Source organism: Pelecanus crispus, chromosome 13 (genome assembly GCF_030463565.1).
Source record: "Pelecanus crispus isolate bPelCri1 chromosome 13, bPelCri1.pri, whole genome shotgun sequence".
Lineage (NCBI taxonomy): Eukaryota > Metazoa > Chordata > Aves > Pelecaniformes > Pelecanidae > Pelecanus > Pelecanus crispus.
Window position 1 is genome coordinate 21,423,817 of NC_134655.1, and position 72,089 is coordinate 21,495,905.

General features: G+C 36.5%; 1 protein-coding gene across 1 annotated transcript; it reads right to left on the reverse strand.

Annotated features, from left to right (window-relative positions):
- Positions 1–15,444: 15,444 nt before the first annotated feature.
- Positions 15,445–58,876, reverse strand: KLHL4 (kelch like family member 4). The gene is made up of 11 exons (XM_009488358.2): positions 58,455–58,876; positions 34,604–34,777; positions 34,008–34,144; positions 30,908–31,104; positions 27,533–27,745; positions 26,261–26,447; positions 23,001–23,225; positions 21,330–21,492; positions 18,035–18,247; positions 16,225–16,396; positions 15,445–15,504 (listed from the first exon to the last, which is right to left on the reverse strand). The coding sequence occupies exons 1-11, from the start codon at positions 58,874–58,876 to the stop codon at positions 15,445–15,447; spliced, it is 2,163 nt and encodes a 720-aa protein (XP_009486633.2).
- Positions 58,877–72,089: the final 13,213 nt, after the last annotated feature.

Consider the following 72,089-nt stretch of genomic DNA (forward strand, 5'->3'; position numbering starts at 1 on the left):
GTTTAAAGCAGATAGCCATCTTATGACAGAGTTTTTAGCTTTCCTTGGTAGCTATCTATCTCATGATGCAGTCTGAATGTTGAAGATGAATGGTGCAGAACCCTCACCTCGATTGCTGGTAAATAGTGCAGAACACCACCATGGCTCATTTCCTATTTGATTCATTGTGTTGTTTTTTCCCCCCTTATTTAGAAGTCATGAAAACATCTCCTTTTGTCCCTTCCCTCTGTCTAAGATCATAAAGTCTGTAAGCTTGTACTGTACGATGTAAGAGCATGGTGGTGATAAAGACAACTAAAGAATTTCCCCAAAAGAATTTGAGTTTTTTTGAAGGTCTGAAGTTCCTACTGCCTTGTGGTACTAATCTTTATCCTTTTATTTTTTTCAAAACAAAAGGCTACTGAAGTCCAGTGGCCATTCCAGCTCTAAACAGGTATAAAGATAAATAAACAAACAGCATGCTTAGAATCATAGCCTGGTGTCATAGTGATACTTTTCCTATTACCAGGTAACTGAAAAGTAATTTAATTAACTAAACATAACAACGATTTTGTGACAGTTCAAATTTAGTCAGTTATAACATCAAAACAACCAAATCCCTTTCCTCATTAGCATTTTGAGTAAATGGTCACCCCTTCCCTTCCCCAGAGAAATAGGTGTCCACTGTAAAATTACCATACACAGCAAAAGCTTCCCTTTTGTAAGAGCTGTACGCATCTATTTTTTTCCAGTAATAGAATTTCCTGCTGTTAAATATGTTACTATTGAGACACGTAACAAGCTTTCATACTTTTAAAAAACATAGAAGTAATGGATATGCAGTCAGGGATATGGTGTATCTTTGTTTCCTTCACTTCAAATGCTGCTTCAGACCTATTCTGAATTTTCTATATAATCCAAAGCTCAGGTTTTTTTGTCTTTAAATGCAGTTTTTTCTTCTCTCTTCCTTCTATTAGCCAAACAGTCTGCAGTTTATGGTATTTTTTCCAAGTAAAAATTAAATTACTGATATTGTAATTCAATACCATATTTAATAATTAATTTGCTTTGTAAAAATAGCTTGGAGTGCCATTACAGATATACTAGCTAGACAGTGTGACTTTCTGAGATATCACCTGCAGGAGACTAAAAATAAAATTTGTCTGTACTGAATTGCAAGACTATTGTGGATGCCACTAGACAGACATGAAATGCCCGGAGTTTCAAGTGGTAGGGAGTTTTAAAGACATAATATTTGATGCAATACAAACTTTTCCTAAGACTGAAATGCAAGCAAGTCCCAAGGTCATTTATTCAGAAGGGTTACAGTATATATTGAGTGTTTTCTTGCTTTCATTGAACGGTTTCAGTCATTGAGTTCATTATCTCAGCTTGAATGATGGATTATTCTAGTATCAGTTAATAAAAGATTAGAAGTCAAAAGGCATACCCTATTTTTGTGTTTGTAGATCCTTCTTAAATAATTTGTTCCCTTGTTTGTTCTTGTTTGATCCTTGTTAATTCTCCACAGTGAGAGACTGAGTTTCATTTTTCTGTTCCTTTGGCAGTCACAATTTCAGAGGCCTATAGTCTTAATTTAGGAGTTTACACATTTTTTTTAAACAGGTTTTACTTTTCCCACTCTTTTTTGGCTCTTGATATTGATAAAAAAGCTGACAACTGGTTGTGAGAAGTAATATACTTCTTTTAACCTCTAGTAATATCCACTCATTTCCTATGAAAACTGCAGAAGGGGAGAAATTCCTGAAATCAAAGAAAATATCTCAATCAGAATACAAAGAAACTAATTTTTAAAAAATCAGGAAACTGAACTATAACATCTAATTATCAATTTTTCACAATTCAAAGATCTATTTATATTTCTCTTCCATATCCATACGGAAACTATGACACTGTATGTTTAGCTCAAAGGAGTGCTTGAAATTCAATAGAGGAAGAGGAAATTATAATAGAGAAATGTTGAGGGTATAAAATGCTGGAGTAGTAAATAGAACAATGAACAACCATGCATGGTAGAGTGTAAAATGTGCCATATAGTCACCAGTATATACTGTAATATGTATAGGTATGTATATACACATTATACAGGTAATTTATCATCTGGAGTGCATTTGTTTCAGTTCATTAATTTTGCTTCATTGGTTCCTCCCTTTTTCTTTCATTCAGCCTCATCTCACATATACATCATTATTTTCAACAATATTATTACTGGTATGGGCTCTAAGAAAAATAGTAGGTCTTTTAGCACTGCTATTGGAAGAGAGTTTTTGTTGACGCAGTTTCTCATATTTGGGAAGAAAGGCTGGGTAGGGGCAGAAAAGCTCGTTGTGCTAACATATGCTCCATTTCTGTGAGGCAGACTCTAGGAAATGCCACCAAATACATGTAGTTTGGGTATGTACTTGGTACATGACCATTTTAAAGAAAGATGCTTTTCTTTAGTATTTGGTTTCTTTAGTATTTAGTCTTTGGTTTCAGTTCCATTAGAAATCTCCAAGTCGGTTGAGCTCTGCTTGTTTCAGTTTATGGTCCAAAAGCGCTAATATGAAACTAGTAAGTGTCTCAAGTTTTCCTAAGTTAATGTGATATTTCAGGAAGATACTAAGTTTGCATGTTTTCATTGTGTAATAACAGAAATTAGACTAAAGAATTAGTCTGCACCCCACAGAAGGACAGCACAAGACCTCAATCATCATGACCTGGGTTCACAACCACAGAAACCAAACAACCCTCTCCTTATCAGCCTGTCTATACAGAAGTAGGTAGATAACTTTTTTACAGAAGTGAAGATGACACATTTTAGTATTGGTTATAATTAACACCTACAACCTACCCGTATCTCAAACCTGGAAACATGAGCCACATATCTACTTAGATATGGGAGCAGAGTTTTGGTCCGTAATCAATTCCAGTCGTAGTGATAACAAGTTTATCTTCTTAGTTGGTTAGGTTTTGAAGAACTGAGAAATAAAATAAATAAACAAACAAATTCCTTATTTTACTACTGCAGTGTCTGGGGGGGATGGCAGTAGGCTGCAAAAAATGACAATGTCACTACTTCAGAATATATGTCTGCCAGGTACTTTATTTTAAGATGAAGTTACTGTTTTATGAAGTGCATCTGTACTTTTCATAGGTCGTGAAACTCTAGAAAATAAAATCTGTTTACCAAAAGGATAAGGCACAGTATGATGTCTATAATAGAGATTTATTTCTCCATGAACCATAGAGTTTGAATTTATTTTACTTAACAGCAGTTTGTAATAGAAGCGCAAATGAACTTTTAACAGTGGAAAAGAGAAACTTTTAATACAGTGCACAGAAAGTGTATTTTAATTTGCAAATCGCTTTTAGATTCTTGCAGTGACCCTTTAAGTCCTGGTTCTAGCAACATGTAAGGTATAAAAAAGTGCTTCTAACTGTTGCTTTTAAGAAGTTTTTTTCTGTTTCCCTTTGGAGGCATTACATCTATCACATCGCACTGTTGCTCATTCATTGTGCTCAAGTGTGGTATTTGCTGTAGCTGACATTGCATTTCCAAAATGTGCACCTGGGAAATAATAGGGAAAGATGTTGAATGCAGCATTTTATTACAGACTGGTTTGGGAGGGTGTTGCGGGGGGTGTGTGTTTGGCTTTTTGTTGGTTTTTTTTTTATTATTATTCTGCTGTACTCAACAGTTTCCTCTGGAAGCCTGTAACTCTAGCATCTGAAAAACAAGTATTTGCATGCTTAAATCAACAGCTTGTTACTTGTAATTATCAATCAATATCAAAGCACAATTCTACAAAATCCTGTGTTTATACTCTTACAAGTACCTGTTTTCAAATGAGAATTTCTGCTAAGACTTTTCCAGCACATCTTGTGCATCTGTCTAAATAAAACATGTAATTCTGCAGTACATTGAGAAACAAATAGACAATAGTTTGGTTCCTAGTTAACTTTTTATCTTTCTTTAAAATATGCTCCATTGGTCAAGGCTGAATGTGAGATACTGTGGGGCTCGTAACAAATTTTTCTCTTGTATGTCTGTTTAATGCCACTTTGCCAACCATTTTGAGGTGCTATGAACATGTGCTACGTAGAAAAAAGTGGGTTGCCTCAGTAGTTACTATGAGGGAGAGTAAGTGATCAAACTACATAAAGACATTTCAAGGTTGTTCCCCTGGGAAGATTTTGTTTTAAATAATAATAAAAAGTTATATAAATAAATTATGGGGCTATAAACCTTTCAAGATAGTTATTGAGTCAGTTTCCAAACAATATTCAACAATATTCCAGAAGTAACTGTAGCAAAAGCTTACTTTCATCTCTAGCTACAGTACTTTTATGACAAGGTGCCAACATATGTAGTGGAACTTGCATTATATCTGTCTTTTGAGGACTGAACAACCTTGACAGTCCTGAGAGAATTTTACGGGCTTTATGATGACAACACAGTGAAGGGAAGGGGGTGGGGGGGAAGGCTTGACTGTGAACAAAAGAGAACAAATACAAGGAGCTAACAGACAAATAAAGTGTATGTAAAGTGAAATTCACAGAGGCAGAGGCTGATGTTTAAAATTTGAGAAAAATTCTACCACATGTTGGATTTTGTTGGTTTTTAACCAAGAATCAGTTAAGGCTCTTAAATCCTCTGTTGCTAAATGAAATAAAAACCACTTGGCATTTAATCACTATGAATTTTAACTCCATTGTTATGTCTGCATGCCAGATAATTGAAATATGAATATATATACAGTTTTCATCTCTAAGATACTAAGTATAGAGCGAAACAGATTCCAAACACCACGTTGCTTTCTGATCTGACAGAATTATTTACTTGGCAGGAAGAAAACAGGAAAGAAGTCTGTAATGAATACTCTTGAATACTTTTCTAGCTTCATTGCTTCTGCTTTGCTTCATGGTCCTTTTACTTCAGTGTAGTAAATCATTGAAAAGGATTTTTATATTGTATTTTGTTGTATTTAAAAGATGAAATGGAGGTTGAGAGGTTCCTCAGAGTTCTTCTAATCTATTCCCTCCAGTTTCCCTTTTTTTTTTCCCCCCCCTACTCTTTAGTGTCTGTTTTGGCTCCTGACCTATTCTCTCCAATTGTTCTCATTTTTATAGAATATTGTTAATGAAGTGTGTACAATGTTGCTTGGGAAAAACATGCCACAGTGATTTTTCTTTATTTTTAAAGTGTGTTTGATTCCATCTAGCAGCTGCAGGCCCCTTTTTTCACAAAAGAATCTGATTACTGAGTGTGATTAAAATGAATTTTTCTTTATATGGCAAACTGTTTTTCCCAACTGTGAATCTGACAAGCACATGTTTTTCTCAGTATCAGTGTAATACTTAAAGTTGTAAAGACACAATCATCACAAGACTTTTTATTTACTATTGTTCGATACAAACAGTGTAGAGTGAAAGAAACTAATGAGGTCTTTGATAATCAATTCTTATCAGAAATGTCTTGGGCAGAATGTGTTTTTTCAATTATCATCAGTTGTTCAGTAGCTGTACACATAGGCTTTTTTTTTTCATCTAGAAGTGCTGATTTTATCTTTATTTTAAGAAAGATTAACTTACATTTGAATGCTTGAAATGAAAACTGTTCCTGCTTGGACTGCTTTCTTGACAACTGGCATTATTTTATCTTGCATGATTTTACATGTAAGCACTGTCACATAACTATTGAACTAAATCTTTTGAAGGAAAAACTCGAAGGAAATAAGAGGCAAATTGGCATGTAGACATTTGGGGAATTTGAGGCAGAATATTTGTTTTTAAGGAGTCTGTGAGAATAGAAGAGCAGGTAACGGGTAGAATAGCCCAGCCATTCTCTAGGGAAATGATGCTTCCAAATTTTGGAATAAACTGGAAGAAAGCTCCTGGTGGGTGATGAGAGGGATGAGGGGCAAGGGAGAGAGGGAAAGACAGCCACCAAGACCGTTAACGTAAACATTTGTATCTAAATATTACCTCTAGCTTTTAAAAGGGACCAGTTGGAGGCTGAGCAGTTTATGGCGCTGAGGCGTTGAATCCATTGGGATTTTTGGATCTCTTTCCATCTCTACTGCTTGTACCTCAGAAATCAAGTCCTTTTGGGGTTTCTTTTGCCCCACGGTTGTAATTGTTGAGGCAATGTCGGGGGGGGGGGAGGGGGGGGTTGTCTAAATAAGCAAAAGCAAACTTTGCCATACAATACTAGTGGTTCAGAAAGATTATTAGTACATTCATGGTGTTTTAACTTGCCCAGATAGAGCATAGGCAAAAATCTCTGAGCTCCGACTTACCTTGAGTTGTCCGAACAAGTCAGTCAGCAATGAATAGTTATCCCTGTGATTAAAGTACAGAAGAGAAAAGGGTAGTTTTCAAGTAGTGTTATACTTCACTTTCCCCAACATTTTCTTTTTTTTTTTTTTTTTTTAATTTTTTATTTAGACCTCTCTTATAAGCTGTATAAAGCTGATTGTAAACTGGTCTCTATTTTCTGAAAGAAATAATTCATAAGCTGCATTTTTTTTAATGTTGTATTTCAGAACCTCTTTCTGAATCCCAGAAGTAATATCATTGAATTGTATATGAATTCTAGATAATGGGGAGAAATAATTTGTAAATAAAAAAGAAATTTGCAGCTCAGTAGTTTTACAGAGAGGTGAGATAAGATGAGACTGTTGGAGAAGCCTGCAAAAGTTGCATCCGGTACCTGGGAGCAGTCTGTCTGCTCACTGCTACAGAGGGAAGGGATGATGCCCTGCTTTTTACCCTATAGAAAAAAACGTTAGGATTATGTGAAGTTTCCTTATCTTTCATATAAAGCACATTGTCTTCACCTCTGTCACCTTTCCTTTTTTTTTCCGCTTAGTATGGAAAATGGGGAAACAGAAGAAAAAAATTCTTACGCTACATTTCTGGTCTTAACATCTATGGACTTGTCTTGCTTAGAAAACATGTCCCTTCTAGAAAAGGCAGAGGTGTATAGATTATACCCCATCCCAGGGACTGCATCTTAAATGTTCTGGGTTAAGTCAGGGAAAGGTGGTGTGGGCTACCTGGCTAGTTGATGGGCCAACTGGAAAATAGAGGCTTCTCTTTGCCAGCCTGTCCCTATATCATTGGCTTTTCATGTTGTGCTTTTACAACTGAAGAAATGGTTTTCACGATTTGTGCTCAGCAAAAGAAAAAGCAAACAACTTTTTCAATGCGCCAAAACCACAGGACAGGCACAGGCACAGGACCAGCGATTACCAACTGTTGCGCTGGAAATATTTACAAAAGGTGCTTTGCTGTAACTTTGATTGCAAAATTGCTCTAAAGAGGTCAGCAGCACGTGTGCTTGTGCGCGTGGTGAAAGTGGAGGAATGGAAGACCGTTTCACTAAAAAATGTAGTAGGCTCTTGAGATTATGAAATAGGGAAGAGTTTATTGATATTTAAAGGATACATATTACAAGGTTCTCTTAGTAAGAGCCAGGATTCTCTAAAAGTTGTCACATAGCACCATCTTCTGAGCAAACCCTGTATTGCAAACTGGTAAGCCTAAGCTGAGTTCATGAGCTGCGGTGGTCTCGCTGAACACTCAAGCAATATGAGAAAACCACAGTATTCAATACCTGACTTTTCAAGCACTAGATTATGAGCAAACTTATATCCAATTTGCTGAGGAAGAGGACTTGGGTTATTAAGAAGTGGGTCTGTGTTTAGCAGGTTCATGTCTTCCCTGACTGAAAGATTCACTGACAAACATCAAGTAACTCTAAGCAAGTCCACAACGAGAAAATCCCATGTAGAAAATGAAGTATGTGTGACCCAGTTGATAAAAAGATCCCATGTTACTGCACAGATTGAAGGAATGCTGACAAAGTCCCTATAAGCTTTGTTTGATTGTGGTTTAGCAAACTGTTTTATGAAAGAAATGAAAAATTATAATCTCTTTTTGCCTGTGTTATTTTTCTTCATATTTTTTGCATTGCTTTTAATATCACGGAATGTTTTCTGGGCTATGTATCTGGCAATACATGATAGGGATATTGCAATATTTTTGTAATAATGTATTTTGCAGTGGAATAGGGAGATGCTTATGGTGCTTTAAAGGTTGAAAATGATGTGGCCAAAGGGTAGCAGTTTTAGAAGTGCACACAAATTGAAGGGGCTATAGAAAACCAAGAGCAAGAAAACCAGAAAACACGAACAAGACAATTACCTCAGGTGGCCTCATATATATAAAACCTGAAAACAATATGCATAAAAAATTGTAAAGTTCAGAGGAAAAGTATATTTCCAGGAGAAAAGAGAGAAACCTGGTTAGAGATGAAAGCCTTACAAGTGTGTTATTTTGGTAATACATGTATACATACAGTCATACAACTGTTCTGAAGGATGCTTCACCCTCAAAGGAAGGAGAACAAAGGACATTTCCATTTCGGATGGCTGCAGTTAAAGTTAAAGGGTGTTCTGTGGATTGTTGTGACCTTCACTAGTTGTAATTTACTGGAATTTACTCAACTTCTGTTGTGAAGTTTATTTAGGGAAAGGAACAGTCTCCTTTTACCAAGTTTATCTATGGAACAAAAGGTAAAGCGATACTCTGGTAACAGAACATCAGTCTGTCATCTGACAATTCAAAGGCACTCTGATTTATTATTTCAACCAAGGTTGTTGTTGGGGGGGGGGGGGGTGTGTTTCTTATTTTCTGCCTACATCTAATGAAGAAGAGAAATGTGAGAGGCTGCCTTTCCAATGGATCAGGGAATGCCACCTAAATTACAGACAAAAGAAGGGATAACAAAGAGTAAACATAAAATGGAGAAGTCCTGCCTTGAAAAGCCAAAATTCTTACAGTCACCTAGATGATATTTTGGTTTTGTATCCAGTCGTACAGTCTTGCCCAAAATTATCCTAGTCTTCATATCCACTCCCCATTCCTCAACATTTTTTGTAACTTTCAAAATGCAGAAATAATTTGCGTTAAACCTTAGAGTATTTTCTTAACAATTCCTTTAAACTGAGACATTTTTGGACATTGAGTTTGATTAAAACAGATTCATTCTCTCAGCAAAAAGGACAAGTAGAACTGAAAGTGTCTTATATTAAACTTCCTGCTGGAGTGACATGCAAACACACTTTTGCATGTAGTTTTTCTATTATTAAGTATAAAATATTAATCTGTACTTAAAATACCATATTTAAAAGACGATTCCTGGACAGTCTTTCCCAAATGAGTTGTCTAAGCAATAAGTGGAGAATATATTCTCTTCTTAGTCATATATGATTGCTTGTGAAAATCTTGATAATGTGAAGTTAGTGCCATCCTCTTCCCTACACTCCATAAACACGATTATTCATGTGCAAGAGAACAGAGTTATTAATTTTTTTTGCGTATGTAGAATTGCAATGGAGAAAAAAAGTGCTCAGGGATGTGGGCATGAGGAAGAGAAGGTGTGTAACCTTTAATGACTTTATGTGTGAATGATGTAGCAGAGCTTTATTGAAAGTGGGAATGGTTGAATGTAGCATTTTGCTGTCAGGTTCCTTTGGCGAGAGATGAGGTCAGCAGAGATCTTAGAGATAAAAAGAATATCATTTTACTGTGAAAAAAACAGATCTTCATCTTTCTGAGGGGAAGTGGCAGTGGAAGGATTTATTTTCTGATAAAATTCCCCCCTTTCCTTGTAAGAGAAGATAGGGAATAAGAGGTGAGGCTTGAATAGCTACCGTAGGTACTCTTAGCGTACAACCTCTTAGAAATACTATGTCAGTGGTGACTGTTAGAGAAGTTCAGTTTAATCTCTCCAGGAATTAATTCTAATCAATAAAATAAAATTTCCCCATGGGAAGGACCCACACTGAAATGTACAAATAAATTCATTGCAGTTTATTCGGCATGCAATTTTATGATGTCTGGGGTCAGAGGAAAGGAGTTAATTTCAGTGCAGGATTTCGCTTTTGAGGAATCAGATACTGAAGCCCAGGTATTTAGAATGTATTTAGCATCATGCACCCCATCCCTAAATGAATCTAGGGTCAGGTGGGAAGCAAAAAGATTACATGATGTAATAACCATGTACAAAAATATATATGTAGAAAGAGGTAGGATTAGTCTCACATGAAACTTCATTGATTCCCTTCAAGGAAATTACGCTGCCTGTTCCTTCCAGACATGCGTAACCAATTGTATTCTTTCATGTTAAAAGATTTATTTTTACTCTTCAACCAATTCAGCATGTACTGTAGAAAAGCTGTTTTTGTGAGTTCCTCAACCAAGAAGGCAGAAAAAAGAGGAGGTGGCAGCATGAGGTAGTTGACTGTGTAGCTCAAATGAGCTTCAAATTTCTGAGAGTCTTGTTGGCTTAGTGGAGATACTGCCCAAAACAGACTGGCCTATTAACTAATCTGGGTGTTGAAATAATTGGGCCTAAGTCATTCCCTTAATGTATTTTTTCTACTATGGCATCAGGAAAATAATTCAATTTTTCTGTGACAGTTGTAAATAGCCATAGTACTGTTTTGCTACCTTGTAGAGGTATTATGAAGATGAATGCTCCAGTAATGCAGTTACATTACTGAAAGTAACGTTGCTAAAGTAATGGAGGGGATTTTTCTGGGCTAGTTGGTTCTTACGCTCTTTGCCTAAATATCTCCTACTGGTAGACAGAGACATGATAGTGGTTAAGCTGGATCTTCAGTCTTTCCCAGAACTGATTTCATGGGGTAAGTGGTATCCCTGCTTCCCATACATTACACTATATAAAATACCCTTGCTGGTCCAGTTCATGTAGTGATTACCACTCAGTCCAAAGGAGAAAAAGGTGATTTAGGGGCCAGGGCTGAAAAAGAAAGAAAACACAATGATTTCGGCAAAAAAGAGACAGGACGAATAATAATAATCATTCTGCCAGCGAGAGTCATGATAAAAAGCGCAGAGCGGTGCAAGGTCAGAGACAAGAGAGGATGGCTCCTTCCCACGCTTCGCAAGCGAGCCAGCTGTGCCTCATGAGCAAAGATGCCGCATAACTATTGCACCTACTCATGTTTGGAGAAACAGAGGAAATGTGAAGGGATGACACCTCATCAGAGTATATCTCTAGCATTTCCTCTCACCTAATAATGCATAACCATCTCCAAATTCTCTCCAGTTTGCTTTTCTTCTATCTTCCTGTTGGGTGTCCAATTTCCTTTTGTGAATTGCTAGTTTCCTTTCACATGATTTTTCACTGCTGTACAAATAATATGGAAGAAAAAAAAGCCTAAAACAAACTTTAGTACTAAAACCACTGAGGAACTGCTTTCTCTAGAAAATTCAGTGGTGCCATTTTGTCGCTTAAATTCCAGTATCTGCTCAAAATTTTATTTTTATGTTTTCTAGCACTTAAGATTTTAATCTTTGTATAATTCTTGTCATCATTTCATCCTAAAATAGGTTATTTTGAAATTTATTCAGGATGCAAGTGTGTAATTTTGCTCTTATCCTTTACAAGCTGAAATGAACTTTCATATCAACAACTCCAGCCAGGGTTGCCAGCCTGTGCAGAACCTGATTCCCCGCTGTACAGTTGCACATAAAAGGTGTAAAGAAACAGGTATTTCATCACTTCTGCTTTCCATGGCACCTTAATAGCAGACCTCTCAATACCTCCTCTTCAGACAGAGGCTGAACTTTGAATTTTCACTCAGAGAGAGGGAGATGCAGAATTAGTTCTCCACATGTGGTTTTTAAATCCATTCTTCCCCAAGCTGACTGCTTTAATTTATAAGGTCGCATTCAGATTGCTCTCTGACTTTTCTCTGCTTCATGCCCTTCCCATCTTTTCCCATTTCCCCTTAACCCATATTTATTTATCTTTGTGCTGTTTCTATAATAAGATACAGCCTTAAACTTAAAATTTAGAAAGTGTGCTAGTTACCACAGCCTTGCTATAGAAATTCGTAGACCATCTCATCACATAACACACACATGCAAATATTCACATACTCTGTCTCAGTCGTTGTGGTTCACGGTAGGACGAGCTACTGAATTTATCAAACTGCAAGCTAAAAGGATGCTACAATTTTTCTTTCTTAGGCTATTTTTTAAATAAGCAAACCTCATGACACAATTTCTTTAGAGAACAGTGAAGAAATACAGAAAGTGTCATTTTCTTCTAATACTCTTTTTGAGACTTTATTAAACTATGGAAATAGTAGTATATTTAAATATTTGGTTAAGGGGATTGTTTATATCTAGGTGTTTTTCCTAAGTGTCTTATGCCTTGTTTACTGATAAAGCATTTAATAAAATTTGCAAGCCGAAGGAGGAGACAAAGGCAGGGGAATTCTGTCATCTCTGCAGTCATAACATTTGCAAGCCACGCAGCTCTCAAAGCCTGGCCCTGTGGCTTTGCGTTAAGGTACTCACCCACAGTGGCTGTTCTTCAGACCTGACCTCTTCTGTGCTCAAGTCTTCATTTTCTTTCCTTATTGTAGACTTCATTAGGCTTTTAGATATGGCTTCATATTTTGTAAACCACTCTACTAGCTAAGGACCCGTGCCTGCTTTCCCTCCCTTGAGTCTGTGTGCCTTCTTTTACCCCCAGCAAACTTCAAGTTCCATGCGAAGGCTCTATGAGAAAGACACATTGGTATTGCCGGTTTATCAGTGTCTATTCTGATCTGCCTCTTGCACATAGCTTGACATTAGTTGCACATTGTTTCTGTAATTTGCATTTTAGACTTTTAAGCGTGGGCATTCAATATCAGTGCTTTCCAAATGAGTAGAGTAAATGAGGTTATACTGGTTACTTGAAACAGTGGTATGCTGTTCCAGGAGAACATGAGAAAAGCCTGGTTTAGAGCCTGAATGATAAGCAATAGTGACGTGAACTTCTCCCTCTGACCCACACAAGTCTTTGTACAAAAGAGTACGCGTGGCTGTTGCATGACTAAAGCAGGGCAAAATGAATAGGGCAAAAATGTTAGTATTTGTATTATTAATGTTCTAAAGTTAATATAGGCTGCAAAAAGATGTTCTGGGTAGGTGGTCAGACAGGTTCCCTATAGGACAGGGGGGAGAGAGAGCCAGAGAGAGAAAATTAATATCTACCTCACATTCACAAATGTCCTACTATGCAGATCCACTGACAAGCTTGGTGGTTAGCCCCCCTTGCATTTGCTTCAGATTATTGATCTGGTGGGCAATAAAAATACCTTCCTCCTCTGGTGTGAATTCTCTAACCCGTGACCCACTAGCTGGTTTAGGGTTTGGTCCCCTTTGCTTGGCTCTTTGTGTTGTTTTGGGCTGGTAGGGTTTTTTGTCAGTGTTGTGTTTTGGTTTTGTTTTTTTTTTTTTTTCTTTTCCTCTATTTTCTCCACAAAAATAGATACAGAAAGAAAATAGTCATGAAAAAAAGTTTTGTTTTCTGGCCCACCAAGCTAGCAAGAGATTTGTGTGTTGATCTAGAAATTCACAACTAAATGAAGGTGGTTCTAAGCTGATAAACTGATAAGTGTCTATTGTAGGGCAGCCTCACGTAATGGCCCCAGAAGAAACGATCTTAAAATGTACTGTACTTTCAGCCCTCTGCAGGCAACCAACCTAGGTTGCCAAGAGCTGGGCTGTGTGAGCCCCTTTCACAGAAAAGGCATCCTGACATGACAGTACTGGTAACTATTTTTCACTCAAAGAAAGAAAAAAGATGAACTTTATCTAAAAAGGAGTGCTAGATGGAAGGTAAAGTTTAGTTTATGTGGACCAGATGCAGTGAGGACACTGAGAGGATCTTTTGTTCTTTTACAGTACAAAAATGAGATTGATACTTCTGTGCTTTCTGTTCTTGAAAAGACATAAAATAAAACCCACAAAGTTGTTAAAACATAGTCTAAATCTTCTTAGCAGAGAAAGTAAAGTTTATTTGAAAGTAGCATGCTATATAGAAACATAATTGATTTTTATAGTTAAAAATGTTTTTCCTTTTATAAATAAGCTTATGAGATGTCTTTAGAAGCATTCAATAGGATTAATGCCATAAATTTATTAAAATAGCATATTGCTGAATTCTGAAAACACAGTATTCTATCAGGAAAGTGAGTCTACACGTTCAGAGAATTTTCATCTCTGTCCTGAATTTTCTGATACCGACAAAACAACGACATAACAAACACTAAAGTAGATACTGTCCAAATATTGTGCTTCACAGCATAGAATATCTTACGTACATTCTTTTTCTAAAATACGCCTTCAGCATTTAAAATTATTAAAAAAAAAATGCGAAACAAATCAAAACCTTCATTAGAAATTGGCACACAAAAAGAAAATATCATGCATGTGGACTATTATGTGCTGTTTTCAGGTGATTCTTTTCCTGTTTAGTCTTGATTCTTAGCATTCCCTTAATTTCAAATAAAACATAAACATGCTTATATAAATGGTATATAACGTAACACAGTGGATGTGGGCTTTTTTCTTACCATATTTCTACTGTACATGAGAGAAAGCTGGTAATCTTCAGCTGAGGTCAAAGATTATCATATCAATATGATATAAAGTTTCATTTTGTAAGTTATATTCAAGGAATGTGATTATGTGATTGTTTTAAAATTTAATTCATGGTGATTATCCCAAGAATAGTGAAATTAGTTTAACGCATACTGACAGATGGTTAGTGGGCAAAGACAAATCCATGAATAACCTGACACACTGATCAGCATTAAAATATCACATATCTATGCACTGTGAAAATGATTGCAAATTATATTAGCATTGTGTTTTGACAAAAGAGTTATCTTTCTGTTGGCACATACTTAATAACATTAAGATATCTTAGCCCTACTATTTCTTAACTTGCACTATTCAATTTAATATGCTGCTAAAAATGGGTATTCTGTCACAGTGCTAGCAATGCCAGAGGCTGAATAGCAACTAAATTCTATGCTTCTCTAATTTGATTTTTAAAGCTAATTTAGTAATTTAATTTCTGACTGTAGAAATGAAGTTACTTCTGCAGAGAATATTCTGTTGCCAGTGAAATTTTTGGGCAAATATTTCCTTCTGTGGAGTCCTCTGTTGAAGGTGTTTCTCTTACTCATTTTCATTTACTTAAAATATAAAAGCGCTTTTTATAAACATTAATGTTACTGCCAACAGAGAAAACAAAAAAGTTTATGAAATCTTATACACCCATTTATCACTTTACTACTGCATTTTATAAATAACAGATACACCTTTGTAACAAACCTGAACCATTTAAACATATTATTGAATTTTTATGTATTAGGCATAATAAAATAATTCACTTATGCAAAATTCTCTGCTTTTTGTAATGCAGGAAGACACTTTTGTGCTCTAATAGCATAATGACTCAGAGATAAGTATTCTCTGTAATGGAAGGATGCTAAGATGCGTATAGTCTGCACTGCTTTCTGGAAATGTTTCTTATCTTCATGAAACTCCACTCAAAGTTTAGTTTCACAATATTTATAGTCATCAGGGCAACTTCACAACAACAACACATGCTCCAGCCCTTCCAATATTGACAGGAACTTCCTAAAAAAAGGAAAAAAAAAAAAAGAAAAAAAAAAAAAAAAGGAAAAGAAAAAGGAGGAAACATTTTTAGTAGAGTCCTATGGATAGGACCAGAAGAAATTACTTGCAGGTTAAAAGGAAAGCAATTGGTTCATTCAAACTAAGATACCGCTAAAAAAAAAAAAAAAATTAGATTTTACCAGGGCTCTGAAAACACAGTTTTGGCTTTTGGGGAAAGGCTTTAGCAGCTGCTGAGAGTTACAGGAGCATAGGCTGGTACTGTCACTCGTAAGTTTTGTAAAAGACCTTCATCTGCTATGTTCCAAAAACGTGGACTGTGTAGCTACAAAAGGAACTTCACAGTTTTAAATATTTCCTCTTGGTCTCAATGGTGATGGTCATGAATATGAAAACTTGAAAGTGCCTCCAGTAGAGGGCATTGCTGACAAACACATACCAGATCTAACGCCAGCAAATGCATGCACTTCAAGCACAAAACGATTTGTGCAGCCTGGTTTGCTTGCCCATGCACCGCCTCCACCCTTTAATCTGAAAAATTTTATACCGTTATTTCACAGGAGAGGCAACCAATATTTTATACAAGCCTAATTATAGTATTACTGCATCCTAATATATCATTTTTCACAAAACCAGTGATAATTTTGCAACATAATCATTTTTGCTTTGCCCGTTATTCGGAGTGAATTCTTCTATTGTTTATTAGGCAATTCTTCCTATTACCTCTGTCCACTCATTATTTTGAGCATCGTAGGACTCCACAGTATCCAGGTACGTATGGCCGTCGTAGCCCCCAACAGCATATAATCTGTCCCCCAGAGGACAAATTCCAACAGCATCCCGAGGTACGCTCAAGGGGGCCACTGTTGTCCAAGCATCTGTTTTAGGATCATACCTAGAATGTTATATGATCAAAATTAGAAAAATACATTGTAGAAATGCATTTCAAATTTACATTACTGATAATTGCTTCTCTTCTCCTGTATTGTAGTTCAGCTTACACCGTGAACTAGTACAGAGAATTATGAGTAATGTGATTAAATATTTAATTTAGCCACTAGAGGGGTCTTCAAGCACATGAAAAATCCCATATTTTTGCTTTTTGATTACAGTCTCTCTAAATAATCAATACATTTTGAACATAAATGAGGCCTGAGGGAATGATAGCATAGCCATCAGTTGACTCAGCAAAGTTAATTTCAATATATTCTTTTTTTCTTTCTCCATAGAGATATTTGTTTTCTGTTTCTTGTCAGAACTAATGTTTTCAGAAAATGTCACTGTAAAAGAAGTTAAATATCTCACATAGCTGATAAAAGTTTGTAACACAAAATGCATGGCCGTATTTTACATCCGTGTTGATTTTATTTCTGATACGTACTCAGTCAATTTCCAATATAAATTCAAGTGAATTCCAGGGTAGTTCCAGCTTTACACCATCTAACTGAGAACAAAACTTAGCCATTGTTATTCACAACGGGGAGCTGAGTACTTGCTTCATTTTCCTTTCTTGTCCCCAGATGACGCAAGAGTGTCAAAGGATACCCACGGCTCATTGAACAGCCGGAGGAGTTGTCCCCACTCATGTTCCCTTCTCACCCAGGGCTCAAGTGTTCTCTTGTCCTACGTGGTGACGCATGCCACCACAGTGGCAAAGCAACATTTGACACATAATACTTATATTTCTGAAAAGAAAGGTCCAGTATTTGCATTTTTTTAAGACCTGTGCTCATCAGTGAGGAATACAAAAATGGGATTAAATAAGGGTCTGATAAACAGTGTTTTCATTTTGAAAAGTAATTACTTTGAGAAATGGATATAAAGCCAAGATTTCACCACCCACTTACAGTTGTGTGTTTCCAAAATCATTAGGCCAATGTATTAATGCACTATTTATTTTAAAGTGTGAATTCAAGCTAAAGTAGTTTGTTTTGGTGCATGTTTACTATGTTTACTCTTTTTTTTTTTTTTTTTTTGGCTTGCTAAATCAGATCCTTACCATATATTTTAGCCTAATTTCCTATAGCAACATAGTTTCTTACAGAAACAAGGCTCTTTCTATCAGTCTCCTGCATCAAAAACTACCTGTGTAGTGACTGCTGCTGTTTGAGTATGTGATATTTATTACATTTTTAACCTTTTGGTCAATAACAGCCAATTATTGGAGGAAGAGAAAATCGAAAAGTATTTAGTTCCTACAATATATGATGCAAGTAGCCCAAACCTGGGTTTTGGCACTTGAGAAAAAGAATGGTCGCATGCTGAATTTGTCTTGTTGTCTTTACCTGGCTCCTGGGCAGCTCAAATAGAAGGAGGAGCTGGGAGGCACTTGCTTCTGAGGGTTAATTTTTTTTGTTACTTTTTGTTATCACAAGAGCATTGGAAATCAGTTATTCTGCTCAAAATATTGTTTTAAAATGCACAATATGTTTCACAAGCTTAACATTCCAATTGTGAAGAGATTTCCCTTGCTGCTATAAACTATTTTATATTTCCTTCCTGGAATATTAAAAAAAAAAAAAAATTTCCTTACCTTTCTACACAGTCAGAAAGTCGAGAACAGTGGTTGGAAGCAGGTGCATCGTGACCTCCCACAGCGTATAAAAACCCATTGTATGTTGCAACACCAACACCACCTCTTCTCTTGGACATCGAAGCACAGATACTCCACTTGTTTGTGTGCGGGTCGAAACATTCCATTGATTTTAAGCAGGAGCTCCCATCTCGTCCACCAACAGCATACAGTCTGGGATAATTACCCACAAGAAGGCAAACATTTTCAGTCTTTAGTCTCTCATTTTAATAGGAATTTTATTTGGTTAACTTCTTTCAGACCACTTTAAAATTATCATTATGCCCATTATTTGCTATCTGACAGCTATGCTCTGGAACTTCACTTGCATAAAGCGTTTTGCATGCTATATGAAGGAAATTCTATTCTTCATTTGCAGTGTAAATTTTCAAGCAGTCACATGAAAATTAAGCTTCAAAACGTATGTCAGTTTCTTTAAATGTGAGCTATAGATGGAATTTAATTGAAAGATGCTACATATGTTTGAAACATATGGGTAGTATTCCCTATGACAGGCTTACGGAGTATCTGACATCTTAGTATCACATTAAGCATTTTTTCTGTACTGTTAATATGTAAAAGAACTTTAATAACATCATTATATATCAAAAGCATATGTCAAAAATATACTAAATATATTTTCCTCAATATTTATATTCAAGAAAATCTGCTGGCAGAAGTTAGCGTACAGGTATGTCATCTTGGCTGTTCAGCCTAAAGGCACTTAGCAAACAGCTGGAGATTTAAACCAGCTGGTGCTGGGACAACATGTAAGAATAAATGGTGGAAATCCACATTAAGAAGCATAGGGGGTTTGTGGCTTTTTGTCAATGAATTTTACAAAGCCTGAATTTCTTTTGTATTTCAAGCTAACTTGGATGCTGCTGGACTATGGTAGTATGCATAGTGGGTGTAATAGCAGACGTGTCGAGATGCTGAGTGTGCCAGTTGTTTAGGTCCCCTTCAAATCCTGGCTATTACTTACTGCCATCAAACTGAATTTACTTAGGGCATCTAATTAGAGACCTAGGGAACACGTGGACTTGTCCAGAGTAAGTCACCTAAAACAGATCAGTTGAATTTTGCTTGAGAAGTGCCTGTTTTTCTCCAGTGACTGGAAAAATTTGTAGACCGCTCTGATGTATGATTTAACTAGAAAACTCTTGACCACTGTTAGAAGAATACAAACTTTCTAGCTGTCTTCTAATGTTTGTGAATGGAAGACAGACCTGAGTTCTACTGTGCAGTTTGTTGCTTGACCCATAAAAATCTTGAGGATTTGATTTGTTTTCTTTTCACAACGTGCCATTAGATACAGTCTATTTGTTTACACAGTTTTCACAGAGGGAGGAAATCACTGTATATACAAACAGATTGGAATTTTTTGTTTTCCGTAACATGTCTAGAAACATGTTAGTGTTTCCCATTGTCTAAGGAAAAGAACAAATAAAAACTGAATGTTTTCAATAGACCATTTATTGGTCAAAAAGTGTTGCTTCACAGAAACGTAAAGTCTTTTCTGGTGGGGTTGGATGAAAAAAATATGGCTTGACTTAGGGAAACAGGAAAAGGAGAAGCATTCTGCTTGGTTAGACCGCAGCAGTAGCACTGAATGATGGACATTTGATCTCAGCTTCCCCTGGTATGCCAGAAATTACATCACTAGACTAACAGACGTGATTTAAGCCAGGCTGGAGACAGCTCGTATCACGAGTGATTGAGAACAGAGTCAGGATCAGGCTGGATTTCCTCTTTGACAAAGTGGTTTCCGGCATGTTGCTGTGGAAGGTACCAACAGGAGTTTCTGGTGAAGATTATGCTGAGAACATTTCCTCTGAGATACAACAGGAGCTCAGACAGGCAGTTCTGCCTCTCTTGGACTTTTGAGTTAATGGTTACAATCATGTCACGTTTGAACGCAAAACCCTGACTTGTATGTGAAGAAGTTTTGCATTTACAAATATCCGTTGGCTGACATGTTTGCTTCTGCTCTTTATCTTTCCCTTTCTCTGGGATTTAAGAAATGAACAGGGAAGCCTGTGGTAAAGTTTCAGAATAATTGCAGTTGTCTGCTTGCAACTGTAATATTCCGGGCCCCTACAAACTGTCACTGCTAAGAGCTTTCCATAGCTTTAAACAGGCTTTCTAGAGAGGCTGTCGATGCCCCAAGCCTGTCAGTCTTTAAGAGGCATTTGGCCAATGCCCTTAATAACCTTAATGCCTTAACTTGGTCAGCCCTGAATTGGTCAGGCAGTCGGACTAGATTATCATTGTAGGTCCCTTCCAACTGAAATATTCTATTCTATTCTAAATAAGAAGGAAGGTTGGCTCAAGCCATGCTCTCCAACATAACCTGGGGCCTTTTACAAGGCTTTTGTATTTCCAGCACCAAGCTAGGTTGCTGAAGAAGGAAAACAGAATTTTGTTAGGCATTAATTTATGAATTGTTCTTCCTCATGCTGAAATACAACTGCTTTCAAATAGAAACATACAGTAAGCTGTAACACACTGTTCAACACAGGTTACACGCTACATTCACACATGTGTCTGTGCCCATGCAAAAATGCTTGAGTGGCTTTAGTGTCTTAGGAGGATGTTTAAATAAGGTTTGAAAATCTTGTTGGGAAAACCAATGTACAGTGAACAGATGATCACAGTATATTTAAGCAATAGATGAAGGTCAGAATAAATCTGGGTAGGATAAGACTTATAGAAGCCTGTTTATTCCATACTTAATTATTAAACTTGTCTTCCTTTCATTGAACGTACCATATACGTTTAACCTTTTAAAAATTATTATTGACTGTGAACTTGTATGTTAAAGTTGTAGATGCACGCAGGAGATGTAAAATGAGAGGAATGACTTTGTTTCTGTACAAATTCTTCCAAACGGTGCTTCCTCAGACACAGTGATTTTAAAAAATAAATGTAAACTTGGAATGTTTTTTTTAAAGTAGCTGATCTTATATCCCTATAAGTAATATTCTAGGTAAAGTTCTGATATGCATGTAATAACATTTTCAAATTGCTATAACTTAAAAGGGCTGAAATTTGTTTAAAACATGACTGCAAATTTGAAAACAATTTGCCACACAACAGAGCAAAAGCTTTTCTTTCTTATTTTTGTGCATTACATCTTCTCTTTGTTTTCTTGAGGTGATTAATTGCTATAAGATTGAAGAGAAAATTTAAGAAACTGTATTTCCCAGGAAGGAAGTAAATGAAAAACCAAAGAGAGTTTTTCCTGTTGACATACTTGCTATTTAATGCTGCAACCCCTACAGTGCTTCTAGGGGTTGACATGCTAGCAACGTAATTCCATTGCCGTGCTTGTGGGTCCCATCTTTCTACGGTATTAAGGTAACTCCATCCATCATGGCCACCAACAGCATACATTGGTCCTTCAAGCATTGCTACTCCTTAAAAGATAGAATTAGGGACAAATTACAGTGTCTAGTAATTTCAGTGACCAATAGTGTATTAACTTCATACTTTAATTCCCTGTGTGAAGATAAGCAATTTCAGCTGGTATTAAACTGCCTAAAAGCTGCCCTGTCATTTGGCAGAATAAACAAATATAAACAAAATACTTCACATAGAGAGTCTTTCTGAATAAGCATTATCTTTTGCCAGAAGATTAGAGGAAAGCTGCTTTAGTTCTCATGTTGTCTTCTTGGACTTTTATCTCTTCCACTTCTGTTGACCTTGTTCTGAATCAAATTTGAGCCCCTAAATGCGAAACGATGCTACTCTTTTAAAGAAAGGCAAGGATTGAGCCAGGCAGTGAAAGATATGCCCAAACCAGCCAACCATCCCTTATTCTGAGCCAGCTGAAGCTCCGTAGTCCCGCCAGCATGAAGCCTGAGTGGGAGGGTAGCTGGCTGTCCTTACTAGCTAAAGTACCATAACGTTTTAATGCCAGTAAGGGGAACGCACTTTTGGATAAGAGCTGCCTTGTACCTGCTGCCCTTGAGGCACAGGAGAGTGAACTTGGCTGTCTCTGCAAAGCTCTGTGTGGACATGTCCTGTGTCATTGTCCTTCTCCAGCGAGAGGGGCGTTGGTGCCTCCCCCTTGGGGAGCTGCTGCTGCTGTTTGCATCCTTTGTTAGGTAAGGCAAGATGTTTGAATCTGGATGCTTAAAAGTTTTCTAAATCTGTCTTTTCAGGCCTAAATATACATGGCCTGATTTTTCAAAAGTGCTAACTCTCCACAAAATCACACTGAAGCTAATAGGAGCTGTAAGTGTAAGGCAGCTCTGCAAACCAGGCTGATGCATAGATAGAAGCCTAACTCATATTCCCTCCCTTACAGTCTCCTCAACTGTAAACTTATCCTTATTTTTTAACGTTCCAGAAATAAATTCTAGATTTCTTATTATTCATTCACTGTGAATAATATTCAGGATTCTTGCACAGTAAAGACCCATAGATACTAAGCCATGGCAGAGCTCTGTAAAACCTGTAATTACAACATTAAAATCAGTGAGGTTGTATTTATTTCCTTCCTGCAATGTTTTCTTCAGTGCGAGTAATGCTCGGATCTGATTTTCAGAGGTGTTTGGTATCTATGGGCATAAATTAAGTCATAATTTAAAAAAATCCTGAAAATCAGATTGGTATTTTATTGCAAACATATCTCTTGACCACTAAAATGGACGAATTAGTTGATTTTTTCACTATTGCTCGTATTTGGGCACTTTCTAAAAGCAAAATTAACTCTGGAAGACAGTGCAACTTAGTTGAATACAAATAAATATCACTGTCATAAAATTATGGCAATAGGCAACTCTTGTCTTTGAAAACTATCTTCTACAAATATTGCTGCATGTTATTAAGTGCTTTAAAAAGTTATGGCAACAGTGTTTATGTCAATCAAAATTCATTTGTATATGATCCAAGGTACTTACAAAGAAAGAGCACCTCTTACCTAGGCCATGTCTGTGTGTTGACATAGGAGGCATTATAGTCCAAACTTTGGTGATGGGGTTGAAACATTCAACAATGTTAGAAGTTTTCAGACCGTCTCTTCCTCCCACAATATAGAGCTTGTTGTCAATTACTGCAACTCCAAACTGTAATCGTCTACCGTTCATTGTACCGATTTGTATCCAACTATTAGTCCTAAGGTCATATTTTTCAATTGTAGTGGTACCTGTTAAAAACGTATTACGAGATAGCCATGAACTGATCAGTACCCAGCAGCCAGTAGTCGGTACAACCCAAAACATTATTGAATTGTAAAACATTGAAATCCTGTGTGCGGACTTCTACTGTGGCTGCCTGAGAACTTCAGTTATGAAATGTGAACCTAGTGAGAAAGCAGCATTAATTGCCTGCATCTAAGATTGTCAAATTTATGAGAATAAACTGGTGGCAAGAAGATGCAGAATTAAACCCCAGCAAATTTTTTAATACTAACATTTTTGGACATAAGTTAAGCCTGTTACTCATTTAAATACCATGAAGGTAGGGTTTTGGTGGTTTGGTGGTTTTTTGGTTTTTTTTAAATTTCTTATGAATATGGTACCTCACAACTATGTACTCTTTGGTTTGTGCTTAAACCGTTAGTGATATCAGAAACTGAAAATGTATCCATGTGTTTGCCTGACTTAGAACTTGGGCATGCATCTTCATGAATTGTTTGGATATTTTCCTTTTTATGATGGAGACAGGAAGAAGGCTGAATTGTGTGTGTGTGTACGCACTTGCTTCCCACAGATAGCTTCCCTGAGGTTCACCTTCGCAGCTGCCTTGCAATAACTGCTTGTCTGCTGTAATATATAAGCTGTATTTTCAATTTTTTTCGGGTCACTGAACATCTAGTACTGTTTTTACTGCAACTATTCATAAGGCCCTAGCTCTCTGCCATTCAAAAGTGACACTTTTCCTTGCACTGGCTCCTGTCAGTCACTCAGCAGCCGTAATTGCTCCTTTGAGAGCTGATTTAGTACAGCGGGGAGATGGCTGAGTAACAACCAAGGCAGAAGAGGCAGCGGGCAGTTGCACATACAGTGCACCCTGGAGCTCAGCTTCAGCTCAGCTGAAGGCAACCGGATGCAAAAAAGAGAGCCAGTTTCCTGCCTGTTCCTTGACTGGGATTTGAGACTAGAGAAGTAGTATTTTGAGAATTACAATAGGCAGTTAGTGGCTAAGGAATGATTTACAACCCCAAAACAGTCATGCAATAAAGCAGAAAAGAAAGGTAGCATTTGGTTTAGAGATCTGCTAGAGATCATCTGCTATACTCAATAAATTTAGTGAAATAAGAGTTTTTCTCTCCTCTACATGCTTTTCCAGATGCATAGGATGCATGGGAAAGAAAATACCAGATACATCTGCAATAAAAGAAAGAAATTCTACTTTTTCCCCTTTCCTGTTGTCTTTTATTCTGAGCAACTATGTTTCTTTGACTGTTCTTTCCATTTTGTTAGTGTTTGCTCTTTTTTGCTTTGATTCTTCCTCATTTATTCTATGCTAATATGTGAGTGCCCCAAAGTTCTCAGCCTCAAGAGAAGTATCTCACATACTAACTAAAAACCAGGAAAAATAATCATTAAGGTATACAGTGTGTTCATACACACCCTGTAGGCTGTAATTTTTTACAGAGGCTTGAAGGTAGGTTTTGAAAGTTAACATGGTTTAGGCGCATTCTCATTTTTTTCAAAATACCAGCCCAAAAGTGATGCTTTGATCTTCTTTTGATCATTTGAAGCTGAGATTTGACTTCATGTACCACCTGAGATAAGCACAAAGGCAAACCTGGCGTTCACTGAGAGTTTTCTTTATTGTGTATTATTGCCAGAGGTGGTAGTTACTCCCTTCTCAGAGCTGTTCTTCCAGTGCATCATAGTCTCTTAGGTGCTGTTTCCTTTATCTTACAGCCCAGCACAGGCTCAAGGTATGAGTCAGAGCTGCAGAGGACAGCAGGGCGGAGAGGAAGTACTGTTCTTCTTAACCATCAAAAGGCAAAAGTTCAAACAGTTGACTTTATTCCAAGGTAATGAGTACAACAGGCACCAACAGGAAATGCACATGTTGACTGAAATAGGCCTATTAGAAAATTTTAGTCTTATTTTGGTAGAAGTTAGTTTAAAGATTACCTTGAATTCTTGGTTGTTTTATATAATTCATAAATAATCAGTATCGCTAATGAAACTGTATGAATTGCTACAGTTTAACTTCATTTTGCTGAACTGTCCTAGGAATGAGTGTTTTCATGTTGTGATGGCAATGAATGTGCATTTTGCACTTGATGTGAATCCATAGAGACAGTAAGGTAGTACTGCAAGATCTCTCGTATAAGAAAAAATCAGTCTTCAGCAACTTTTTGCAAGCCATGAAATGGATTCGTTTCTTTGTGATTCTATTAAAAGTGAACTCACACAGCTAAAAGTAATACTGTTCAGCAAGTCGCTAGACTTTAAAATAATTATAGTTCTTTGGCTCCAAGCTGTGGGTTTGAAGTTAAGGTTCCTGTAGAAAATGATTTAATATACTGCCTACTAAATAGCATAGCGTAATCTGTAAAGCTGTAAGCTGATTGCAGTTGTGAAAATCAAATAATAAAAACTGGACTACATTTACAACATTTAACTTTCAACTATAAACCTGAAAAAAACCTGTGTATGAAGTCCTGAAAAAAAGCTCCATATACCTTTGCCCTCATGAAAAAGTGCAAATCTTCCCATCTGAAATGTTATAATAAGTAAGGATTGATAAGCTTTAGCTAAGAGTTCTCAATAGTTCAGTAATGCTTTCTGGTTTTATTTTCCTCCTCTTTAAAAATTTTTTCAGCCTTCTAACTTTTGTCAAAAAATGGAGCACAGGGTTCTAAAACAACATTAAATGCATCTTGAAATATTTTTAATATTAATTTTTTCTTCTGATTTTAAAGTCAAACTGTACACACAAATTCTTACAAAACTTAATTTTAAAATCACTGTCTGAATCAAACTTCTTTAGTCTGCACTTCAGGATGTATCTATATCATTTACAAACATGATTCTTGCAAGAAGAAAGAACATATAACACATAGGATTGTGTTCTGTGATCTTTTTTTTTTTCCCCCCCTCTTTTTCATACCTAATTTGCTGTTTTCCTAACAGAAATCTTTAAATAATTGTCATATATTCTCTGGGTGTCTGTAATACAATTAATTAATACAATTAAATTAATTTCTCAACTTACCTTTAGTGGCATCCATACCTCCTACAGCATAAAGTGCACCGACTGTAGATTTTCTAGGCTTAGTTCGAGGACTCTGCATCATGGACCGTCTTTCTGGTAGGAGATGGTACTTCATAGCTTCCATAAGAAGTTTCTGACACTCTAGGTCGTCTGCAAACATTGGACTATTTTCTAGATCGGCTAATAACTAAGAAATGAGAAGTGAGGTTCTTATGTATATCTAAATCATTAGAATTGTATGTACTTTAGTAATTAAAGGGTTTGTAACTACAAACACATTTTCAGTTCACCTCTCACTTGAACTTTGCTGGAAACTCTGATTTAATGCAAGCAAAACAATATAAAGGTAGGGGGAAAAGTCTTTAAGTATCATGTCTTTGCTTTATTTTTTCCAAAAACTTTCTTTTAACCTTTAGAAAAGGTTGAAATTACAGATGTAGTACTGCACCCTCTGAATGCAAAGCTCCTTTCAACGTGAGTATAAGCAAATCTAACATATAGTACTGGACATCTCTGTGAATATTAGAATATATTAAAGCATATATTTAAAATTAAATGTATATAGTGTTTTGATACTTAATCTAAAGTTGAATATTTGCAGTTTTACTCATGAAGATCCATAAAGTAGCTGTAGTGTCCTGGCAGTCTTGATATTCCTATAAGCTTTTCTGATAAGATACATAAATGCTTCAATGACACAGATACAAGAGTGTCAGATAACTAGAAAACAGTATGTCCATCTCTGGAACTTGGTCGATGAAGTGTCTCTTACAGTCTTAAAGGACAAGCAATGTCAATGCTCAGAATAGTCAGCAATAATCTAGACCCTTTTGTGTTTGTCTACTTTTTATGGCAATAAAGAAATAAGTATTGTGCCTTATCTGTCCTGCAGTTTGGTAAATTGAAATAAATATCTTTGAATGGTATCTAAGTTGCTGTGTTATTAGAGTAAAACTCTACCGTTGCTACCCAACCAAGAAACACTGTACTTTTGTAATACCGTTAGACTGGCATTTTTGTAGAGGTAATTCTAAACCTAGTAATTACACTGGCATTGTGGGAATTTTTTTCATCTGTCTTTACAAATTATAAACACACCTATTACACAGTTAAAAAAAAAAAAAAAAAAAAGGCTCCCCACCACCACCAGCACCAAAAAAACCCAGCCAAAACCAGAATCTTTCCACAGAATTCTTTTCTCTGTCTAAATGATGCTAGAGGCAAGCATTTCAGTTGGTGGTTAAGTTCCCGGTTAGCCCTTCACTTTCATACCTGGGCTGGAAGTAGAGGCAGTCTAATATAAGAAAGAAGCATTCCTAGGTCTCGTTGCCGGTTTTGCAAATCATGCCTCACCCACATCATTAACGCCTGGAATATGGCTTCTTCATCTGGAACATTGATGTCATCACTAGACAAGAGCTTTGCAATTTCATTAGCAGGGAGTAAAAGAAATTCCTGATTTTTTATTACTTCTGTGAAGTGTTCCTAGAAAGAAAAAAGATTTCAATGCACTGGTGATTTTCACACCTCGAAATAACATTTTCTTTGACAATGTCGGCTTTGCATATATTTCATTCCTCTTCTGTTCTACGGTATAGGGAAATGCAATATATATGCTAAAGATCATGGAATCTCTTTCTACCATTTAAGAGAGATTCTTGTTGCTTTTTGCTGCCTTACTCTTGCAGGACCGAAGAATAATGATCATCTTCACACTATCATGCTTACTGATGTGTTTGTCAGGCTTCTCGTCAGCATGTCCTGTCTTAGGGATTTGCCACTGGCAGTTTTGTCCATCAATGTGATCTTACACTGCAGCTTAATAGAAAAAACAATCTGAAGATATAATGTGTGTCTTAAGAATGCCAAGCAGGCATTCAAATAAACTGTGTAACTTCTGTTACAATCGGATTCAAAAGTTTTAAGCAAATTACACTGAAACCTTCCAATCCTTTTGCAACGAGCTGTGCCAGGTGTTGATTGTATGTCTCCACTCTTAGCAGCAGAAAATACAGCAAGGGAAATTAAACTTACAATTCTAAGAGTACTTTTTGGGCAATAGAAAATTAGACAAGTCCCAGCAAAGGGGTCTCAGTATTTAAGCTATTGCTATGATAAATCTCACCAGCTACAGAAGTGGCCATGAATATTAAATCCCTAGAATCTTTCAAAGAATTATTTTTCATAAAAACAGTATAATGCACAGTTGAGTTACAACAATATTAGAATTTATATTAAAATATATTAAGTATGCTTGTTTGTGCTAATTCCAAAGGAAAAAAGAAATTTGGTTAACAGAGATGAGGGTTTTGTGTTACTTGCAAAGAAATGCATGTAGGAATTCATATCTGTATTTGAAATGTTAATTTCCATTTATGTACCTGGAAGTAATAGATCTTATTTAGGAACCAGACTGAAATAAGGCAGATGAAGAAATTTTAGTAACTGGTATTTCTGTTATTTGTTTTCAGTAGTTTCTTAGCTTTCTGTAATTCTTTTCAAGAGTACCAAGGATGTAAATATAGAAGTATCAGTGATTAAAGGAGAGGTTGACTTTGCTCTGTTATCCATATCCTGCTTTAATATTTTGTGACTTTCAGAGAATAGGAACAGGAAGACCAGTCTGCATTTAGTTACAAATATAGCACAAGATGTTTATCAGAACAAGCTCTATCTGCACGAAAAGATACCAGGCAGGAAACTTTTAATACTTTGCATCAACGGCTAAAGTAATTGAAGGGGAAGGTCTCCATTGTGTCTGTTTTTATTGAATGGATGTGGTGTTTACAGCTGATTATCTTCTGAAAATGTTTAAATACTACTAGTTCATTTGAATGGTCTCTGTATTTACAGTACAACTTCATACACTTTCCCCTAAGGCACACATTTTCAAGCAGTTGAGGTTGGCATGAAACAAAACAGAATGTTTCATTTATCCTCTTCCACAAGACTTGTGAGTGTCTGCATTGTTACGATCTCTTATTCTCCAAAGTTTTTTTTTAAAATCAGTTCAAGGGTTTAAAAGAAAATTTTCTTTACGGCTATTTCCAAGAGGTGCACATTTCCTCTTCTGTCTCTAAATTGTCAGTAGCTGCAAACTCAGTAGGTGGTTTTGTGACATGCAAGGTCCTCTTTCATGGCAGCATTCTCAATCTGTGTCGCACGCGAGGTACAGGAGGCGGTTCTAGAGGTGGAAATGCTCCTGGTTGTTTTCAGGAAGACATAGCGTAAGGCCTATATACGCACGTACTGCCGAGTCTTACAGATTCACTATGATCCTTCACATTGGACAGTGTTCTTAAAGACCCAACTGTCATTTCTGTCACACACAGTTTTAAAAAATAGTAGAAGTCTATAGGGAAGACTGGAGGATTCAAATGGTTAAAAAAATCTAACCTAAAAAGGCACTTATGTTGTCTGACATCATAAAATCATATGTCCAACCAGATTATTTTATTTTAATTTTGCAGAAATCTGGACTATGAATTTTAAATGCTTAAAGCTGATGCCTGTGTGCTAGGGTTGGTGGGAGAAAAGAGGCAAGAGCGGAGAGGGAAAGTTCCTGATTTTGGCTGAGTATAAAATGGCATGGAGCAGCAAGGACAGCACTATTACATAGACGCTGAGTGAACCTCTCTTAAATGCCCTTTTTCAAACTTTAAAATATAGAAGGAATCTAGATTGCTGCTAAACAAACCATTCATTAGTATGACAGGAAGGAGCACAACCAGTGCCCTCAATCTGCACATGCCACTCTCATTTATTTCAGCATGTGGAAGCGTACAATCTCTTGCTGGAATGCTCTCAGCATTATGAAGCCTCTAAACTGGTTTTGACATACTACGCTAATATTTCAAGCATAAAGCTGCCACGTGTCTCCTAACAAGTAGTTCTTTTTATATCTATTTAGCTGTAGCAGTTGCTATTCTTTTTGTGTTTAAAGTTGCTATAGCACATCTTCTTGCCCTGAATATTTATGCCTTGATTTCATTTCACAGCAAGCTATCTTGCTTCTCTGTTTCCCACGCTCTGAATATTCATTTCTTGCTTTGAGCCAGAGGAGGATTATGCTCCAGTCAGGGATGTGCTGCTTTTTAGCATTCCAAATCTTTCCCATACATTCTTTATTTTGCCTCTTTTTATGTGTGTCTCACCTTAAAATCAGCTTTAGAATTTTCTTTGTGTTGAATCAAAAGCATGAGAATGGGCCATTGCTGTTTGCCTCTTGACATTAGCCATGTTAAGGCCCTATTACATTTTGGAAGAAACGCGTACAAATCATACTGCAAATTTAAGTTCAATAAGTATGTTCTACAAGGCAAAACTCTGAAATGGGAAATAACAGAGCTGAATATTTGTTTTCCTAATCATGCTTTTCTCTCATTCCAATATGTCCGTAACAGTCACAGTTCTTAAATTTCCCTTTGGAGACTGAGCTGGGCAGAGATGTCCCCGCATCAGGGACTTTGCAGAAGTGACCTTGTCAGCATGGGAAGAGCGGAGCCACTGCATCAGTTTTGGAGAGTGCAGCAGCCCTGAGCCCCACTCGGCTGGCTCTGCTTTGCCAAAGCCCAGGTGTTTTCCAGGAGAGTATTCACACTTGCTGTTAACATTATAATTGCAAAGCAGGCAGACTGTTCATCTTACCATAGTGTATGTGTGTGCCACCTTCAGGAGCTCTGTGCAGCCCTGAGCATCTCCGAAAGAGCGAATCCCCAGGCAGTTGGAAGGATGGAGCTGCTTCATGAGGAAGTTGCAGCATACCTCAATAACCTGGGATAACTGGAGAAGACAAGCTGCAGCTAGCAAACTTTCTATAGTGTCTTCCTTTAACTCCAGAATACCTGTGCAGTTTGCATATGGGGGAAAAAAAAAAGTTTTCAGTCATTTTCTTTGTATTTTTATTTACTTGAAAGCTTCCCACTCCTCAATTTTTCTCCCCCTCTGAAAAATTTTGACAAGAAGTGTCCTGTGATGTACAAATTAATTTTCCTTTCTTGCTGAACGACTCTATGTTTTAACAGACTTAAAGGATTTGGTGGATTTTGAATACAATGATTGGAACATTTTGATTGGAGCGTTAACAGTATTAGATCTGATTTTGCCTGGAAAAAAAGTAAAACAAAAATAAAGGTGTGATTAGAGAAGAACCTTTCCAAAAATTCATATACTAATTCATAAAACTATATATCATAATTCTATATTACACACAAGAACTTCAGTATCAAAACTAGGAAATGCCAGCAGTGTGTGCAGGAAACCTGATTTCTTCCATCATCTACTTGTGCATTTAAATTTTTAATGAAGTTATTACATGATGTGAGAATTTTGTTATATTCATAGATAGATTGGAAGGTGTTAATTTAACAAGATCTTCCATTCTTGTTGCTCTGTGGATGGCTCATCTCCCTGGTTGATACACAGCACTAAACTATTCTGAAAAAAGAACTGGGGGCGGTGGGGGGGTATGACTGAGCTTTCTATTTATCATTACAACATCCAATTGCCTGAGGAATATTAATTTCTTTTCCAGCTGCTTCTGTGAAAGGGTGATACACATCATCTCTATTTAACAGATGAAGAAGGGTGGTATTACAGTCAAAATTATCACCAGGTAGAACTGTAAGAGGTTTCTTTTCCAGAGTTCACTTCTGATTCATTTCAGTAGAATATGTAAACAATTGTGAAAGTTGTAGCTCTCATCTCCAAAAGTCACATTTAGACTTCATTACCTAGGAGAAAAGTAGCACTCGGTTTAGAGGCTTGGTTATTATCCCATGCAAACCTATGACGAAGGCAGTAGGAAAACTCAGTTTTCCATAGCAGTCTTCAGCAGTCTTACCTTAGCACAATCACATCTCTTCCTGATGGCCCTTGCTTTGTAACTTAAATAATACCTTCCAACTTCTGCAAGAAATGAGGAAGGGCTGGCAGGGTGCAGAATAGGCCAGTGTTTGGGTTTGGTTTTTACTATGCAACTCGGAATAGTTACTGAATGAGAGTGCATAGCAAAATGGGTATGTGTTCTTGTAAATAAAGACTGCAATATGATGCATCAAAGCAAAGAGGGCATCCTGATTTCATAGTCTGGCGTTTGCTTTTGTAGTCTTACATATGTTTGTTCATATGGTTTTGCATTAAGTAAACTGAAAGAGATGAAGCTTTATCAAGTGGGATGATTTTGAGATACATGTGGATAATAAGCAGCCAACCACCCAGCTGCTTTGTCCTTGTACTAATCTATTTCTTTGGGTAATGTATGCTAATTCAGTGCCACAAAGTCACTGCGTTATACATGTGATGCAGCATTCCCTCTGGCCCTCTGTATTCATCCCCTTGTTTGTACCCACAAACAGGGTCTATTTTGTATATAGAAACTTATGTTTTCAGTCTGGGTTGCAGATTGCCTAACCTCCTCGAGATTTCTGTCTTTATGCAACAGTCCAGATGTATGAAGTGAAGAAGTCTCCCGTTTTTAACATTTATGCTAGTGCCAATACGGTGAATATAATGGGGTCTTTGTTTGACTTTGATCTTTTTTAAAAAATTTATTTTAAGCCCTTTTAAAGTACCAGAAAAATATCAATAGATACCTGTGATATATCTTCCAACCTCCCCATCTCAGTATTGAAATTACGTTATTTCATTCAAAAGCAAACAAGCCACATCCTGCGTGGGATGTCAGATGACAAGGATCTAGTGAATGTTATTGATAATAGCTGCTAGCTGAGGGGATGGATCAGTTTACGAGCAAATGTTCATAAATTCAGGAAGTTGTTATTCTGGTCAGTTAAGCAGTGTTACTTCTTGGGGGAGTAATTTTCTCCTTTTGAGATCTGGGCATTTTTTTGTCACAGAACTGCACAGCTTGGTGGGGGAAAAAGGGTTTCCCTTTTAACTTTCTGGCTGGAGTAGCTGCCAGCTGCATTGAGGGGCTTGCCAAATACCAGAAAGTGCAGACTTCCAGAACCTGCATAGGTTTGAATGATCTGGATATTTCTAATTGTAATATATACTAACATAGCAGTCATGTTCTACAGCATTTTTCCCTGTCACTGTAGAGCAGATGAAAGGGATTTCGCAGTTCCCTGACTTGGTCTTTCCGGCTATTTGGTTCAACCATTTCGCATTTAGCAATACAGGGGTAAATGTTGAAAATGGGAGAAAATAATTTAGGGAAAAAGTATATACACAGCATTAAAAGAAAATATTTAATTTCATTAAGATAAAAGCTCTATAATTTTTCAAGAGAACACAAGTAATCCTCTTTCAGAATGTGGTGGTACTTTCTGGTGGTAAAAGTTGCTTTACTTGTGGGTGTGATCATATTCCTGTTTTCTTCTGACTATTCCTACTCAAAAACCTTGAGCGAGCCAAATAATTGCCACCCAGGCAGACCATTTCTGTAGCTACCAATGAAAGGAAGGTTCATAGTGACTCTTATGTGTCACTACATGAGGTGGGTAGCAGGCAAAATACGTTCTTCTCTAATTAAAATTCCTGAAATAACTTGTATCTAGTTAAAGATGTCCAATATGAATTTATATGTTAACTTTTCTGCATATCTTCTAGAACAAGTTGTTATATAAAACAGTAATATTTATTCATTCTCTCTAGAGAAAGGTTTACATCATGTATGCATGTATTTATGTAGTAGTATGAAATGGAAGAAGCAACAATTATTTATGCCTTGAATAGATTTTATCTTCCTTTATGATGATGATGTGGGTAATAGAGGAAGAGTTACCTGTGTAGGCATAGCGCACCAAAGCTTTCAGTGCATCAGGGTCTACTCCCTCCATCTTGATCTCCTCTTGTTTTGCTTCACGCACATCGTTGGTAAACATTGCAGCAAAATAATCAGACACTGCGCTGAGAACCAACCTTGAAATAAAAGCATTTTGGGAGGACTGCAAATTACTTCATAATCTCAATAGCAAGCATGAAATTCGGTAGTATTATATAATAAATTGTGTGTGCAATAGAAACATTATCTTTAGCATAGGATTCAAATCTTATAGCAGTAAGCAATAAAGTTAAAAGGGTAATTAATAATCTAATTTTTTCCCATAGTGCTTGTTTGGGCAGATTTTCTTCACTGATGTCACTATAGTTTGACAGCAGCAGGAAGGGTAGATGGACAATATCAATGGTTCATATTTTAATTTCATTCTATTTGAAATAATGACTATGAAACATTGATCACATCATTTTATTCCGTTGTTAGTTGATGTCCTAATTATAGTAACCGTTCTTTCATAACTAAACAGGGTAGGCATAAATTGACCTAGCATTTGGAAATTTCAGGCTTTGAAGCCATGTAAACACTACCGGGAAGTGTACCTGTGAGCTGGAATCTTTTGGTCTCCAACTATGAGAAGAACATCACACAGCTGCTTCTGCTGCAGATAATTTTCCATTTTGCGGAAAGTTTGCTCTGCATGGTTTGTAGACTGGAAATACTCATCTGAGCCATTGGTGTTCATTCCAAGCAGCGAGCTGCTGGTCGTTGACAGCCTGCAAGGGAAAGAGGCAGCGTGATAACGGTAGCGTTATAGACGCTGATTGCATTCTTCATATAATTTTTGTTCAAACAGCATTACAGAAATGTTTAAAATGATAAAGCTCTTATGATCCTGGTCTTACTACCCTCTCTTCCATTTTTTATGTTTGGTATCTGCAAGTTTTCATTTATAAGGCTGCACGTAAACTGTAGTTTACTACAGCTAACTGTAGTAGGTGGCACCGCTGAGTTTTCTACTTCCTGTCAGTGTTGTGTCAATGATGTACTGTTCGCACAGCATTGACATGTGACAAATGCAGCCTCCTGACCATCGACAAACAGAATACGTAAAATCCAAACCTATTTTCCTGTGATACTAATAGCTAAAATATCTTCTGGTATGAAATTCTGGAAATTACATGTCTTTAGGTCTTATTTCTGTTTCTCTTCATGCTTTGTACGTTAAATTACATTACTAAATGGGAATGAATCACAAGACAATTTGACAAGGACCATATAATTCTAGACAAATTACCAAACTAAAAGCTGATGAAATCAGTACATTATATAGCCTTTAGAATCTGAATGCAAATGATGACAACAAACTCATTTCTCTGCCTTTTCATGGCAATGTACATTATAAATATATTCCTCCCACTTCAGAATCCTGTCAGCTGTCCCATTTATAAATACCTGTAAAAAACATATATACAATTTCTCTTATCTCACTGGTTTTTTAAGACATCCTTCCTTACTTCATGTTAATACAGATTATGTTGCAGATTGAAATGGCTTTTTGATATTTTCTTACAAAAATATGTGGGTTTATATTAATCTGTTTTTAGTAAAATAGTATTGCATTTGTTGATATACATGTATGTCAATTATCTTGAAAATGCTGCAATCTTCAACAGTCTTAGTTAAAGATTTTTTTAGAAAAACATTTTCTTAGTTTAATATCATATATTATTAAAAAGTAAAGCACCTGTTTTTTAAATTTCCAAGCCCAGTTAGGAAATAATGGCAGCTGGTTAACTAAATTTACTGTTTGTCTTTGATACTGTTAAGGCATATTCATAAATTATTAGGAGACATAAAAGCTCTTCATGAAATTAAAGTAATAAACTTAGCAGATTATTGGATTACATTCACAATTGAACATCTAGTTCAGAAAATAGAGAAATAAAAATGGGTAAATCAGGTTGAATCAGTAATATTATCAGAAAATAGAGATAAGTTAGAGCATACATTTTCAAAGATCATACCTCATTAAATAGCTAATCAGAATTCAAGGGGAATAATTAGAAATCGAATTATAATGTAATATTAAATTGAGACACAGCAGAGTTTTCTGTCCCCTGCGCAATACGAGCAAGTTACTGTACGTCAGTGCTTTTCAGAATGGTACAGGACACAAATCATGGTTGGTATGGCTATTGTATGTCTGGGTTTTTCCAGACATATCTCTTTTTTCCATCTGAAAATCTATCAATAGGAAGTTTTCTGGATTTCTCTACTAAATTTATAGACATCCCACAGCCCATGTCGAATATGGCATCTTTTGGGCACTGCCATGCCAAAAGCCTTCAATGTATTTGATGCCTTTCAGATGCGCCAGAGTTCAATGTATTCATTCAGGCCTGGCCCTGCCAGACTCACCGGGTCTGTAAGATCATTCACGGTCTGCAGAGACACGTTATTCCTGCTATGACTGAGCTATGTCAGCCCTGAGGTGTATGTAACCGCCACCTGAGGAGCAGCAGACCTGATGCATCTGAAATCCTCAGATGCACTGCGCACGTGCACAGCACGTGCACGTGTGTTTCTGTCTGAGCAATCTCAGATTATACCACTGATTGCAAACACGTTAAGATATACCACATCAGTGCAATAAACACTCTAGCTTTCTTTTGAAGCTCTTTATTACAATTTCAAATGCATTTGCTTTGCTTTTCTTTTGAAAGAAAAAGGGGCAAATAAAGTTCACTGATAATGTGTATTTGTAGTTTAGAGCTTTGTAGTTTACAGCTTAGAGAAATTAATTTGTCTTAGTGAGTTTAATGACTATACTTTTTTATTTGTTTTCCTTCAATGCTTCATTGAAAATGAAGAAGCTGCAAAATTGGATTATATGCTCATTAGTTTTGCATCAGCTACTTGATGCCAAATTCATAGTCTGTAACATTCATGGTTTGCTATTTACCTCCTAAACTTTCTTTAACATTTATCAGAAATTTTTTTTTTCAAAAATATCTTTTGTCAGATTCATTATATCCACTCTAAATATTGTATTTAAGTATGTGTTTCATTGCACTCATCCTTGATGTCTGCAGAAATCAACTAATACTCAACCATCCATACTGCAAAGGCACAGTACTAGTTTCTTGAAATAAATAATTTCCCATAGTGTGTATATATTTGTGGGTAGAGCAATCATTTTTAAGCGGCAACTATTTATAAAGGGTCTTAAAGTCTAATAATTTCCTTCAGTCCTGGGTACTTTTTTCACATATATTGTAGAGTGACCTGTCTCTACGGCAGAAATACCACTAATGTAATTAATTATTTCAAAGACAAAGGTCTTCAGAGTCTGAAAAATACTGGAAGCAAAAAAGAGTGCTCCATTAACTTTGTTAACATTAATATTACAATTGCTGGTTTATCTTCAACAGCTGATTGAAAATGGTAGCTATAGGATATTCTAGAAGGGAAAAATTAAATTGAAAGATAAATATTTATATGTTTTCCTTAGCGTATGACTATCAGTGCAGAGTATTCAAATATTGACTTTCAGAAGATAGTACTGGGATCAGTGAACTAAAGACAACAGAGAATAAAGTACCTTGAAGAAAGAAGTCAGTAAAAATATCCTAGAGTCTGATGCCTTTATGTTGAATGATAGGGCATGCTGTGGACTGTAATACAAAGGTAGGCAAGCTAGCTGCAAATGTGCTGGTATGAATATGTCTTGTCACATCTTGTTCTATGGGGTATGCGTTAATGTGTTGCAAACAACACATTAAGACAATTCAAGGTTCATGTGAACCTACTCAGAAAGGAAGCGTGTAGAAGATGGAGAAATATTTGTTTTCCATAAAATGTGTACAAGTTTGAACAAACAAAACCTGAATATTGAGTAATAAAAGTTTCCAAAAGTGCATTAACCCTATGATGACCAAGGAATTAGTTTTCCACTCAGTCAGGAGGGAAAATTATCAATGAAGTGTTCTGAAGAATCAGAAACCCAATTTGCTTAATGTCATCTTTGTGTTAGTGTTCACTAGGATGCTGAGTTGTGTTAACACCATTAGCGTTAGTAATAATGGGTTAAGAACGTGGATTGGCCTAGAGAGATCAGAGCTAAATCTATGTTTAAATGATTCCAAAGTAGCTGAGCTCTATGAATTTCATCTTAGGTAGAGAGTCAAGTGAAATAATTTCAGAGTTTTCCTGTAAGGATTTGTGAAGGATAGGGAAAACATGGTACCATTTTTAAAAAGAAGCAATATGAAATTTTGAAACAGACAATATAAACTGAAAACTTGAAGAAATAATCAAAAAGCATTAAGGATCTAGATGATAACAAGGAGATAAATACCAGCCAGCACGGCTGTTCAGAATGAATCATGTCATAACAACTTTTGGGGGGGGGGGGGGGGTTGACAAGATAACAAAGCTTACATTAGTTGTCAGAAGTCATCTTGACTTTTGGATGACTTCTGACACTATTTCACATGACATCTTCAAAATCGAGCTAGGATGGCATGTTTTAAGTGTAATAAATATAAGACATGAACAACTTGTATAGCTACTCTTGAAAATTTATCAGGGATTCATTTTCAAAGGCAGACGATGTTCTGAATGCATTCCAGGCAAATTCTGCTCCGATGCTGCTCCATATTTTTATTACAGACAAGCATAAGATAGAAGTAAGGTTTAATTGTTACATAGATATATGATAGCAAGTCACAAACTTTTTCAGAACAGAATTTAAATTCGAGCCATCTTTGCCCTTGTCCTTACTGAACTTTACACAAATTTTTACTTTTCGAAGACCTGCTCACACTTGCATGTGAGTAATTACCTGAATGAAACACAGGCTAAGAAATGACGGTTGAGGTAACAGCTAGACTATACTGGACCTCAAACAAGCTGTGACTTGAAAATGGCATTGTGGAGATAAAACTTCATCTTTTCTTTGGTCAGGAGAATGGTTGTTATGAGTTTTGTGGTTCATTCCAGGCCTACTATTATTTACGTTTCTGAATTATACTAAAATTATTTTCTGTCTTCATAAAGTACTCTTCATTAATCAGCAGATCACTCTTCATTAATCAGTATATAAAGGATAAATTAAATTTTCATCATTATTTAATTAGAACATGATAAAACATAAATGCCATTTATTTGCCATGTCCTTTTTAAAATTCAGTATGTTCTTATGGTGCCTCAATAAGTGTGCCTATGGCCAAAAACCAGGAAGAAAATCTGATAATAAAGAAGCTTCGAAGCATAATGTTACATGAAAACCAGGTGATGAAATGCAGAATTTTATATTTTTTGTTCTTAATAAGGCTATTATTTATATTTTTATGGTGACCACTTCCCTTTTGGATATTTGTTGAATGTGCCTAATTAACCTGCTATAATATTTGTGAAATTCAGTTTAAACAAGTAACAGTTCAGTTTGCAGTGTCACAGATTTTTAGTTTGGACCAGCTTACCTCTGCACTGTCAACCACACCAGCCATCAGCAGCAAACTGGATACCAGTTAGAGACATTAGACATCCTAAGCACTTTACCATAGCTGAAAACACCGATGTGACTTCAGCTCTGTGGTGGGCTGTACGTGCTCTAGCGGTGACAAGGCATGAGACAAAACTGCTGCTTCATCAATTCAGTTTGTTTGTGCAGCAATATTTACAATGCAACTCATCATTTTTTTTTTTTCTCTTATTTGTTTCTGCTTATTCAAGAAAACTGCAGTCAGCCCCCACATCGGCAGACTCTCTCCTATGCAGCTGTTTGAGCTCCGACCCTCCGACTGTTGGACGGTGTCGTGGGCTTGGAGATTGAGAGATGCCGTTTCCCTAGGTCAAATCATAGGACCGTAGCAACTGTTAAAAATAAACCACATCAGTTGGCTGAGAAATAAAAATATTTCATTTAGGAAGCCATTTCCGAACACATATAAAATGACAATAAAGTTGATGCGCCTGTACTAATTGCTTGCTGATATAATTATGCCACATCAGTAACTGTCCCAACCTCTGCCTTAAAATTTCTACTGCAGTCGTCTCCTTTTAAAAAAAAAAAACTTTGATCCAAAAGAGTATGGAAAATTGTACTATATGTTGATGACTGCTGAGGTAGTAACAATGACAGAAAGCGATGTAGCAAATGAAGAAATAAGCCACTGAAACATACAATTAGTTAAGTTAATGGACTGACTGCTGACTTCTATCTAAATTGAAAGTTCATATTGACAATTCCTTTAGAACTTGGAGCTCTTGAAACTGTCTGGGTTTAATAATTTTTTATTGCTAGTATTATACATAAACCTGCCACTTTTCTCAGTTGGCATTAGTTAAAATAACTTCTCTCATTTGGGATTACAAAGTATGAGTGTGCATATCATTAAACACAGGAGCTTCAGCATACCACTGAAAGGACTGTAGCTGTTTTGAGTTTTGTTCTTCCCCCAGACATGAAAATATACAGATGAATGCCATTATGACTCATATCAGGATTAATTTGGGTTAGGATATTTTGAATTCTCCTATGAATAGGAAGTACATATTTGCTGGGGTAATTCCACTGGAAAACAGCGGCTCCAACCAAACTGCAGAGCCCCTGAGCACTGTACAGCCCTTTGCACTGGTGTCAGCTGTGGACATGTCATGATTTTAGGTTATAACAAGAGGTAGATTTAAACACGCTCCCCATTTATGTTTTTAACAGAGGATGTTAATTATAAAATTATTTTCCAGGCTCTCTTCAGTGCAGATTACTATTAGCATCTGTACTCCCTCCGTTGTTGATCTTTTGCTACTAGGAAGACAGTTCAAAGCTTCATGCATTCCTTCATTGGCATCTTGTGTCTACAGTAGAGTTTTATGCTTGCAATTTGCTTTATACAGATAAATAAGAAATGGGATATTCCTATGCACACGGAAAGTGCTTTCTGTAACTTATTACTGTGTAAAAGCACAGTAAGATCTGGTCCAGATCTTCTTTGGTTGAATGACAGTCCTATGTGAATCGGTTTTGTTTAACTGCTGAAGACAAACATTTAAAAATGTCACTATTGTATAAATGCTTATTCAAGAGTCACTCACTATCTGTGGGATTTTCTTCCTGAGTTTTGGGGCTCAGTTTGAAAATTGCTCAGCAATTCATTGCAGACCCATTCACAAATTTCAGGAGACGTTAAAATTAGGAGTCAAGCGGCCTCTGCTTCTCTTAAGTCAGAATGATAAGTTGGGAAAGGCCATGGAGCAAGTCCTATCAGCCTCTGTGGCTTTGCATGCAGTGCCCCACACTGCCTTCCCGAAAGGACTCAGGGTGGTAGTGCAGCTCTGCTGGGAGTAAAATCCACAGCTCTGAGACAGATGCCTGAAGTGCAGTATTCATAGGCTGAACAAAGAGGTTTCTAATGATCTGGTTCAAATTGTTGAATTCTCTAAAAGGACTGTAGGAGCAAAAATTAGGAAATATTTCTTCTGATATTTGATGGCCATGGGATTACACAGTATAACTAAGGGCTTTATCACAGTGACCTGTCAGTGTTAAAATTTGTAATGTAGTAGGAGTTTTCAATTTAAATAGTGATTCTCTTCCTGATTCGGACTAATCTGAATATGAAGCTTTACTATAAACAGCATAATGGCATGACTTAAGAACAGTTATTTCCATAGCATGAGATACTTTCGTAAAAATTGAAGCTCTGGCAATATCTAATCAGTCTGGAGAGCAGACTGCCTGCACATCCATGACTGTTTTATTATAATAGATATATGTCTATATTCAATGATGAAGTGAGTGTCTCAGATCGTTTAAATTAATTCCATCTTAAAACACCATTCAAGAACATTATCATCCAGGAGAATTAACACTGTATTCATTTACATTATGTCATAGAGAATAATAACTAAGTGAAACGTTTCAGGTAAAAAGATAGAAGTATGTCTATCACCATCTTAAAATTAACCTTTGTTCTGATAATGCCAAATGTAGTGGGGGATACTCAAATACCCATGTGCCTTTTTTCTCTAATCATAAACAATACTTCAGTTCACTTTCTACTCTCTGTTTGCATGTATACAAAAGCTATCATCTTACTATTCACAGATAGAAAGTTTTAAAGTAGATATTTTGAGATGACAAGTAACTGTTGAAAATGAGTTTAGATTTAATCAGATGTAAAGTCTGCGTGCCATTCCTTATAACTACCTTGATAACTACACAAAGTTAAGCAGATGCCATATAAGCATAAGAAAATTACAAAAATTGAATTACAAAAATTGAATCTTGCTCTGTAATTATGGTTCATCAGTAATAAAATCAATTTCCATACACTAATATCAATAGATATTTTTGAACTAACTTAGAAGTTTGGTTAGAATATACTAGGTTAAATAGTGATGTAGGAAGCAACAACTTCATAGAAACTGAAGATATTAGCCATGACATTGTTTATACCAGTGATGAGTAGGACCTGTAGTTATTATTTATTATAGCAACCAAAAGCCTGTCCTTTTCTCTGAACCAGCAAGCTTAACCACTAATGCGCTGATTCAGCCATTTCCTGCAGAATAAGAAAGTATTTCCCTGCATGGCGATACTGTATGTCCGGCGGATGAATATTGTTGTATAGCTCAATTTTAAACAAAATTATGTTTTAATTAACATTTATTTTTCCTAAGACAAAGAAGAAAATCAATACTGAGTCATCGTACGTTGAAATTTACCATGCAAGGCATGATATAATGTAAACTATGAGGAATACTTCATTGTCGTGATTAACACAGACTCCAGCAGTACAAGCAGCATTCTGCAGTCGTCACTGCAATGCATGGTTTCTCATCCAATGTTTATATTACATTATTATGTTGGAGGGAAAATAAAAGTCAAGAAGGAGAAATTCAGTGAGGCTGATTAGTTCTTGCTCAACTTTCTTGTAGCTAGTGATAATATTGTTAGACAATTTAATAGCATCTTCCTTAAGAACAAAAAATGATGTGACCAGAAGGCATGATATAGCACTATCTCAAGCTGTCAAAATGTCCAATGAAAAGTAATGACTAAATGCTGGACATGAGCGTGCAGCATTTTTAGAGGGGACACAAAAAAAATATACAAGCCAATGGCAAAAAAATTTGTTTTAAATCCAAGCACGGCTATTGCCAGATGAAACTAATTAAGTCCATGTTTCTTACTTCATTAAGCACCTTTCAGAGAAACTCCTGATGGGAGAGATTGTTGGGAAGAAATCCTGCTTTATGCTATCCCCTTTCACGGTTGTTGGCAAAAGTGGAACAAAGAGGAGCTGGGGAGATACAAGTATAAGAAAGAAATGAATGTGAAGTGGTCCCGTCTGCAGTGAACAGACTTTTGAAAAGCCAGAGAGGAACAGTCTCAATAGCAACTAGCCTTGCCCCTGTCATTTTGGGCCTTGCAGCTAATCAGGTACGGGTACTGCTGTGAGATTTTTTTAAGGCCTCTTGATTTATGAAAACTCAAACCACTACCATAATACCTTAATACATGCTCTCACTTCTTTTTTCTACTTCATCAAAGGCAAAGGGACTCTTTTCCTGTGCTTTCCATGACCATTCCATTTTTTGCATCTTTTTCTTTTCTACTTTTATCTGTTTAGATTCTAACTAAGCAATAACAAGACTTATGTTTCACTTAAATGGAAAAATGTGATAATACCCGCTTCAGCTGAAGGCACCACTTTGTATTTCACTTCACTTTACGTGACATTTCTGCAGTAATGTAAAATTCTATGGGCTTGTTCCAAAATGTCTCCTCACCTGATTCAGCTGATCTGCTGGATACCTTATTCAAGGTGAAATGCATGCTACTGCAATGGAAAAAAAAAAGTCTGATTCTTAACCTATTTAGCCAGTGTGCCCTGTTAAACACGTGTCCTGTAAGAGTATTTAACAGATCAGTCTCAGAGCTACTGTTGATTTTTCTTTCTCTCCAAATTAAGGGGAAAGGGAATGTTTATTACTCTCTGAATTTATAGCTCAGGATTAACAGAGGATACAAGGAAGTGATGAAAACCAAAATCACCTACTTATTTGGTGAGACTCTTCTTACTACTGACCTGAGATTGTTTCATGTTGGGATCCTCAGACTTTTTGATCTTGTACTTTTCCTTTTAGCTTATCATAATTATAGATTTGTTAGAAAAGAGTGAGAGAGAATGCGTATAAAGCTATTGTCAGCCTCACAGACAGAAAGCACACTTCAGAGGTAGACTAAAGTTTTCTATTCTATAAGGGTTTTTTAGTGACATAATTTTATCTATGGTCAGTTCCTCCCTCTTCTTAATTGTGTAATTATACCCTGAGAGCGTTTCCCTCTGTTATAGCCAAATATTTCTATGTATTCATAGGTACAGATATCCTGATACCAAAGTATTCTCCAGCTAGTTGTTATCTTCTGGTTTTCTGTGTCAGAAAACGTAACTCAAACCTAGGTCTAGAAAGGTATTAAAATAACTTCGCCTGCCTGTATTCATATCTGGCTCAATTGTGGATTTGCTTTGAAGTCAGCAAATACAGCTTACACTGAATACCCTCCCATATATACTGGAAGGAATTGTTAATGTTATAAATTACATAGACTATTGTGCTTTATCTCCTGCTCTTATCCTTGGTCACTGACTTTGACTTTTACAATATCTGAGAAATATCTTAGAATTCATTATTATATGCATTTTTGCTAATGTCAGAAATCAGTGCCCACTGAACATCTAGTATGTGTCCTCAGGAAAGTAGGGTTTTGAGACAGCAACTTACAATAATCGCTTATTGATGAAACCTCTATTCATGAGTCCATAGCATCTTTGTAAGATAGAATTGTCTTTACAACCTTTACAGATAGGCTATTAGGCCTATTTTATTTGACAGTATCAAGTGTACTTAACACTATTTCTGACAATATGTCTTAAGAAAACCCGTACTCTTGATGCTGTTGATGACTTTGCATTTATCCTGGCAGATAATAGTGATAACCGCTCCAGCAAGCCAGGGTCTGTGTCAACGTCAGCTCACTGCAATTGAATTGGAATAAAAACATGAAATCTAAATAGAAGTAATATATGAAATCAAAAGAAAAATAAAGAAAGGCTGAAAAGTACAAGTGGAACTGATATGAACTTCAGAAAGTATTGCTTATAATATTATTATGACACTTTTTTCCTGGAGTGCCTGTACTATTCACTATTCTAGGCTGGAGGGAGGCGAAATTCCATTATAGTGTGATCTTACAAAAAATAACAGAGCAATTTTATCACATTTATTCAATAAAATACATATTGCAACTTTTGCTGAGGTTGTAATATAACTAAATGAAGCATGTGATAGTATGCTATCATAGCTAATCTTGAGAGAAAAAACAAATCTTTCCTTAGATTTGCTTTCTGCCTCCTGAAGAACGAATTGATTGTTTAGGTTGTTGGATTGTTTCAGTGAAAATACACCATAAGATATGCCTTAAGACAATTCACCAGGTCACGTAGTCTCCACCCTTAGAGGTTTTCAAGACCCAACTGGATAAAGCCCAGAGCAAACTGGGCTGACCCTCCTTTGAGCAGGGATGGGGCTAGAGACACCCTGAGATCCCTTCCTCCCCAAATTGTCCTGTGATCTTTTGATCCTATGACTCCTGGTAATTTGAAAAACTGGAAAGAGGTAATAGGATACTTAATGAGGATTTCAGCTGGAGAGTAAAAAGGCTTTAAGTGGATTAATGCAAACACTTATCTGTTACCATTTAAAGGTTTTAAGTTTGTCCTGAAAGCATTGATGCTCCCCTCTCTGGAAATGATTATGATTTAGCTTCTCTTTTGGGAAGTTGCTCAGTTTCTCACACAGTTTTCTTTTATGACTGCAGAAAACTCCTATTAGTTGTTTAATCTTTGTGCAATATCATAACATATTTTACTGTGTTCCTACTGACCATGTTTTCAACAGTGAGAAGATCAAATGAGAGCTCACCAAATGTTTTAAGAGTAGGTCAGCCTTTCCTGTTCACCTTTTGCTAGACACTGTCTGCTGAACACCTCTTTATTGAATAAAATTGATGTTCCCTCCAAATTCAATGTGAAAATTGATGTATTAAATTGAACAGGCAAAGCTGAAACTATATTTATGTTGCTTCTGGGTCAGGACCCTTTTTTGCTGGGGTCTTACCTTTCTATCTTGTCATGAGTGTGCAGATCACCTTGATATATTGCAAGTCTTTCCTCCAAATAATCTACAATAGAAATTGGTCTTGCATTTGAGAGTATTTGGGGTATAGGAAAATCAAAAAGACCTCAGCAACAGTTTATAGAATAAAAAAGTAACAGATGAGAAAGCTATGAGTCTAGAAATTAGAAATTTTGCATTTCAGCTATGTTATTCTCCAAAATGGTTTTAAAACATGGTTATGATTGAAAGCTGCTTATTAGAAAAGGTAAAAATTTGTAGTTTTTACCATCAATTGATTTATGAAATGTCACAGCAGTAGCCAGTAGAAGTGAAATAACAGCCTTTTCACTTAATGGCTTGACATATGGGGAACAACAAAGGATGTTTTAGGAACTGTAGAGACTTAAAAGAAAACAACTTGTGAAAATTCAAAGATGAGATATAAACCTGATGTATTGTTTAAAATATATAAGGAAATAATTCCAGGTTCCAGATGAAGAATAAAGCTCAATAGCTTGCTAGTAAACATATCGGAGCTTTATTGCTCCACTGAACAGGCCAAACTGTCCTTCCAGTCCTGACTTTGTTCTTTTACTAACTGTGTTAAGTTCAGGTTTGAATTCACTGTAACACTAAATGAAAAAGCACAAGGAAACTTTGAACAGCTAACTAGTAATTGAGCTACATATTGAATGAGGAAGTAAGAGGCATGTGTGAGCTCTACTGCTTTGCGGCATCCCATGGGAGCTTTGTGCTGAGCAACTTCATTGGCGTATTTTAACACCAAGCCACTCTAAATTTCTTTTATAGATGAATTTGGGATCCTTTAAGTGAATGAAAAAAAAAACAAATTAAGGCAAAAAATTAGTCCTGACTTACAGCCTTCTTCCTGTCTCTGCTTTTCTCACTGCTTCATTGTGTTCTGATTGAACAGTCTGGCTCCTGCATGCTCACAACGCTGTGACTTCCCAGGAAACTGTCTTACACTGCCTGTAAATCCACTGTGACAAGATATATCAAGAGACTGAGTTGGCTGTACTGCTGGATGATTTTGCTAGGTCAAGCATCTCGGACAGAAAGATCAAAAGTCCATCCTAAGCCACTGTACTAGCACATAGAAGGGGGTGGGTGGTGTAAGCGGTGGCGTAGGAGGGAATTTCTGGCTTTACAGGTAGTTTTCTGTAAACTGAAAGGGTAAAAAACTGAAAAAAGCCGGGTAGACTGGAGGCAATCTGCTGTGACTGTCCTCTGTGAGGCGGTCATGAAATCATGACTCAGAACAAGCATTTCAATCTTTAAATGCTTTTTACAAAGTATCGTGCTAAAAGGTATTTATGTATGTTTGGTTTAAAACTCTTGATACAATCATAGTTCAGTGTTTACATATGTTTTGAATTACACTGCATGACCCAGAAAAGAAGCACAAAATTCTCCAGTGTACTGGACGAAATAGAGAACTTTCTGCAGAAAGCTGTAGTTGTGATGTCCAACATAAGCGATGGTTTTCATTATTCCAATTAAATTACTTTGTAGCAAGAATCCGCCTCTTGCCTACCTACCCTAAACCTATTTTGGTGGTGCTAAGACCCTACTAATCTCTAACCTGCTCTTTCTTTTTCTTACTTTACCCTCTGATACGTAAATAACAGTATGGTTCACAAGTAGGCAATACTGGCAAGTTTGTGTTCTACAGTTATTAATGTTTGGTTAGATCAATATATACCCATTATAAACATAATTTCAAAATGTAGAACACCATATTTTTTGTTCAGAGTATATCTTTATTCTCTTCTTTAACAGCAAGTATCTTTTTGGTTTATTCTTTGTATTTTTGATTGAATAAACAAAAGTCAAGTGCCTTTAATAGCCCATTATGGGGTGCCTTCAATAGCACATCCATAGATGGGCTTAATTTTTAGCTTTCTAAAAAATGTTTTCTTAAAAAAACATTTTCTGTTGGCTTTTTTTATTTTGATGAAAAGGGTTCAAACTACAAATCATTGTTAAATTGTAAGGAAACTTCAAGGCCTTAGAAGTTTAGTACTCAAAATGCTGGTTCCTGAGTTACCATATGGTCCAATAAAAAACTCTCAAAAGCTTCTTCCTCAGCTTGCAGCACACTCCTTTAGACTAGTTATATACCCATTATATGACTGCATGTACACATCCCCAAAATGTGATTCTGCATGTATTTGCAGGTCCATCCTGCACAGTGGTTACAATTCACATAGCTGAATTCATGAATTGTTTTAATGCAAGTTTTAAGTACCTTGTTTGGATAGACAGTGAGAACGCACCCTCTTTGTAGTGGGATCCAAGAGTGCACCAAGAGTGGATAATGGTATGCAGCAACAATATGCCGTTCCCCAAATTATAAACAAGGTCTCTTAAAACTGAGAGATTGAAATATTGCAAAATTTGGAAAAGTAATTATTTTTTCAATAACTCAAATCCTATGTTTTCAGATTTCTGGAGCTGCTGCTCTCTGAAAAAGAAAAGAAAAGGCAGCATGCATTTTCATGCTCAGTGGCATGCTCGGGGTCTGAGCCCCCTGCCAGCTCAGCGGGGAGGCAGGTGTGTCTCTGATCATGGCAGACTGCGACTGCCTGCCAGGCTGTCACCCACCTGGGCACTAAAGAGGTAAAGGGAGAGTGCAGAGCACTCTGGCAGTGAAGCCTGCAAGCAGCAGGTTATATGATATGTTTTGGCAAGTCACATCTGCCCTAGGGTCAAAAGGGTGGGCCAGAAATGGTGTCACCAGAGCTGGTCTTTCTCCTTGCATTTTCACTATGTACAGGGCAAAGGCAAATCTTTCTCTCTAAATAGATGACTGTCTAAAACGTGAACCCAAATGGATCAAAACTGAAGGTAATGTTTGAATAAATACCCTCAGTCTGGAAACAGAGCATTGTAATTACAAAGCTTTTGATTTATCACTGTGGTCATGGCAGAAATGGAAAGAACTTCCACCAAAGACATAGAACATGACTAAGATAAAATTACAGAGATATTTTTGTCTGCATGTGTGTATATGTGCATCTGTATTTCTCCACATTCTGAAGCATTCTGAAACAGTATGACATGGAGTCACAGAGCTTTCCTGAGCATCTGTGCTAAATGAACACTGTAAAAGAGGTTTCCCTAGCAACGCAAACCATATGTAATAGCTTAAAATAGCTTTTCTCCAACTCCTAGGCTTTCTTAGTGGTTTGCTCACAATTTCCATTTAAATCGAGGTATATTTGCCCAGTTCAAAAAGGTTCTTGATTTTCTCAACTTCTGTTAAAATGAGCAAGCTTTGAAAATGCTCATTTCTTGCCAGAATGCCTTCCTGCCTCTTGACTTCTAATTTATCAGGTAAACTGAAGCATAGCAAATGGTGACGGTCACTGTCCACTTTATCAAATGTATTCCCTTTACATTTGCTGTTTAAAACATTTTATTAGAAGTATATTGGTGGTATCTACTGTTAATTGTAACAGAAGACTTCTAGTTAAAGTAGCAGACTTTGATTTTTGTGATATTATTGCCATGAGAAGATAATCTGTGCAACCATATAGTATAACACATCAATGATAAAGTACATGCTTTCCACTTTGCATTTTAGTAGCAGTTTGTAGGCAAATTATGGAGCTTGAAAACACTGATCAGTTCTTAGTGTGTCCCTAGGAAAATAGGTATCAAATGCTATCTTTAACATGAGCAAACTGTGATACCAAGAGGCTAAGTGATTTCTCTGAGTTTATATAAGAAGCAAGCAACAAATCTGAGGCAGAACCCATGGATATTGATTTTCAGATCCTAATGCAACTAGTCATTAAGTCATACGTTTAAAAAGTTAGAAGCTGGCTGAGAGCGCTTGAATTTGATTAAATCAAATGTTAATATACAGGTAAGTTATCTAGATTCTTTGGTTTTGCTATGTATGTTTTGAAAATCTTTGGAGAAGAAAGAACCAGCTATCAGACTTTGCTTTCTTTTCCAATAAATATGTTTGTTTAGCCTAAATGGGTGTTAGTTGAGAAATCACTGAAGAAAACATTTAATCATGTACTTTTCATGTGCTGTTTCATTTCTAAATAAGGCAGCCTGGTGTAACGGTAGAACACAGCAGGAGAAGACAGTACCAATTCCCTGACAAAATGTTTTTAAACTGTAGTATTTAGGTACCATATCATATATTTCAACCACAAATGAAGTAAAGGCTGCAAGGTAGGATGTTTCTTTAGATACTTCTAGTTACCCTTCTTATAACCTGTGAGCAGCAGACAGACTTTTAGTGAAATACCCTGGCAGTTACTAAAATGAAGTAAAGATGTTTTATGCTAATAATTATTGGATGGGCAGAATTGTTGGAAAGAGCTAGGCTCTAAGGTCTTGTTCTATATATTTTAATTAGCTTTGAATTGAGTTTTGACTATTAAGCATTTGCTTGGAAAAGGAGGGAAGGCGGTGAACTGGGAGATTTGTTGTTAGAGCTGTGTGGGATCTTCTTGTGCCAGTGTATCTGACAATAGAGTCACTGAGGTAGAGTATGATTTCACAGAAGAGGAAACTTTTTTATAGCTTTGTTTCAGGGATTTTTTTTTTTAAGTTTATTTACTATACTTACCCGACAGTACTTCAGCTTCATTTTTTTATTCATTTAGCCTGCATACCTACAGGTATGCCATACACAAGCCATATTCTTTATCTTATCTTATTCTCTAAATATAGTATCTTTATTTTATTCTAGCAGAATGAAAGGAGCTAAATGAAACTGGTATATATTGGGCTAACTTATCTGTCTGACTATAACAAACAAATCCCTTTATTTCTTTAAATGTGAAAGATTTTAGTAAAATACCTCAATACAGTATTTCAAATAGTTCGAAGTAAACAATTCAGCCACAAAACAACGGTGAAAATAAATTGTTCATTTCTTTCAGAATGCTGTCTATCTGTAACTTTCAAATCAAGCAAACTATCTCCCCCTTTTCCAAGAATGCTTCAACAACCATACGATTTCCTGTTGATTTTACAATTGCATATGCTCAGTACATCTGTAAAAACTGCTCTGCATTGGTCACATGTGTTTAATCATCTTCTTAACTTTTTCTGGAGACATTAAGAAGTGATTTTAAGAACAGTGATAACTCTCTAAAAAGTAATTTAACAGCTGTCTTTGCTGAGAACAAGCTGTATGGAGTAGAAATGAGAAGATAATTGAATCATAAAGAAATTGTTTTGAAATGAATAGAATTGTCCTAGTTTCTTAAATGTTTCTTACTGTTAAATGGTATTTTTTCCTTGCCTGTAATAATTCATCTTTAAAAGCTAATGTCACTAATTATCTCATGTGCTACACGTGCCTTTGTTCAGTTGGTAAGTAAAACTAAAGCAATCTCTGGCACTAGCAGATGCAGCATCTCAGTGATGCCAACGGGGTGTTCATCAACCACCATTGCCTAGAATATCACCCTCGCTCCCCTGCTGCAAACTGCTCTTCCACTGCGCTAAAGCATTGAAAGGCCACATGATGCTGTTCAAGCATCACTTCTGAGAGGAGATCAGCTACAGTATCTTAAATAACCCATTTCAAATGTCTCCGGTTTCAAATTCATATTTTGACCTTTAGTTAAAGGTCATCTTTAGAAGACAATTAGTTTTTGCTTGTCCCTGAGGAAGCAATGAAGCGTTTTGGTTATCCATAGCAGACTGGCATAAAATCATCTTTTTAAAATACACTGCTGAAGTATATATTAAACTGCTCTAAGTATTAAAGAAACTGCAAAATTCTCCACAACATAATCACTTTTCCTAGCTCTCATTTCTTGCCGAATTCTGCAGTGCAAAAGTAATATAATTATAATTTCTAAGCACTTAGGAATAAAAGAGAAGACTAACAGCAAGAATTTTTCAAGAATAACATCTCAAAATAAACTGAAGTCCTTCATTAATAGGTTGTAATAGGCATTATGGAGAACAGAAAGGAAATGGTTGTCATTTATATCTTGGACTTGAGAATATTGTTTGACATTGTCTCATATCAGATAGTACTAAGTTCAACCTGAAGTACTGTTTGGAGTAAACCATTATGGAATGGGTGCGAAACTGGTTTGAAATCATACTTTCAAAGTAATTGTCAATGGTTCACTGATAAATAGGAAGCTAAATCAAACTGGGTTCCTAAGGAACTTTCCACTGAAGTTCCCCTGTGTCTTTTCATAAATCTTCTAAATTTCTTGGAGGGAGAAGGAAATAAAGAGAAAGCTTTGAGAAGAACTTTATTACAATTGAAGATCATGCCAAACTGAGAAGAGTTGTAAGTATATTGCAGCATAGGATCAGAGTTTAATATTAAATCAGTAAATCAGAGACATTAAATAGGATCAGAACTGAATATTAACTCAGCAAATTGGAGACATTATGTGATAAACATAAGATGGAATTTGTTTGTGCAAAGTGCTATATTTAGGAAGAAACAACTGCAAAACGTACAGATGGTTAGGGAACAGGTCTTTGGTACAGGGTCAGGAGTTTCACATGAATCACAAGCCAGGCATGAGTAATAGCACCACGTTGTTGACAAAAAAAACACTGAGCAGGATATTCAAACACATTTTTACTCAAAATGACATGTAAGTAATCCTGCTCTCTACACTAGAATTGTCAGGCTTTAACCAGAACACATCCAGATCTGACAATACAGACAGACATGCTGGAGAAAGTCAGGAGAGCAATGAAAATGATCATAGTTGTCTAGTGTAGGGCTTCTGAAAAAAAGATTTCAAGAACTGCAGCTCTTTAGACTTAGAACAATTTTCAAACATTTAAACGAATTAAAGAAGAATAGTGTGGGAATAAGAAGAATAAGAGGAACAATATGCTATCTATATCTATGGGGGAAAGATGAAGGAAATAATGAGCTTCAGTTGTACTATGGATAACCAAGGAAACACCATATAGTTGATCCAACTTTGTCATAGAAGGATTGACATGCCGTCTGACTAGATGTCCGGTATTCTTTATTACGTTTGCAAACCTTTTATTTGTTAAAGTTAAGATTTTTGAAAGCTTTTTATCAAAATGTTGGAAGTTCAGGGGAAATAAAATTGGAGCAGTTATATTTTTATTTAAAAATAAAGGTTGCTGCTGTGTAAAATTTCTAAAATTTGCCTTAGGAATCAGAGATGGTGTACAAAATGGAATTCTTACTCATGAGGGGAAAATAGTGTCATGATGTACTACTACTCTGAATGCAGTGCTTTGTTATCATCTCTGCAAAGGATACATTGTAGTCCTTCCATTTACTAGGCATTGTCATTCATTATCAGCCATTCTCATGAATCAGTGGTAGGACTCTGCTTCGTTGAGTACCCAGGACTGTACTCTTAATGCAAAAAACCCTCTCAGTCTGGTCTGACCAGTGGTTTCATGGAATAATTCATATGTTCCATTTTCACCAGGAAAATTAGTGCCTGTTTTCTTTTCTGGAAATGATCTTTTGTATTGAAAAATTAAGCAGACATCATTTCAGTGAGTATCTGTTACTAACTTTAGAGGACATGATGAATGTGCAGTATAATGGCTCTCCCCAAAAAAGTGCTCAGCAGAAGGAAACACGACAGCATGTGTCCTTGATCTGTGCCGCATTAGCTAACCAAAAAAATGGCATCATATGTGCAAGAAATTGGGGTCAGGCACTGCATGCTGATTTATTCATTTCCACCTGTTCAGTGTCTTCTGGGATACTGCAACAATTAAAGGGGTATTTTTTCCTTGTGGTACCTTTATTTCACACTGGAATGTGAGCCAATGCTGTTATCTGCTACTGGAAATAAAAACAGAACTCCAGGGAAAACCCTCATATAGGGGATAATATCCAAAATAGTCATGTATATATATATGTGTGTGTATATGTGTATGTCAGAGACAGTAAGGGAAATTGGTCTGTTAGTTATTTCCATATGGCTGATAAAAAAAAAGAAAAAAAAAAAAAAAGACAATTAGATGAGTTTTCTTGTCTTAAGAAGAACTATCAAAATAAATGAACATCATAAATAGTCACTACAGAAAATGCATTGCCTCAGTTAAGAGGATATTCCTCCCAAATATCTGTTTCCATGTACATTAGTCCAACTACTTGGATTATGGCATCAAAAGATTCTATTAAAATTAATTAGAAGTGTATTTTGTCTCATATGGGAGATTAGAAAGCATGTATCTTTAGCAAAACTAGGGTTTGTCAACCAAACTAGAGTTTGTCAGCAATTTTTGAGCCACGTAATTAAAAAAATGCGTAAGAGAAAAATGATGAATGGATACTGCATTCATTATTGAAATCTAAGTGCCTTTGGGCAACTAGGAAGAGAGGTACACTCATACTTTACCAGCACACGTGGTCTTCAACAGTATACTTATAGAATCATAATGTATCTCCTAGCAAGCATGCATAAATTGATGTGGCAATATAGCATAACTTTAATAAATATTAGGCATAGTGCTCATATTGAAAGGTCAATACAGTCATGCCTGTGAGTCCAAACTTTATCAAGGGAAGTAATCAAGGTAATTCAGTATCATGGATTCTTCTTATTAGGAGATACTAGTGCTTTTTCAGTTCGTGCGTGCACAAGTGTGTGCTCATGTGTTGCGCACAAGAGCAAAGTTTTTGCCAACTGTCAGACAAGAACTAGCAATGAAATCCTGTGAGTTTTTGTTGATGTGTCTGGACCACTGCCAGATCACTTTCTTTGAAAGAAATGGAACTGCTTCAAGGTATCCCTGACTGAGGAGCCTGAACCTCAAAAGATTCCAGACAGTTAGAGAAGATCAGAGATGATCATCAACTAGCCAAAGTACACAAAATTCTGCAGTCATGCCTTCTGAACCAGAAGTAATTCGCAGTTTATTTACCATGCATTCTTTCAGAGCTCACTTAAGCTCCTAGTCACTTTAAGGCAAACCTAAAATCTGTGAAGGATTTTGCTCTTCATTTGCATGGCCATACTCTGTGGGTTTAGCTTTCCAACTATCTCAGCAATAGCATAATATTTTCTAGTGGGAAATACAGCATACAAATAAACAAAATAACTTGGTGTCTATTCAGGTTTTAGCTAGTTTCTCTGTTTTTCACCTGTGAAAAGGTCCCAATCCTCATTCAAGGAGTAGATTGGTGGGAATCGGACTAGGTCAATGAAATGTGTATCGTCCACTGTTCAGCTCTTTTCAAAACTATAGATGCAACTTCCGTAAGGATCGTATAACAGGTCAAGGCCTGTCATTTTAGATGCTTCTAGAAGACTGTTTGATACCTGTTGAGTATGTTCCCTTAGCCACACTGCGTAAGATTCCCCCGGCACACTGGGAGGCTTTACTTAACCTTGTGCCAATAAGCAATGTATTTATCTGTTATGCATCTTGCATTTATTGGTTGGTCACATCTTAACTGGCTACTGTTGCTACAAAACGTATGAGTTTTGGTCACTTAAGCCCTCATTTACTTTGTCATTTGTCATGGGATATCATGTAGGAACAAGCCTGTAGGTCAGAAGGGTTTCTTTAGGTCTTGCACTAATTAATTTGGGTACAGGAGTACCAAAAAAGACTGAAGAAAGCAGAAACAAGTGTACCGATGATAGTATATTCAAAATGGAACTGTTGTCTGGAACTTTTTTACCTTCCCTCCTCAATAAACAAGCCTTATTTCATCAAACCCCAGGGTGCTATGTCTGTATCACTGAAAGCGGTAAGTCCTGAAGTTTCTAGAGAAAGACATCTCAAGTTTTTCTGAAGAAATTGAGAATATCATTTTCATGTTTCCAAAGCTTTTTTGTAGAAGCACTAAGCTGCTAGTAGAAGTTGCTTTCATAGTCTGCTCAAGATTGAGGTATTGGCTTGATTTTCTACCCTTTTCTACTATTTTCAGTGTCCAAGTGACATGTGGCAGTGTCCTGCTAAAAATGGGACTTCTACAGGCAGAGGTAAACTTGCTGGATTAGAGACAACCACTCTGAAAACACGATTCCTTTTGTGGAATAAAAGGCAAATTTCTTTGAGATTGTCTTTGGTGCCCTCAGGTATGGACGTGAAAGGGCATATGGCTGCAGTAATTGTACAGTTCACTACGCAGTGGCTTTAGTAGTGTAAGAAGATGCACTCGGGATCCTGCAAATGCCTTATTTTTCAGATGTGTTAATTAGGAGCAGATCCCATTGATTACAATTGATTGTGACTATTTGGAATTTCTAAAGAAACAGGAGGCCCAAAATAATTTAAAAGGGTGATTTCAAAGGTATAAGATGAGGCATTGTTCTGAAGAGGTGAAAGTATATCCAGCAACTAGATGCAGATAGATACAGATAGAATGCTGCTTCTCTTTATTTCTTCTTCTCAGTATTTCCTTTCTACCCAATCAATTAGCATATTAATTCGTGTGTGGCCTGTGCTGGATACTGTAGGGGAAGAGAACAGTGATTTATGCAATGATTTCTGTTGGTACATATTTAAGAAATTGGAGCTAGTTAAGCTGTCTCTAATGATGTATCTTATTTTCTTGAAATAAAATGTTAATTATAGAGAAACTCATAGTCATGAATCACTTTCTAAACTATTTGTTACAACTTCAGCCTTTTAAGGTGTATGTAAGATAGGTTTTAACCTACAACATGCATAAAAGCCTTTTACTGATAACTTTACAGCAAATACACTTATTTGAGTATAACAATACTTTATAAGATATATACATTCCCAAAACTTTTTTAAAAGCTGCAAATTTAAACAGGTCAAGGGAAGAACTTAAATTTGAATGAATATGAAGGCACAAAACTTCATGAGGTCTTAGCAGAAGGTTTATATATAGCTGGAGAAAATGTCACATCTTATTTTAAAAGACAGTGGCTTATTACCTTCCAAAATGAATTGATTATGCTTTTTTTACCTTCTTCGTCACCTGATACAGAATCTTATTTTAATTATTCAGTGTTCCTTATTTTTCTTCAAATTAAATTGACTTTCTTTCTAAGGTGTGCCTAAAATTACTTTTTTTTTCTCCTGGAAATTTGTACTGTCATTCGAAACTCGTAGGAGTATGCTTCTTACACATTGCAAACTAGTACACTAGTAAACATACAGAACTACCATATTCCTACCTCACTGATTTTATTCTGTAATGATTTTATGAAGTAAATATTGACTACTAGTACTGTTTTCCAAATGACATTTTGGAATGCATTTTTTTTCTATTTAATCTGCAGATGTTCCCTACACCAGATGTACAACTTGAAAAATAATAGCTGCTAAAAATACACAAACTGTCAGCTTTGTTTTTACTGAGAGAAACTATAGCTTCAAGTCAGATAGATTTGTATTTAAATACAGTGTAAGAAATCTAAATTATTCCCAAAGATTGATGGCAATCTCACCAAATGGTGCAAATAATCACATTATAAATGCATAATTTGAGTCCAAAGTGGGGTAAAGGTGGGGTAAAGTTGTTGCTGTATAAGCTAATATTACTGACATCGACTGAAAAAAAAATCATAAAAAAATAAAAGGCATGCTTAATCAAGTAACTAGTATTAATATTTTCTTCTCTGTATTAACATCTTAAAAATAGCTCTTCCTTTGTGCTTACACCTTTAAGGTCTCATAGCTGTAATGTTTTTTCACCTGACCTTGTAGAAAGTATTTGCCTCTTAGTATACTAAACAAGCTGTGAAAGTAATATGATTTCATATAAACCTTTAGAAAAAGCAAGTAATGTTGCTTCCTTTCCACTTAGTTGAAGGTTAATTTTACTTGTCAAGAAGGCAGTAAAAAAAAAAGCAGTGAGAAATTTGACAGACCGATGGCAACCACACAGACTGTGCACCTCCAGCAGTTCCCATTTGTCAAAGTTACACCCATTGATAAAGTCAGAATGAGGACAATATTGCAGAAAGCTCATTTTTACTCTGCACTTAAACATAATAAATCAAGACCAAAAAAAAAAAAAAAAAAAGCTGTCAACTGTAATAGAGAAAATTTGACAAACTGGCAGATTTTATTTTTATGGAATAGTTATGAAATGATGTATCTTAAGCAAAGTTCAAAATTTCATGACAATGTTCCTGTTCATTTTTTTTGATGTGAATGTGTTCCTATTCATTTGAGTGTGGGTGTGCACATATATAAAGTGAGACTAATGCAGTAAGGAACTCTGGTTAAAAACAAAGACAGTTTTAGGGAATAACTTGGATAGAAGTATGGCTTTCTAAGTGCAGACTTTAAAACTCCTACCTCTCCGCAGATTCATCTGAATTTTCTTCTGTGATCATCTGCAACTCCTGTGTGGTTTTACTTGAATCTTCTTTGACACAGTTTTCCTCTGTGCTTGTTTTGGCAATATCCTCATTTGAGCGAAGCTGTTCTATGAGGTTTTGTTGATGCCAGGTTTGAATAGAGCGGTGGTGCGCTGGGGTTGGACCTGGCACGGGTGCCAGTATATTGTGGTGGACAGGACTGCTGTTTTTCTTCAGCCCATTTCTGTCCCGAGAGTGGTTCTTCAACCTGTTCTGAACCGGTGTCCCTCTGTGCTCATATCCTTCCTGCTGATGGCAGCCCCCCGTGCCTGTGGAGCCTTGCGAGGGGTGACTGAACCACCTCCAGCGGAGCCTCAGGATCTGCTTCACATCAAACTCTTTCTTTCCAGATACTGACATTTTTTTCAGGAAAGGGAAAAAAAAAAAAAAAAAAAAAGACAAAAGCCTATTCTTTTAGAAAGGAAATGGTTTCTTTGTTATCTCTTGTGTTTCAACTCCTCTTCTTAAGAAAAAACAACAAAAGAACAAATACCGGTAGCTCTCTCCCTCTCTCTTCTGATTAATATACTGCAAGCTCTTCAAGCCGATGCTAAGCTGCTGCTAACTGTATAGGTGGGAATCCATACTGACAGGATGATGAGGTCAGACCTTAAACAAGTAAATCAGCTTAGCACAGGAAAGCAGCAACCATAACACTACCCAGCTGCTAGGCTTACACACTCACAGCACTATAGCACAGCTCTCTAATATATAACCTAGCCTCACATGATCCTAAGGGATCCTGAGCTGCAACTTAAGATGCAGGAAAGCATATACAAATAAAGTGACAAGACTTTCTATCTCACGAGGTTTTCCATCAAGCCTGCTAATAAGCAATGCTGCATTTCACAGAAGATTTATGGAGAATTCTTTTTATAGTCGTCTTATGCAGATTTTTGGTAACGGTTCGCTGTGAAACTATCCTGCAGTTCATGTGTTTCCTTAAGGGGTTTGCATTTGTTTATCTTGCTGTGTAAAATTCCTACAAATGGCCTCAGTGTGGTAGCACTTACCTAAAGGAAAGAGGCAGCGTTTGAATACATTGTGCGGAGCTGTATGTGTTTTCTCACCTACAGATAGATTTCTTGATATAATTGCAGGGGTATGAGAACAGAGGGAGAGAGCTCATGAAAATCAGAGATGTGCTGCCTGAATGACTGCATCTGTGGAAAACAGTTTCCTGGCTAAGTGCCTGTGTAAACACCCTTTGCCGTGTTGCTCTCAATTTCTCACGGACGGCGAAACGAGTGTGATTTTTTTTTTTTTTTTTTTCAGAGAATACCTTTGTTTTGACAGTGTACACTGTAACATGTTTTCAGCAAATTTAATAGATAATATATGTTCATTCTCACCATTCGTTAATAGGCAGGGCTGTGAGAACTGTTCCCTGTGTGTTTTGAAATAATGTACACAGAATGTTTTCACGTGCAAATTGAAAATAATGAAATGGACTGGATTTTTTTTCTTATTTTGCAGTTTGCTACTGATGATCTATACAACTGTAAGCAGTGTGTAGAAATAAAAAATACTGTAACACAGAGTCAGTAAAACAGGATTCAGAACTAAAGGAGGGTACCCCTCTCTAACACATCTTCTTACATCTCCTCTTCAGACCTTCCCATGATAACTTCCTTTTTCTCTATGTTGTGATTTTTTCTTCTTCTTTTTTCTAAACTCTACTGATGGGATGTTGAACCTTAAAACACTAAAATCTGCTTTCTTTTCTTTTTTGGCTGCATATAATGCAAACAGAGAAATGTAAAGCAGTTTCAAAACGAAAAAGCAAAATGAGAGGATAGGACTAAGGAATCATCAGCCTTTGTGCTGTGCTGTCAAGCTCCTATCCTATTCATGGCATTCAAGCAAATGATATGCAGTATCATGAACTGGATGCATGTGAGATAAATTACAAGACAGGTGAAGAACAGTGAAATAGTTGAAAGATAGTATACTAATTAGATGCATAGAGGGAAAGAAAAGACTTTGTGCAAAAGAAAACATGTGAGAAAGAGTTGGCCATGAAAGGCAGAAAGGAAGAAGTTGAGGAAAGAGGATATTTGACGGACCTAGACAATGCATCTTTGTCACTATATAGAATATTGAGGCCAAGCTATTGCAATAAAATGTACATTAACATGTGATTTTGATAGTAGGGTAACTGTCCATGACAGACAAAACAAGAAAAATTTGGTTGCAGATAAGAATCCTTTCTTATATGATAAAATAAACTATTTGTGGGAGCTAAAATAGAAGCCCCAGCAAGCCTTACTGCAGTGCTTTGGCATAATTGCTCCCTTCGCTGACCCCAGTCCTCTGCCGCGGGTTACTGGTCTCGCAGCAGTTGTCAGAGCTCGCATGTGCCTTGCCTGCCTCAGTTAGAAGTTGTGACTGAACATCCAGCAAAGGCTGGCTTACGCTCAGACACCAGGCTCCGGGTCTCAGCAGCTCTGGGGCAAGAACCATTCTGCTCTGCCACTGTTCTTCCCAGCGCTCTGATTTACGCAACAGCAGAGACTGCCACACTGTCACATACGGACATCCCAAACCTGTGCAGCTCCCCTATAAAAGCAATACTGTATTTAACAATACTTCATTAAAACAGTGTTCTCTAACATTTACTTGAGAATGAAATGGAAGAAGGATGTCGGTGTTAGAATATCTGGCTGTAAGTGTTCTTCAAGGAACATGTTTTTAAAAGACTTCATTTTATGTGTTAGAGGAATGGATAAAAACTAGAAAACCTGTTCAACTTCTAAGAACACAAATGTTTCGGGTATTTTTTCTTGTATTTACAACTCTATAGTATTTAATTTAATGTTTCTTAAGTTTTCAATTTCAGCCTACACACCTATGGATGTTATTCTTTTCCATTTCATAAAAGTAATGAGACTTAGGGGTATCTACATATATTCCTCAGAATTGCCTACATGGCAATCTGAGATCTATTTTAAGGAGGGAGTCTCTATATACCAAGTTAATAAAATAATTTATGATAAAATCTTGTAGAGGTGGACAGAAAACATGGTTTCTCGCTACTGTCTTAATCAGGTCATTGAGCTATCTCAGCAGCTCTGTCAGTTCCTCTTAGCAACAGCTCCAATACATTTAATTCATATTTTTTCACCGTGTCACAAAGCTTCTGTTGGTTTCCTTTCCTTAAATCGCTTTTGCAGAAGTCATCCTTTGCTCCAAGATATCATCAAAAGCATATTCCTTGAATTTTACTTGAGAATGTACAAACAGTACCTCTCTTTGTAAATTATTCTGTTTCCTACTAACTCAGTACATGTTTCGGCAGAGGTACAGTGTATCTAGCTAAAATTAAAATAGTAAAACTGGTCATTTGCTGAAGAGACTGTCTTGCTTAAAAGGTCAGCTTGCATCAACACGGAATATGTTTCAGGTAGGACATAAATGGATTATTTTTCACACAGCTGGTTACCATTCTGGCTGAAATTTCAATGTGCTGTACTAGGACCGTATAAGTGATTTGATAATCCAAAACTTCAGGCCTGAAATGACTAGAAGCGGGCATGTGGCATAAAGCTGCACCATGTTTATATATATGCACCACATACCTGCTTTTAATCATTTAGAACTATCTTCTGGTGAGAAAACTAAGTTCCTTTGAAACGGAATACAATGGGAGTGTTTACTTCTTGATGATTTCTTTATAAATCTCTAATGCATTTTTAGGTGTATCTCTAACTGGGTTCAAACTTCTAAATGTGAAAGGATACAAGATTTTTCTGTTATTACTATTCCTAATTTAATATGTTTGGTCTCATTTAGATAAATATCCACCGTAACAGCATTATTTTTCCCCTCACTCTTGGAAATCTCCAAAGAACAGGATTTTCTAGGGCTACAGCAGGTCTAGCCAGGGCCAGCAAGAAGGTCAGGCAGCTGGAGCATATGATGGATGAGGGGAGGCTGCTAGAATATGATTTGTTCAACCTTACGAAAAAAAGGCTCAGGGCATCTTATTGCTGCCTTCAGGTACCTAACGGGAGAGTACAGAGAAGACAGAGGCAGGCTACTTTAGAGGTGCCCAATGGTAGGACTAGAGGCAACAGGCATAGGTTGGTACATGGGAAAATCTGGTTAGATATATGAAACACTTTCTACACATGCGGGTGATCAAGCAGGTGGGAAGAGGTTGCCAAGAGAGGCTGTGGCATCTCTTTCCTCAGAGAAAGTGAGATCCCAAATGGACTTGGTCCTGTGTAACTGCTCTAACTCGACTTGCTTTGAGCACGTGGTCAGACTGCATGAGCTCCAGAGGTCCCCTCCAACCTGTTATTCTGTGACTGTGTGACATGCCAGGGAGCATTTGAGATGTTTATCTAATGGCTATGGTAGAGCCAAGTAAAACTAACATGGTTGTCAGTTATGAAAAAGGGATGCATTTCTAGAAATCTCAACTCGTTTGGTAGCAAAACAGCTAAGTATCACTGCCTGCAAATGTGGCAGATTTCTAATTGTTCATCCCATAGGAAGCTTGCTAGCAGTTTGAGGAAAGTCTTTATTCTCTGAAAAACCTCCATTTGATTCAGTGGGTATGAGCTTATGAGGAAGATCTTTGATCAGGTTAGGAAATCGCACTAAATATGATGGTAGACTGGCATCTAGGGCATAATTTTAAAAGGTTCGTATCAACATGTTGAACTTCCAGAATATTTGAAAGATGTGTATTGATAGTAAGAGCCTAAAGAGGTGTTCATAAAAATTTTAAGATTACAAGTGTAAATACCTAACACAACATTGGAATTAGCAAATTATAAAATTACTTTTGTCATAAACTACCTGTAAGAAGAAACTGAGAATTTTCTTTCTGTCACAAACCATGTTTTAAATAGACTTCAAAAATTACTTTCAGCTACAGCTGCCTCCCATGTTCATCTGCCACCAAAACACCTTATAGAAGGGAGTTTTCTAATGCATTTCAAAATGCCCGGATTTTCTAGTTAATAACTTAGTAAATGGGGTTTGTTTGAGCATTTAAGCAAGTGGAATATATTTATGCAGTTATGTAATGTTTATTCTCCTCTCAAAAAAGACATAGCAAATGATTTCCTATTCTTTTCCTGTTTGCCCTGAGCTGGTAGTACAGTGAATGTATGAAAAGCCTATTAGAAAAATCTTTATCTGTTCCCGTAAGCCTAGCAAAGAATAATAAAAAGGAATCATCTAACTTTCTTGTAGAATAATTCAAGAAAGATACCATTTGTGGACTCTGAAGCCAGGAGTATTGCAAGGACTAGGCTACTAACAAGAGCTAATGAAGTAGATCTTTGCTGGATGTGAGGCAGACCAGAAAAAAAAAAAAAAAAGAATTTCTTTATTAGATAAAAGTCAAGGACAGCTTTGGACCAGAGGTCTTCAATGCCAAGCTCACTGACTCAAATAGGAAAAACCTGCATATGCTGAATGAGACAATCAAAAAACCAAGCTACAAACAGAAAGTTAAGAATGTTTTCTCATATTTTTCAGATATTTGATGTCTATTTTGACATTACATTTTTTAGAAAGTCAAGTTAATTACAAGCTCGTATCAATACTGTATTCTCTACAGTGCTTGCAGTTGGGGGAACATCATAATAAGCTCTACATATGTACAGATTGTTGATAACTAAAAAAAGTCCTATGTAAAAAAGCTGTACGCTTTCTACCCAAACACTGTATTCTGCAGGGTCTTCACAGTTGGTATACTCAGCCTGTGTACTTACACTGCATATGAGGCCAGACAAAGACAACAAGAAGTTGAATATTTTTATTACACTGTTTTGAAAATAGTGCTTCAAGAGAACTCCCATTAGTCCATCCTTTGTAAAAGAGATATTCCAGGAAACATCTGCAGAGCACAGCACCAGCATTAACAGAAGTCAAAGTTAAATGGAAAGGAACGTGACAAAAACAAAACCAAATAGCTATATTTAAAACCTGCAGGAAAGTTCAACTTTCTTTTAAAAGAAAACTTTGAATCCCAACAAACACAAATCAGTTTAAGACAATCAGTTAATTTAGATATTTCCTACTAAAGGAGGCAGTAGAAATGATCCACTTAAGGGAAAGTGTTGACACATTTAAACGCAATTGCTTCCTCAAATAACTGGAAACTGAACTACAGATTGCAACCCACGTACAAAGCTGTATGCCAAAACTGGAAAAAAATCACAGCATTTCTACAAGATCCAAGGAAAAAGAATGTGAGAAGTAAGCCTGGTATAAGTAAGTCTGATTGAGATCTTGCTAAACAGGAAGGACATTGTCACCCTCAAAATTAAACCAGAATGTTAGAGTGAAGTAAGAAATAGCAAATATCCACTTTACAGCCAACAGGGACGGGTCTCCCATGAGCAAGGACTTGAAAGTGGTGACACTAGCGCAGCAAAAGTAAGCTCAGACACATGACTTGGAAAGAAACTCCTGTCACAGGTCAAGAACAAGGTACAAAAGAATGGAAAAATTGTGGATAGATGCAAAGAAGTATAAAAATATTTAATACTGTTTTTTGTAATATTTTGTAAAATTTGAGACATTTTTCTCGATTTTTCAAACTGTTGCGCTCAAGAAAAGCCAATTGTTACATGAATTATTTCATTACCTACTGGTAAAATCAAGGACCGCAATACAACATTGCTAAATGGAAGAGGTAGAAAAACTTCATAATGATTATGAATTTATTGAGAGTGTGGAATTTCGCCTTTTATCATACTTGTTCTTCTGCTGTATACAAAAACATTAAATCAGTTGCCCAAGCTAACAGGTCTTTTCAACCCATCAAAATATACCTATTATTTGTTGTCAGAGACTGAGGGAGATGGGAGAGAGAAGATAATTGCCAAAAGATTTGAATAATGAAGAAAGGTGGCAAAGGGTTAGGGCCAGGATTTTCCAAAATTATTACTTATTCCGGATGCCTTATTTGAGAGATCTCAGAAACACAAGCATAGCACTTTCCAAAGCACAGTTACATAAGTGGCATTGTGTTGAACAGTTAAATATACTGTTCAGTTTAGAAAATCTTACCTAACTTTTATCTTCTTCTTTAAGAAAGAAATTTTTTACAATGAGGGTGGTCAAGCACTGGCACAGGTTGCCCAGCGAGGCGGTGGAGGCCCCATCCCTGGAACCATCCCAGGCCAGGTTGGACGGGGCTCTGAGCACCCTGGGCTGGTTAAAGCCGTCCCTGTCACTGCAGGGGCTGGGCTGGGTGGGCTCTGAAGGGCCCTTCCCACCCAAAGCATTCTGTGATTTTACAAAGGGTTACTATGGACCAGATGACCTCCGGAGGTCCTTTCCCACCTCATCCATGCTGTGACTCTTACCCTGTCCAACACTAACAAGGAAAATGGTACTGTAAACATGCTGCCGGTTCGCAGCATCCCTCTTTTCAGTCTGCAGGTACAGCTGTAATGCAGCCCTTCTGCAAACTCACTTCCCCTCTGCTGAAGCAGGGACTGCTCTAAATCTCTGCCAGCTGGTATGAGAGGTATGCTGGGGGCGGTTTTCCTCAGCTCCTTCCCTGGCTGCATATGAAGTCTGCAGACTTTCTTGATACAGCACATGTATAAACTCATGGAATTTTTATGAAGAGAAATTATATAGAACTACTACTCCTATAGAAAATCTGCCCCTTATGAAGAGTAACACTCCCAACTATCAAGAAGGATTAGCAGAGCCAGAAAAAGGCAATCTGTAGTTTTGCATGAACAAATGGTGCTTTGCGTACTATTATATGTAGAGTAGAAAGCTAATAGGTGCATTTTGACTTTCTAAGAGCCCATTTCTAAGAAAGCATTTTTCCAAGTGCGTTAAACAAGCAACTTGTGTCTTAAAATAACTCTAAATATACTCAGGATGAAAAAATCCTTATCAAATTTCCAAGGTGAAATTTCAAACTTAATATTGATTTTCTTTTGAGGGACAAAATTACATTTCTAGGAAATGTTTTGTTCTGCATGTCTCAGAAACAGGTGTTTTACTGTATGACTTCATAAAAATTCCTATTGCTCTGTTTTTCATTTTTACTAATTAAGTATGAGCAAAACTTTGTAGTCTGTAGAGGAACTAGCCTGAATTTAATTATTTAATGGTATTGTTTGTCTGGCTGATTAGGTCTTTGCTTTTAAGTTCTGCCAGGTATTAAAATAAATTATATTATTTTATTGATCTTTGTTGAAGGGAAATATGACTTAGACCTATCTATGACCTAAAATTGGAAAAACTATTCAAAACATAAAAACTCTTTTCTATGCAAAATCAAAACAATTGAATACAGAACTAATAATTGTATTTGTAATGGAAAAAATCTTAAACTGGATTTCAAAAAAAAAAAGAGAAGACATGAGGGGAAAATATTTTTTTACAATTAGTTTCCTACTGCCAATAGGTATGGTCGTTTACCGACTGAGAACACAGGATAAAAAGATATTATGGCATATGTGCTGTTACTAATCAATGGGAAACTCGGATATAAACATGACATGCACCATTTATGGCTTTAAGATCAACAACATACTAATCAATCTGTCACTTCATAGACAGACAGTATAAACTATACAGATTAAAACTAATGTTCACAATGTTACTGTATCCTAAACAAGCTCCTAAATTAAAAAAAAAAAAAGAATGGAATCTTGACAATCAAGCTTTGTTATTATTAGCATAAAGCTGTTAAAAGTCGCTGTGTGATACACTGTGATGTAACCATATAGCTGCTGCAAATAATGTAAGGATAATCTCTCAAGGAACTGCAGAGGCAGGAAAAGCCATCACAGTAATCCAAGTTCAGTTCAGGAATGATACAGTGACATAGGCTCTCTTCTTTTTGGTGAGAGGGTTCAATAAAATTGTTCTACATTATTCTAATATAATCAATTTTATATGTGTAAAAGATAATAAATACATCACACACAGTGTCCTAAACCCTTTGTCCCAAAAGATTTCAAGCAAGTAGCTTTATTCATTTGCATCTCTCACTAGTTACTATCTGTTTCAGCACAACTTCTAGCATTAGTCTACTAGTAATAGGCTGCCTTCTGTAAGAGCTCACTGTCTTGAAAGTTCATCTCTTTAAGCTACAACACTTCTTTCTCAAACTTATTTCTTATTACAAACATTACCACGAGTTTGACCTGCATAATGTAGTTTGTATAAGATGTCTTGTTGCCTCTGTTGACCTCTAAAATAAACCAAATAAAAACAACCCTTCCTACTTCTTAGTAGTTAATAAGAACCCATAAAATAAATGTGTTGACATCACTAAACTCTCCATATAACTTGCCATATCTTTGTAGTGTGAGAGGACAGCAAGTTTTTGTTTTCAGTGTAACTGGATTAATATTTTATATGTTGTTTTCTGGAAACTGCACAAAGTACTTGGAAAAATGTCTCGTGTCTTAGAAATGCAGGAAACATCCCTTTTCCCCTGTTGACTCCAAGTAGTACACAAACATCACGCCTCCTAGAAATAAGTGCAAAGTTGAGTCCTAATGCATCTACTGTCGAGTCAGAAAGGGTCTGTCATGTTTTGGGTTTTCTTTTTATTTGGAGGTTGGTTGGTTTGCTTATTCTTGAAGTATCCTACTAGATCAAGTACTCCAGAACAAATAATTTTCGTTCTTCTCTCACTGGCTCTTAGTTATCTTCTTCAAGAATATTTTCTATAGAGTTTGAAGTAAGGTCAGCCTTTCTATTATAAGTAAACAGATCTGAACAGGTCATTGGCAAGATGTATCATGAATGAACTCGTTAGTCCCATATTGCAGTAACATTGAACGCTAGGTAGGCAGTTACAATCTAAATATAGTTTGTCTTCATCACTGTTGATGTAAATATATATATACACACTAACCAAGCAATTGGGAATTTAGCTATATACTGTGAAATATGCACTGTTGTATGTATTAATTCCCTTTTACTGAGAGATGGCATTCTCCTTTTTGATAGTAGTGTTTCCAGTTTACAAAAGCAGTTATTACAAATAGAAACTGATGCAAATGCAAGTATGTCTGCATTGTTTCTTTATTAGATGCCACCAACTTAGCTTTACACTGCTTCCTATGTGAACTGGCATAGGACTTTTTCTTTTACTAATAACCTGAATCAAAAGGGAAAACAATTATGTGCACAACATGATTGTGAAAATGTGGTGTTGAGAGCTATGAAGATATTCTAAACAACACTATTTAGAGTTTTTATGTAAATCTATAGTAGGCTGCATCAGAGAAAAGCATATCCTTCCCTTTTTCTGCTATAGTGTCATAGAATAATTCTGGTTGAAAGGGACCTCAGGAGCTCTCTATCCCAACCTCCTGATCAACACAGGGCTGGGTATGAGGTCAGAGCAGGTTACTCAAGATTTTATCTACTTCCATCTTGAAAGCCTCTAGGATGGAGACGTCGGAACACTTCTAGGAAACCTGTTATAATGCTTGACTGTCCTAGTAGTGAAAAAGTTTTTCTTATAATGGGTCTGAACTTCCCTTGTTTTAATTTATGCCCACTGCCTGATGTCTTTCCTCCTCCTACCATGCTCTGTGAAGAGCCCAGCTCAGTCTTCTTGATGACCTTCCTGTAGGCACTGGGAGGCTGCAGAAACTGTCTCCTCCAGGCTGAACAAGCCCTGTTCCCTCAGCCGTTACTCCTTGGGCAAGTGCTTCAGCCCCCAACCATCCTGATGACCCTCTGCTGAACTCACTTAAGATTATCAATATCTTTCTTGTGCTGTTGGGGGTGTGTGTGCAAACTTGGCAGTATTCCTTATGTGGTCTCATGAGTACTTACCTAGTAAGTAGTAGAATGGTAGATGCAACTTTTAATTGCATTTATTACATGTCACAACTATCAAAACAAGCACTGATTCTTAGCATATGATGACATATATTCCATAACTGTAAAAGCATCATGATAGTTATAGCCATTTAGAAAATACTTGAATTTTCTGCTTATTCACTGATAATAACCCTTATTTATCCACCAATTATTGTCATGGGATGTTAAAGGGCATGGAAAGGATCTGGCATACCCTCAACAAAACCTAGTATTTAGATTTGACACTTGTCAGTATAGGTCTGTATCATATGCCATCTCAAAGCCTTGACAGAATAAGGACTTATGCCCAAGGTCAGTCTTCTCTGGTAAGTTTCTGAACGTGGTTCTTGTTCATTGTCTCTTAAAAAGTAATAAATGCTGCCTTCAATTTCAAGAGAGGGAGGCCTTTGAGGCAGTTGTATGTCTGTGCATTGTAGAATGTAATGATTCTTAGATGCGTTTAGTTTTTAATCCCACAAATGTCTTCTGAAGCTCATGAAAGGCGCTATATATGTCAATAAAAAATCCTTAGAATGTGTGGCCATGCATCTCCTCCAAATCATTGACATCAGAGGTTACAGAGCTCTTTGATTATTCATGGAAAAATGACCTGTGTTGGGGCAGGTGTTTGAGAGGTCTGAGGCAGTCACTTCAAGTCTTTCTCCTTAATGACTTATCTGACTTCCAGTGCACATATTGATTTGAACACAAACACACACTCAAGGTCCCACAAGCTGGCTTGTTGTATCTACAAGTGTGGAAACAGGCATTCTGGTATACCATCTGGTTTACCTTTAGATTAACACAGGGAAGCATGCAATGTTTTACAAGTAAGGCAAATAAGTTTGAGGCTGTTATGGTTAGGTTTTCGTAGCATATTGATCCATCAACCTTTTTTCTACCCTCAGTTTCCCTCCCAGTTGTCGTCAGTTTTCCTACCAGTTTTCGCAGACGTGATGTCTCCTTTGTGATGCCATAAGAACACAAGGGACAGAATGCTTTTTAAAATCATATGATTATTACAAGCATCACAGTCACAGCTCATCTGAAAAAACACTATACATCAATATCTTTGTCAGCAAACTCTCTCCCAGCATCCTAACACCATCCTTTTGGTCATGTCACCTGTAAAAGTACACAATAACTCAGTTTGTACTTTGACAAAAAGCCATACAGATCCGCATCACAATATTATTATCCTTCAGCCTGGCTCTAGCTGTTGTCAGCTGCCACCACACCTTGAGGCTGCACTATAAAAAGAAAAAAAAACACATTTAAACCATCCAAGTCCTATCCTTCTCATGCAAAAAACTGTTTCTGTCATGTTTGTGATTTTTAGAATAGACAGGCTCAGCATCTATATTTTGGTGTGTAAGAAATTTTTAGTAAATGTTTTCATATTTTCTGGGAAAAAAACATAGATGTTCATATAAGTACTGTATCATAAGATGAAAACTGGACAGCTGATAGTGAATATAGTATGTTTTATCTTCATATATACTCATTAATAATAAAAAAGGTACTAAACAACATAGTGATCAAATTTACAAGAGAGAGCAAATTTCAGGGAGAGAGGAATAACATGAAAATTCCAGAAAGCACAGATTACTGAACATAATATACAGTGTTCTGAGGCAAAGCTTATTAACGACAGATTCCCAAAGGAAGAGAGAAATACAGCCTGCTGAAAGAGAAACAGAAGAACAGAACCCAACACATTAAATCTGATTATTTAGCATAAAATGATTGAAAAATCCAGTTACAGACTAGGACAGGGTTGTGATGGTGAATAGCATCTCTTGATTTCATGTAGATTATGCTGGTTTACATTTTTTCAAAACTTCATCAATAGTCTCATTTGATCCAGTCCCATATCTCTTAATCTTGAACATGAATTTCTCTGTGACTTGTGCCAGCCCAAACCTCAATGATGTGAGAGGATTTTCTGTAGATGTAACAGAGTTTCTGTGTTAAAGGCTGTAGACGAGCAGTCCTTAAGGCAAAAAAACTTAAAATCCATTTTAAGTTTTCAGCTCAGTTTTGGGTGTTTGAGTGAGATGGAGATAGTTTATTCAGCATGTCTGGAAGACAGCAACTCTGCAGTACTGTATGGGTCAGCGGGAATTTCTGGTACTTCTGTGCTAATGTCAGGTAGCACCAGTTCCTGAAAGGTCCATTGTTGAACTGTAGAAATCGATACAGAACAGAAATACCCCTTCATTGATGGACATACATGTACTGATGAGATTTGACAGTGGAAGGTAGCCCTTTTCTCTTTGATCAAGGAAAATGCTTGCAACTGCATACATTAACGGTAGGAATTCTTGAGATACCAAAGAGAGCACTGTTGTAATAAATTAAGTCATATGGCAAATAAACTAACAGAGAGCTGTTCTAGAAGAAATTAAGCCTAGCAAGCCTCCTGAAATTAAACTTCTGCTGAAATAAACTGGTAATATCTAAATGATGTAGTTTAGCATATGTCACAAACAAGAGAGGTGCTCTTGGTTGATTATGTCAATTTAAAAGGCTGCTTACAACAGATCATATTGAGGTCTCAATTTTAACATCAGGGGTCATAACATACTTTAACTTTGCTTTGGAACACATTTTAAAGTGCTTGATACAGTTGCAATGACAGTGTTTGGCATTTTGGCTTACTGAGTTTTCTAAATTAAGTTACTGATAATACCTCTTGTTAGTGAGTAGCTGATGGCTTTACACTTTCTTGATGCAGTCAACATTTAGGAATACT

Coding starts and splice junctions, on each gene's coding strand:
- KLHL4 (XM_009488358.2), bottom strand. CDS start 58,876: ATGTCAGTATCTGGAAAGAAAGAGTTTGATGTGAAGCAGATCCTGAGG. Junction 31,105..34,007: donor GGTGCGCTATGCCTACACAG/GTAACTCTTCCT, acceptor CAAACTGCACAG/GTATTCTGGAGTTAAAGGAA. Junction 16,397..18,034: donor CTTTCTGACTGTGTAGAAAG/GTAAGGAAATTT, acceptor ATAACATTCTAG/GTATGATCCTAAAACAGATG.